The sequence below is a fragment of the Sceloporus occidentalis genome, unplaced genomic scaffold (assembly GCF_023333645.1).
Source record: "Sceloporus occidentalis isolate IW3139 unplaced genomic scaffold, rSceOcc1.0.p SCAF_55, whole genome shotgun sequence".
Taxonomy (NCBI): Eukaryota; Metazoa; Chordata; class Lepidosauria; order Squamata; family Phrynosomatidae; genus Sceloporus; species Sceloporus occidentalis.
In genome coordinates, this window is record NW_028317035.1 from 2926323 (window position 1) to 2998411 (window position 72089).

General features: G+C 41.1%; 1 protein-coding gene across 1 annotated transcript; it reads right to left on the reverse strand.

The window, feature by feature from the left end:
* Positions 1-8064: 8064 nt before the first annotated feature.
* On the reverse strand, positions 8065-39601 carry LOC149287927 (cyclin-dependent kinase 18-like). The gene is made up of 15 exons (XM_089492235.1): positions 39478-39601; positions 35372-35505; positions 24841-24969; positions 22903-22959; positions 22623-22737; positions 22389-22483; positions 20050-20112; positions 15649-15772; positions 15248-15368; positions 13755-13852; positions 12572-12677; positions 10319-10361; positions 9803-9893; positions 8717-8794; positions 8065-8099 (listed from the first exon to the last, which is right to left on the reverse strand). Exons 1-15 carry the CDS (start codon positions 39599-39601, stop codon positions 8065-8067), a joined length of 1413 nt encoding a protein of 470 aa, XP_089348361.1.
* Positions 39602-72089: the final 32488 nt, after the last annotated feature.

The following is a 72089-nucleotide window of genomic DNA, read 5'->3' on the forward strand; positions in this document are numbered from 1 at the left end:
CCCCCTGATATGCTTTTTGCCCCCGTTATGCCACTATGCCCCTCCGATATGCTTTATAACCCCTGATATGCCATTCTGCCACCCAGATATGCTTTATAACCTTTGATATGCCGCTCTGCCACCCAGATATGCCGCTCTACCCCCTCCCCCAGACTTACCAATGCATCCCCGGACTCCATGTTGTCTAGCGAGGGCAGCCGGTGGACTTCTGTGCGATGTGCGTAGACAACCCCTGCTGTTGCCAGCACTTCCGCCGGGGTTTCTATGCCGATACTCAGTCAAATAACCTCCGCTGCCAGTGCCAGCCGGTGAACGTCTGCGCAGTGCACTCTGACAGCCTCCACTGCTGCTGGCCGGTAGTTCTGCCGGGGCTTCTTTGAGGGAGCACCGGAAGCAGCGGGGGTTATCTGCATCGTGCAGACGCCCATCGGCTGCCAGGGAGGAAGATATTGGGTGTGATGCGGGGCTCTGGATCCTAATCCTGCCATTATTAATGTCTAAACCTTGGCAACAAAAGTGTGGAAATATCCAAATTGGGCCCAACTACCCATTTTCCCTCCCCGGTGTCATGTGACTCATTAGTGTTACAAGGTCTCAGGTGTGAATGGGGAGCAGGTGTGTTAAATTTGGTGTTATGGCTCTCACACTCTCTCATACCAGTCACTGGAAGTTCAACATGGCACAAGTGACATATATGACCTACATTGAATATGGCTTGGCAGAGAAGCCAAATGATAGGATTTATTAGTGGTCGCTTGTATTTTGCTTATTTGACACTTTCCCCTTACAGATTGATTGTTCAGTTTTTAAATGCCCTGCTAAAATTCTCTTTTTCTGGAAATACCCATGTTAATAGTGGTCACCGGCATACAATTTGCATAGACAGTCTCAACAACCATACATAGGCCCCAATTATCAAATTTCCTGGCCATTGCCCTCATAAATTTTCTGCAGCTCCACATATGCAATACACAAATCAGGAAACTTGTCTAATCAGGAAACTAGTATTATCTACTGTATAATAGAAGTAGGATGTCCACATTTATCAGTATCATACATACAAGAGGTAGGCTTACATACAATGGAGGCTCTCACATTCAGTCTTTTTTCAGACAAGGTTAGTTTTCCAGTAAAATCAATGTAGAAGAGGCTATGTTTTATAGTCAATATAAACACATAAATAGCATATCATTTTGGGGAGACTGGATGGGCCTACTGGTTCTTATCTGCCGTCACTTACTATGTTTCTCACTTCCTATCCTGGCCAGGTTGTCTTTTTCGAAGGGTGAACTAGCATCTGCCTCTGGCCCCAGCATTAACTCAGTAACCTCATTAACTACCAAGATAAAAATGTTTTAATGCAGTCCTTGTTTAAGCTATAAATTGGAGGGACCAGTCCAGACCTAGGGATCTTTCTACAGGTGGCCCTCTAGCAGAAGATTACTCAGGGTCCTTTTATTAAAAGACAGCATAACAAGAGGCATTAAACATGTTTTTTGACTCGCAACAACCCACAGCCATCCAGTTTTTTTTCTTTTGTAAACAGCATTGTTTCTCCAGAGTTTTTATTTATTTTTATTCTGTAACATCAACAGTTCAACAATAATTTGTATGCAATGTCAAACATCATTATAGAATGCCACATACAAAAATCTAGACCTCTGTAGAAAACATTCTGAGTAGAGATTTACAGAATACAATCTCTTTTGAATCTTTTCAATTGACAAAAGTGGACCTGTCAGCTGTGGATTTTACCATTTTTAAATACAAATATTAACTATTTGATTTATCATGTAGATACATTAATTAAACTTTTCTCCATCAATCAGTGTAATTTATTTTATAGGCATTTCAAATAAACTATTCTGCCACACTAGATCTGGCTTCAGAAGCTGTTGGTGGCAAAACCTAAACTACTTCCCTTCTTTAATCACCCATAAGAACACCCCGACTCCTTATCATAATGTCTGTGGTAAGCAATGGAATAGCTGATTCTTAATCGTCCATAGAGACTTATGAAAGTGTATGGTGGACAGATTTTGTTAGCACTGCCATAAAGTGATTACAGTTCAAGACTCTATACCAGTGCCTTCCAGAACACTGTATGCTGTCAATAAAAAATTATGCGCTCTCACTCCCATTGGTGTCAGCATATGTCACTGGACTCACTGCCATAAAATATCAGCTCAGTGTGGTGTTTGAGCATTGAAAGTCACCCAAAGTAGAGGACTGCATAGGGATGTGGGTCCCACAGCCTTGCGGGACTGCGTGGGAAGTCTGCGGTTCAGGTAAGGAGGTGGGCGTGATTGGCCACATTTGTGGCGGGAGCGGGCGGGATTGGGCACACATGTTGTAGGAGTGGAACACACACATTGCGGGAGTGGGCGGGATTGGACAAAAAATCAGTGGGAACGGGATTAAAAAAGCAGTCCTGCGCAGGGCTCTAACCCAAAGTATCATATGACTGACAACAGTAGCTGCCTCCAGGTGCATATATAAAGGAAGTTAGAACATTGAACTGTAAAATGCAGAATTTGCCACAAGTGACAGATCCACTTTGGATTGATCAATAAAAAAGAACAAAATAAGACTGTCAATTCCATATTATTATAAAGAGCATATTTATCAAGCACACGTTTGTAGACATTTAAATAAAGCAGTTATTACACATAGATTTGAAGATGCAGTACAGTATTTTGTACACTTCTCCATAAATCTAGTCCAACAGTTTTACTTTGGAATTCTAAAGCATTCTTTAATTAATAAATATTTTAGAATAAAATTTTAAATATATATATATAGTATTATTTTGAATTGCTTTCACTACACAAACTGTATTTATATACACATATATTTGCATGTGTGTGTATCTATATATATATATATATACACAAACACGCATATAGAGTTCACATTTATAGATTGCTGCAGCAGCACTGTTATTTCTCAGGCACAAAACCATTATTTCAATATTTCCCATGCATACATTAATAATCCTAGGTATCACTGCACATGTTGTTTTTCATTTAAAATGTTAGGTTTAATGGGGAAAAAAATCAAGAAAACATGTTGCTCCTTTTTTTTTTAAAATAAATATTTTCTTCTTTTACCCTAGGTTCAGCAGCAAAATAAAGAGAAGTCTCTGACAGGTTAACCGTGCTACTATAAAGCGCAGGACCCAGAAGACTATAGTAGGAAGGAGGTATACTGGCTGTATAACAGGACAACAAAAGCAATGTTACTTTTAATGGTGGCACACAATTCTGATGAATGGCAAATTTCAATATATATCCTACTACAAGAAGGTTTCATATCTGTATTCTATACCTAATGTCACTGAGTCATTATTGTAAGATTTGAACTTGGCCATATTGAGATTCAATGCCTTATCTTTTGAGGTGTACCCAACTTATTTTGCTTATGTCTGTAACTTCCATCTATAAACAGCTCATCACAGTGCGATTCTCAGCATGTGTATATATGAACATACCCTATATATATATATATATATATACAGGGGCGTAACTAGACGCCTCAGGGCCCGGGTGCGAGAATCTGTTAAGGGCCCCCTCACCCCCCCAAAAAAACATGATTTTTACCCAACAATTATTTTTCAACTAATTCAACAAATTCAATTTACATATTGAATCATATCTGTAAAAAAATCAAAGAAAAAGGGGCGCATGTACAAAGGGCATAATCCAGGGGTGTCCAAGTTTTTTCTGCAGTGGGCCACTTCATCAGAATTGTATACGTGCGCGGGCCGCACTCATTTTTCACTGTGACAAAAAATATGGCCTTTAATAAAATATGCAGATTAAAATAAAGTAAAATGACACAAAACCTTTACTTTTCCTCTCACTGATTTCTGGGCCTTGAAAGTTTTGCGACTACAAATTCAGGATTCCCTAGATTTATTCTAGGGATGAACTAAAATGAAAATTCTGGACCAAAACATTCAGGGTTCACTTAGCCAAAACCGAAAATGACCCCCACCTTTAAAAATAATAATAAAAACTCACGTTTAATAAAAGTAGGTAACACACAATTGGACAAAATTAGCAATATGACTTGGCATGATAGGAGTGTGATTGCTAACAGCAATCACACTCCTATCATACCCAGGCAACCAGTAAATGCTGGTACCTAGGCATGATGGGACTGTGCTCGCTGTGATTGCTGTTAGCAATCACACTCCTATCATGCCAAGTCAGCCAGTACATGCTGGTACAGGGTGGCTGTAAGTGATGTGCAGACCCCATACTGCTGGCAGCATCACTACACAAGGGGGGCAGCTAGCTAGGTTTCAGCATGTACTGGCTGACTTGGCATGATAGGAGTGTGATTGCTAACAGCAATCACAGTCCCATCATGCCTAGGTTCCAGCACTTACACATCCATCCAGTAAATGCTGGAACCTAGGCATTATGGGACTGTGATTGCTGTTAGCAATCACACTCCTATCATGCCAAGTCAGCCAGTACATGCTGGTACAGGGTGGCTGTAAATGCAGACCCCATACTGCTGGCAGCATCACTACACAAGGGGGGCAGCTGGCCAGGTTTCAGCATGTACTGGCTGACTTGGCATGATAGGAGTGTGATTGCTAACAGCAATCACAGTCCCATCATGCCTAGGTTCCAGCACTTACACATCCATGCTATCACACACACACACACACACTCATTTATTCATATAATCATTAATTCACAGATTCATTCCCTCAATCACACACACTCATTCAAACACCCTCCCCACCCCCTTACCTGCACTGCATCTCCCTTCGATGCCGCTCACAGACTTCAGCAGCGGGCGCGGCCTCCCTCTGCCTTCTCTGCTAAAGCACAGAGGAAGTAGGATGTCACGTGAACTCCGCTTCCTCCGTGCTGTCCAGAAGACCCTCCCACAAGTAAGTAGCAGGGCTTGAGGTGCGGCTCGTGTAAGATCGGTTGCCCTGGCTGCCGATCTTACGCGGGCCGCACCTCGAGGTCTCGCGGGCCGCATTTGGCCCGCGGGCCGCATGTTGGACGCCCCTGCCTTATTTAAAAAAAAAAAAAAAACTTAAAAAAGATTTCGGGCGGCCCCTTGGCTTGGGCCCCCCTGCCGCCGGGGCCCGGTCGCAGTCGCGACCCCTGCGACCCCGGTAGATCCGCCACTGTGTATATATATATATATATATATAGATATATATATTTCCAGACACATGCATGTACGCACTTATAGTATGACTGGCACTTACAGAAGCTTAATCAGCTTATACAGGAGATGTATATATGCTTTTTCAAAACAAAACATAGCACCTAATACATTCTACACATATTGGCATGACTGGCCCTGTGAATTTGGTGATATCTTCCTTATCTTATAGAAATACAGTATTGGTGATTAGCGTTCAAGTCTTTATACCATTGTTTCAGAACGCTGTATGCTGCCAATACAAATTATGTACTCTCACTCCAATTGGTTGCTCATCAGATAAAATAATTACTGTAAAGCTTTTTTTATGTATAGATTTAACATTACATTTAACGTTTCACGCAATGTACTTGTGAACTCGTATGTATAGGATGAATATATACATTCCCAACCATTAATAATTTGACACAGCTGATTTACTTTCATAGTACTTTGGCACTTTGTAATGGAACTGTATTAGTTCACACAATAAGACCTGTAAATTTCCATTCTTACCATTGGCTTTATGCATTGGGTAGCCTATAACATATATAAACGCATTAGCCAACAATTACAAAATTGTGTAGGCTCAAGTTTTGAAAACATGTCAAATAAAATGAAAAATATAGTAATGCACCAGTTATATTTGCAGTAGTTAATATGTCACCTAACATCCAAGTGAGGAGATGGCACACGTCAGAATGATAACAATGGAGTTTACTAACTAAACTGTGATTTGCAGTGATAAATGCAGGTGAACCCCTGCAAGTTTCTCTAGTACCAAGAATCTAGATGACCCTACGCAATGCATACTTAAATAACTGAGCTGCAATTCAAACAGAAACTCACAGGAGCAAAAGCTTGACGCGATTCACAGTACAAAGTAAAGTTAGACATTTCGTCTACCTCAGATTTGTTGATCTGTACATGCTCTATTTAGATTTTATGTATACTCATTATTTACATGCACAGAAACGGCATTAAAATCTGGGATATTTATTGGGATCCGTCACCTACAGTGAGCATCTTAAACCAGGACCACAAGTGGGTTTTAAAATCAATAATATATCGGCAGCGGAGGTTGTCTATTCGTATCGTTCAAACGTTCACCGGCTGCGGCAATGCACGTAGACAACCTCCGCTGCCAGCACTTCCGCCAGTGCTTCTCCATCATAGAGGCCCCGGCAGAAGTGCCGGCAGCGGAGGTTGTCTGCGTGCATTGCACAGATGTCCACTGGCCGGTCTGCTAGACACCAGGGAGTCTGGGGTGCATTGGTAAGTTGGAGGTGGGGTGTCACTTCTAGGGGGCAAAAAGCGTATCGGGGGTTATAAAACATATCTGGGGCAGAGGGGCATATCTAAGTAAAGTGGATTATAAATTAGGGGGGGGCTTAAAATAGCTATTGGTTTTCTGTTTGTATATAACATATGCTGACAAACTGTATAATAGATACCAAAAATGTTAAAATACATGTATTCCTGTTCTTTAGGTAAAATACTGCTTTACCATTCCTCTAATGTGTATTTTTCCTTTAAAAATATTTTTTTCTTTAAAATAGCATCAAACTTTTGGGGTGCGGCCTATAATCGAGTGTGGCCTATATTCGAGCCAATATGGTATATTCTCTCTAAAACAGCATTGATTTTGACCCATTCCTTTGATAAACCAGAACTCTGAACTTTTTATTTGCTATTATGGATAATAGGTACTCTGTGCTGTGTGTACGTTAAGGGGGTACGTTTCATTAAGTAATAAGCTGCATTCTAATACGGCACTCCTTTATTGCCTTGTTTTGATGTAGTTGGAAAACTTAATAGATAGTTGTATGGAGACAACCTTGTTTCTGCTAGGAGTTTTTTGCTCCTAGAAGGCCTAGATGATCCTGCATAATTTGTGGGATTTCTTTGAATTATAGCTCAGGTATTTAACTATACATTGTGTAGGGCCATCTAGATCCTCTTAATTGTTTTAATCACAGCAGTTGCATGCTCTTTACAATAAGAAAAAGTATTTTTTCCAAACTGATAACATGCCACAGTGTAGGATGATAGAGCAGCAGTAATTTCATTAGTTATTGAACACTGCAGCTAATTGCAGCAGGGTGTTTCATTTAGCCCCTGCTAGGTGTGAGGAGTTCTATTAACTACAAGGCTCAAAAAACCTACTATTTCCCCAAATTCCCCAAAAATGTAATGATAAAATGCCTTTTATCATTCACCTCTCATTTCTGAGCATATATTGCTACGCTCTTAGTATAACATATATACCCGTATTAACTTGTATGCCTGTTATTTACTCAATATACTTTCTCCAAAACTCCACTGCATACATTGCATGATGTGTGTGTATGTATGTATGTATGTATGTATGTATGTATGTATATATGTATGTGTGTATGTATGTATATATAGCCCAGAGTTTGATAGACCCATGATTTGCAGTAAAATTGAGCCATGTGCCCAAACTGTTTCATTCATAACCTATTGGGGCTATCTCTCTCAGCTCAACCACAGAATGTAAAAAAAAGTGACATATCAAAATCATACTTCATATGGGTCTTGTAATTTGACACAGAAGGAGATAACTAACTAGTAGATAACCACAATTAGGATTTTAAACTGGGTGAAATATATTAGCATGTTTCAGCTAGTCTTTTACACTTCAATAAAGCTGATAAGGCGTTTGCAGGGTCTTAAAAGTGATCCTTAAAAGTGCCATTTATTCTTCTCTGGTTCCTGAACCTCACAATGCACCAACAGTAGACTTGGTACTGACTTCTCTGCAACTTGCTAAATTAAGGATAATACTCAAAAAGTTAAATAAGTGCATGAGTTTCTCAGACAGATGAGATAAAATTGAGTGTAGTCTTAATTCATCCAGTTTCAATTCTAGAATATACTCTGTCTTCTGGTCTTCCCACGAGCTGTAGAAGGAGAACAGCACTTAGTTACTGGGAGAATCCACCAACAAATTATAAGCACATTCCTTTTAGTCATAATACAATAAACAAGTAGAAATATGATCAGATCTACTTGTTCTGTCCAGATTTAGTTGATCATGGTAAAACTGTGTTACATACATCAAATGTACATGTCATTATTAAAACACTACAAACTTTGTTATCAAGATTGTGTTTAATTAGATGTAAGGTCCAGCTATTGTTCGGTCGATTCAGTTCCTCATAAATTAATTGACTCTTCAATGTTTCTGTACAGTAGACAATTGATATTCATATGAAGTAAACCTAGCCTAGTTAGGTTCCCTGCCATGCTGAGGCCACACAGTGTATGAAATTAGTCTTTATAAGCAGATTTGTATTTACCTTTTGTGCTGCCCTAAGCCCAACCTAGTGCCTCCACCTACACACCTCCACAGATGGCATCTTCCCTGCATTAACAGAGGCATATGACGCCATATCCAGGGGGGGACTGCTGCACCCCTAGACCTGTCAGCCTTGGTCAGAACACCACACTGTTTGTAAGTCCTGGTTCACTTCACTCACATTCCCTGCATACTTTAAGCATTTTGTGACAGACACACCTGTGTGATGGAATATGGAGCCACGGTGTCCAGGATCCTTCTGAAGCTGGATCTCTTTGATTGTGAAAATAGAGGTACCTGGTAGAGAGAGTGATCATGCATGATCTGAATTTAGACTGTATAAAAACTGGTCATGCTATAAGGAGAAAATAAAGAAACACAGGATCTGCTTGCACTATTATATTGCAAATATACACAATGCTTGAATACAAATAATCCTTGTTGAGTCAACCACAAAATATGAGGACAAAAAATAATAATTTACAGTACATGATACAAAACCAAAGACAAAATAACAAAAATGCAACATATAAGTAAAAGTATAAATAACACAGCAAGGGTCCAGCTATTTGAACACTAAGATATTAGAAAATTAATACTTAAAGAGTTAAGGCTAAGTGTTAAACAGTACTCAATTACATCATTCATAATAAAATAAAAAAGGGAATGACCTCATCAGTTACATGAGATGCAACTATGAAGACTTTTAAACAAACTAATCGCTCAGAGGAGACAGAAGAGGCCGGAGGACTTTACTAGTGACCAAGAGCGGACTGACCCATCGGGGCGCTCAGCGGAGCCTGCAAGGGTCGTGGTCTGCAGGAGCAGGGCCGGGAGCAGAGATCATGGATCTCCCGTTAACCGGCCCAAACAGTGGCTTAACTACAGGGGTCCTGTCTTCCCATGCCCATTCAAAACCATCCAGAAAGGGCCCTTCTGACATGGGAATTGACAATTTTGAACCGGCACGGGGAGACATTGAGAGCTGTGACTGTGATCTGTACACAAACCCTGATCGTTTTCTACAGCTCAGTGGGCTAGTCAGGACAGATCATCAGGACACAATCACCACTGCCCAAAAAGGTGAGAGACACTGGGGTCACTTGGGCAGGATAGTACCCAAAAAAGTGGGACTGTCCTGTGTTAAACAGGACATTTGTGTAATATGCTATAATAACCAGTTTGAGCGTGAAAGACTGACATCAGAAGCGCAGACATCTGCCATTAATAAAATTACAACTGAAAGAGAGAGACTAAACTATATAACAGTGTTGCCTCAATAAATTCAGAGGTTAAGAAACTTACTGTCTGGAAGTGTGAGTACTTTCTCCCCCAATGTCTTGAAATATGGATGTCTGATACCTTCATCTGCAGAGATTCGTTTTTTGTCCTCATACTGTAGAGTGAAACATTTGCACAATTATGTTTTAAGAAAATATTCGGCATTTAAATGCTGAATAGCAGCTCTCTTATGGTAATTTCTCTGCAATTATCCTCTTACTACTGGATCCTCCTTTTTATGGAGGCAGCTTTTTCACATTCATGTCAAGACCTGCATAGGTTTTTTTGTTGTTTTTGTAAAAAGCAGATTTGCTTTATATTTGTAAATGTTTTCTAAAGTATGACAGGTTGACATGGGTACTCTATTTCTACTGCAAATTACTATTGAGTGCTTTAATTTAATTCTATTTAGTAACTTGATGACTTTCTATTCTTGTGCGTCTCACATTGCACATGAGCCTTTTTTATACTTCCTTATTTTGTGTGTATGCAGATATCCCATTTTCCCATCAACACACCAGCAGTACCTGAGACACTTACCAGTAGTAAGCTGCTTAATAGATCAATCCCCTCTGAGTCCAGCCTGAAACAGAGCAAAAAGACCTTTCTGATTAACTCTATTCAACAAAACAAATGTCCTGATCCCTGGGACACCTGCTCATTACACCGAACGGGACTTTGATGGCATCACATTCTAAACATATAGATATTAATATATAGTTTGCAGCAATCACAGCTTCAACTCTTCTAGCGCACCTTTGGTATAAAGGAGATTGTAAGCCAGGCCTTCTCGTCCAACATCAGTGCTATTTTGCTTCCCACTCTTTGGATCATGTATGAGCTTTGAATACACTGTTCAATTAACTGCAAAATTATTATACTATATTTTCACAAGGACTGAAAGAGTGCCCATTTCGTTTATTAGTACAGAACACCAATGGAGTAAGCGCCTTACATGGCCACCACTGGAAAAAGCAGAGAAGCCACTTTGTTCCACAAGAAACCCACAGAGGTTGTCCTATTGAAGTCCTAGACCACACCTTAGGGAGAAGCAACATTGATAAGGACTAGGCAATCAGGAGTCATGAAGGAGTCTCTGTGATGTGGAGCTTTGTGGCAAGAAGCTTCCTTCTCATCCAGCGGATGCATATTCCCACAGGAGTAAGAGATGCTTGAGTACCAGCAGAAGAGGGTTATTCAGCATATATGCAGATGAGGAAAGGATCAGAGAACTACCACTTAAGCAGCAGACGCTCTATAAAAGATGCTGGATCCATCTTGTATGAATAGTTAAATCAGAATGACCACCAGATGGGGCTAATGCTCCATCTAAGTGAGCCAAAAAGAACTGTCACGTAGAAGAGAAGCCTGACAGTAGTAGCAATAAGAATGATTTCCAGCTTGAACAGACAGACTGCCAAGGAGAGCAAAGTGTTACAAGCACAGCTTGCTGAATGGGGGTAAATCAATCTCTCCAAAAAACAGAAGCCTATTTATATCTAAATTAAGAATGTTGTTCTATAGACAGTGTCCATAGGATCCATCCTGTCTTTAAAAGCGGGACAAAAACTCAGCTTCCTGTGAACAGATGGGGCTTATATCTCCAGAGCCGGCCTTAGGCGTTGTGGCGCCCTGTGCGGACTACTCCTCTGGCGCCCCCCCTCTGCCCCTTCAAACTACACCCCCCCCCTCTGCCCCTTCAAACTACACCCCCCCTCTGCCCCTTCAAACTACACCCCCCCCCACTTACCTTGTTGCCGGAGTCCTGCGGTGAGAGCGGGAGGCACCCGTCTTCTCGCTCTGCCGCGGTGCCGGCATTTCATGTTGAGCGCCGGAATAGACCGGCGCTCAACATGAGATGCCGGCACCACGACGGAGTCACGGAGAGTAAGGGGCGCCGAACTTCACGAGCAAGTCCCTGCCCGGAACTTAGATTAAAGCATCGGGGTTTTTTTTAAACTTTATTTAACATGAATGATGTTAAATAAAGTTAAAAAAAACAAAAAAATACGATGTTTCAAGTTAAGTCCCGGGCAGGCGCCCCTGCTACCATGGCGCCCTGTGCGGTCGCACAGGTTGCACACCCCTAAGGCTGGCCCTGTATATCCCCATGGCAGTTAGGATGAAGAGAAAAATTATTCTTCTATCTGGCCTCCAGAGATGACTGAGGATATACCCCACTGGTCCTGCACGAACTGCAATGTAAGAAAACCACCCTTAGAGGCAGCCTCCGCAGCCCATGAAGTGATCATCTATCTGGATTATCAATCAGTGATTCATTACATTCATTCATTCACTCACTGTGTCTACAAAGATGTGCACATAGTTGTGTGCACAAATGCATAATCTACACATATGAAATGATTCCCCCAAAAAATCAATAAATTTGCCCAGGGCAGGATTGGGGTGTCTACGCGGCCCTGAGGCTATAAGGCCAGGGTCATCAATTGACGTAAGTGCAGCTGGATACACACAGCTGCTCGTTACACTGGGGCAGCAGGTCGAGTAATGGTTTCTTTGTCAGCGTGCTGTCCAATCGGACATTTGCCCATTGTGCCAGATGGTCAGTATGGGCCTGGTTTCATTATTTGCACAATTGACAGATTGTAATACTGACTTTACCTCACAGGTACTCCGGGAAAAAGCCACACAAATTAATCATAGCACAGCATGACTCTATCCCCACCTTTTAAAAGAAATGTAATACATAAAATGGAGTGCCATGTACTCAAATTGGAAAGGAAAGCGCCAAACTCAAAATTAGCCGGTCCGCTAATACAAAGTAGGCTTTACCTTGGTGTGTGGTTTTTCAGAGGCTGTGCTCTGTACTGTGGGAAGCCGTAAGCTTTAAATTCTTTATTAGATGATATTCCACCCCATGTCTCTTCAGTGGGAGTACCTTATGAAAGACATACAAAAGAAAGTCAAAAAGTTTTAACATTTTAGTTACTTTGTTGGAGTATTCAGTGTTTGTCTTTGAAATAAAAATAAATTAAAATTAAAAGAGGGACCGATGCCTTCATATCTTGTAGTCTAAGCAATTCTACTTGCTAAAATGCTTGTGCTTTTAAGGGTTAGTATAATTATTTTGGAGACATCTGGTTTAATAGCACGATATGAGTGAGTAAGGCAAAAACCTGTTTCTGTCATGAGACCTCTGATGAACCCCCTTACAGGTACTGTGATCAGTAATGCATGCCAATAGAGTCCTGCTTACTGATCACTCTGATCAGCAGCAGTGTTTCTTCCTCTTCAAAAATTATTATTTTTAAAATATTTTTTTTATAGTACGTCTCCCCATAGAATGCATATTGGCTTTCTATTGATTACAGATTCATGGCAAGAGAATTTCCCACACTAATGAGTATCTTTGCTATTTAAACTGTATATCTGTCTTAACTATAACTTCCTTGTTTATGCCCTCATGATCATGGTGGCATCTCTAGGGTGTTATGTTTACTGTAATTGTTTAATTTTTTTAAACTATACTTTTTTGCTTTTTTTGAAGAGGGAGAAAGGGAGGCTCATCAGAGAGCCCAACAGCATCTGGATAGACCCTCTGGGATGTCTTTTCATTCTGGATAAACAATAAAAAGTAAAATTAGCTAAAAGTAGTACTCAGGACCTATTTCCTCAAGGTGTCTTAAGGTGAATGGGCTGATTCTCAGCCACACACTGGAACGGCCTCCTTCCGACCTGATGTCCCAATCAGTGCTTTACTGATTGCTATATAACAGCTGAAATCATGACTTTATACACAAGTGGCTCAATTAAGAACATAATAATCTCCTGACAACTAATGGTTTTCAAAACGGTTGTTTTTATTTAATAATGGTAGGGAGGGGGGATAAAGATCACAGGCAGGTAAACTTGTTTTTTAAAAACAAAATACAAAAATAGTACCTTTAACTAAAAGCAGTACAGTATTTACATACTCTGGACCATCATGCAGCAACAAAAAATGAGGCATCCTCACCTAGTAGCCTGAAGATCAAGTGTAATTCCTCCTTTACCGTAGAACCAGGAAACATAGGTCGTCCTGTAGCCATTTCATATAATATACAGCCAACTCCCCTAAATGAGTGCAAATTTATCATCCAGTTATAAAACCATAAAAATAGGAATAGTTTGGTTCACATGAAGAACTGATTAGGTAATGTGAGTTTTAGTACAAGCAGTGATCTGGCAGTATATTATTATATTATATTATTAGACCATCCTCTTCCAATGACTGATATTAACATACGCTTGTAAGGGTCAGTCCCTTTTCTCCTTCTGTAACAGTCGTTGTTTATGTTACTAGCACGGCTGAATCTGCTGGCACTATATAAGAAATTAAGAATTTTTAGTTTTAGAGTTTTAAGAACCATACTGACACTTTTTTCTCCTGAAGTGAAAACATCAAATCTTGGTCTTATTTTTTTTTAGATAACCGTATGCCTATTGCATGCATGTTTAAATTCCTTACTGTATTAAGTATTACCACTTCCGCTGGAAGGTTGTTTAATTTATCTCCCACTCTCCTAGTGAAGTCAGTGTAAATAAAACAGCAATTACTGCGAACATTCTGTCCAGTCAAAAGTCTCCCTGTCAAATCGGAGCAGGTGCATACATTATATTTCTTTGAGATGGAGCACTGGGTAATTGTTTTCTCTTTTGTTTTAGTGAATTAATTACCATATTGTTTTTTTTTCTGTATTTACTTTTTCTGATAGGTCATCTTAGTCTCTACTGCAACTTCAAGGAGGTAGAAATCTTGTGTCCTGCGTGAGTTCATCTTATTCATCATGGAATAGATCAGCATAACCGCTTATTAAGGCTGCCAGAGCACCTCTGTGCAAGTTGCACAAAGGACAGCCGGTCAGCCAAAATTACAGCTTCCTTTTAATGCAAGAATGGGCATTTATGTTTAAGAAGAAGAAACAAACTGTCATCACTTGTTTTTTATTATGTGTGGGGATTATTTTCTGTAGATTAATATTTCCAAGTGACCAGTGTAATCAATTAATACTTTTTCTTAATAAACTGTCATAACTTGGCTTCCCATTTTACAAGGTCACCTAAAAGAGCTTTCAACAAACACTTAACTTAATTGTAAACTATAAAAATAATATATATCATTCTGACAAATATCACTGCTGTATATGCATATACAGTAGTGCATATTTTCCAAAAGGACTCCATTGGGGTTGGGGTGGAACTGCTGTACCGTGTCCCACCTACAGAGGGGGCCTGGGCCATTTGTCATGGCAATTCTGTCTCTTCGCCCAAAATGATTATTGGATATGGTAGATATACTCATTTAGAGTAAATTTGTACTCTGAAACAATCATACCCATAGCTACGTCAGCTACAGGCAAAATTAAAGTCAAAAGTGGGAGGAGAATTAGGTGGAGTGGGTGTGGCCGAGGGACTCGCAGCACTACACCCAAAGACTCCAAGTCAAACCAGTTATCAGCTTTTACTCACCACATATCAATGGGTGTACTGTATTCTGTAGAACCCAGCAAAACATCTGGAGGCCGGTACCAAAGTGTCACCACTTCATTGGAGTATGTTTTGGTTGGCACTGACTTGGCTCTAGCAAGGCCTGTTCATGACAAGAGAAAGTTATTGCAGCATCCAGAATTGCAAGAAAATAATATGAGACCTTGGGGGCCCAACAATTTACTGAACACCTAGAATTTTCAAGAAAATGCAGATCACGTGCTAAACTCATATTGACTAGCAATCAATGACAGTATAGAAATATACAAATAAATTTACAGTTTATTAGGTATGCAAATGCATTATCTAGGTGGTCCAACTAATGTTCTTTTAACATCAAACACCTTGTTTTAAAATCACATTTTCCTCTAGAACATACACACCAAAATCTGCCAGCTTTAGCTCCCCTTTTTCGTTAATCAGGAGGTTTTGTGGTTTCAGATCCCTGTGAAGTATCTTCCTGCAGTGGCAATAAGACAGACCACGAAGTAACTGGAACATAAAAATCTGTGGGTACAAACACCATTAAATTAATCCATGGCAACCAGATACACTGTAACAAGGCTAAGAGGTGCTATACACATAAAAGCAGCATAAAATAATATCTACAAATAAAGTTTTTTTTATAAAGATCAAAATGTAAAACTTTCCATAAAGATCATTGAAGATGGTATAGTCCTGAAACTAGCAAGAAACAATAATATTCTAAAGGTGATATAAACAATAAATCCATTTATTCATGTGCAACTCGTGTATACCTAGTTGCACTTTGGGTGTCAACCACCTTGCATTTTGCTTTAAATAGATTGGTAAAGAGTGTGGTAGCTACAGTTTAGCTGTAGTCCAGGCTGTCATAAAACATTATAGGGCCATCTGAAATTAAACCATAGCTTCATATAAAACTTCATAAAACATACATATAGCATTTTTGCTCAGTTATAAGACGACCCTGATTATAAGTCGGCCCCCAAGATTTGAATTAATGAAAATAAAAAGAAAAAGCCTAAATGTAAGATTTTTTTTTATTAGTAAATATTAGTTCACAACTATTTTTTCATATTTAATAAAAACTATGATTGAGAAAAATACATTTTTTGGTTTTTTTTCCCTTTTATTTGCCAACCTACCCCCCAGTTATGCACATCTGCCCCACGGCTTGCTACTCTGCCCCTCAGATATGCCTTATATCCCCCTATATGCCACTCTGTCTCCCGATATGCCTTATACCCCCTATATGCCACTCTGCCCCCCAGATGTGCCTTTACCACCTATACGCCACTCTGCCTCCCTGATATGCCACTTTGTCCCCCTATATTCCTTATACCTGCTATATGCCCCTCTGCCCCCGTCAGGGTCGACGGAGAACCCCCCAGCGCAGTCACTCACCTGAGTACCCGCTGACTGCGGGTACCAGCTCCCACGCCGCCGCTCTCACCGCCATCACCGCTCCTGCCATGATGCCGGTCTCAAAGAGCGCCCCCATTTCTCCTTATTCACTCCTGAATGGAGAAGGCGGGGAACGCGCACCACCGTCACCACATACAGGGGGAAGGGCGACCTCTGGTGGTAGATTTAAAAATGAGCACTGAGAATCATTCAGTGCTCAGTTATTGTGCCGTTAAGAGCTATATTGTTCCTCCTGATTCCTGTTATTGACCCTCTGGCTATTGTTACTGACTACGCTGCTATCTCCAATCCTGACCCTCTGGCTATTGTTACCGACTACGTCGCTATCTCCAATCCTGACCATCTGGCTATTGTTACCGACTACGTTGCTGTCTCCAATCCTGACCCTTTGGCTATTGTTACCGGCTACGCTGCTGACCCTTTGGCTTGATTTGGACTTTGCTGTGTTTTCCAGCATATCGGGTTCCTCACCTTGATCCTGACACCCCTAGATATGCGTTATACCCCCTATTTACCACTCTGCCCCCCAGATATGCCTTATTCCCCCTATTTGCCAATCTGCTTCCCTGATATGCCTATATGCCCCACCCGACTTACCGATGCATCCCTAGACTTGTCCCCCCATACTCCAGACTCCCTGGTGTCAACACCATCTCCGCTGCTACCCGGGACTTCCGCCGGGGCTTCTGTGACTGAGCACCGGAAGGTCACGTCACGCCGGTGCTCCATCTTAGAAGCCCCAGCGAAAGTGTCCAGGTCTCCTGCAGCACTGCGGGGGATCCTCCTCTCTGGCAGCCGGTGAATGTCAGCGTGATGTGCGTAGACAACTTCCGCTGCTGCTGGCCAGTAGTTCCGCCAGGGCTTCTATGGTGGAGCGCCGGTGTGACCTGACCTTCTGGAGTTCCACCATAAAAGCCCCCGAGGAAGTACCGGCCAGCAGCAGCGGAGGTTGTCTATGTGCATTGCACAGACGTACACCGGCTGCCACAGAGGAGGTCCCAACCAGGTCCCAATGAGTACCGCTATTCCACAAAATGTACTCTAGCAAATAATTCACTTTTTAGAGATGTTTTCTATTTGACTTTCTCAGCACCAGAGAGATGAACAACTAGTTTTGTAACATTCTACTCTAAAGATCAAAGGCTTACTAGAGGACTTTATCACCAATCTATCTTGCATAGGTTGTATGCTATTTATACTGTTAATTAATGTATATGGTACTATCATCTTTTATTAGGGGTATAATATATTACCTATTTTAATTGGTGAGCTGCTTCTGGGTAAGTAATAAAATAAAATACTTCCTCACGCCACAAGATATGATTCCTGAGATAACTCTCTTTTGCACTTCTGAGAACATATACTTTACACTTAATATAATAACTAAACAGTCTGTCTATAATAATCCAAGGTTTAGATTAGCCCCTTCGTGACTATGACTGATTTTATTATTTGTACCTTTCATATGACAATGGCTGTTTTAACATTTCTGCTGTGCTCATGTTTAGCTGTAATTTTATTCTTTTCCATTTACTCAATCCACACAAGTTATATGTTGTTTTTTTCAGGACAAGAAGGGCTTTCTTTAGATGCCATTATTATGATTGTATTATAAAATATGTTGGAAATTGTAAAAAGGACTTTTTCGGACTTTTACTTGAAAAATCTTTTACTCACCTATCAAAACTAAAAACCTGCTAAATAGATTCTACTATTTGTCCTGAGTTTAGAAATACCCAATGTTTTTATGGTTTTTTTTGCTTTTTTTCTGCACATTATGGGGCAATAAAAAACAAGTAGCATTTTGCTATTTCAAAACCATTTTTTCCAAATCTGGTAATTCTGCAGCACTTCTGCTTTAAACCCAAATAGAGCATTCAATGTAGTTTACCATGTCCAAGATCCTAAAAAGCTTAGAATTCAATATAAACATACTATATAGAGACTATACAGTATATAGTATCTGTGCGTATTTTTTATTGTTTTTAAGTAAAGTCTTTCAGTTATTAGGTGTCTATGTTAAAGGAGACTACATAGTAACATAGTCATTTAGATTGAAAAAAGACCTACATCAATCACGTTCAACCCTTCTACCTATTCTTTCTACTTCTGATCCAAAAGAAGGCAAAAAAACCCTATTAAACTATTTTTCAGATATTGCCACTATTGCCAAATAGATCACATCTAGTGATCTGTATTTTTACTGACTTCTTCCTACAATGCTATTAGGTTGATTTGACAAAACCTGTCTTCCACAAAACCATGCTGACTACTAATTATATTGCAAATCAATATTTATTCTTGAATATAAGCCTTTAGCAACCTTTCCATTAATTTCTCCACTACAGATGTCAAACTCACTAGCTTGTAGTTGCCCGGCTAAGATTTTGATTTTAAAAACCACATGTACCTTACACAAGTCTATTGGCACTATACCTGAACTGAAAGACTCCCTAAAGATGAAAAATAGTTGTCTGATCTAAAATTAGGCTTAGCTAACCTACCCTTGGGTGTCTACTGTCTGGCCTTGGAGCCTTATAACACACTTGCAAATTCCTTCTGTCACATTTCTGAAATCTTACATTTTACGTTTCTATAAACTAAATAAACCTATGTAACGCACAATTTGTCACAACCACAGCCATTTTTACTTTCTATTCTATTCTATTTACAAGATTATTCCTCTTTTTTGAAGATAGATAAGGTTTCCATAAAGTGGTTCTTTACAGACTTTGCAAGGGTGAGTAGGAGGGAGGGAAACTCAGAACAGAATTTTTTCAATTTCTTCCATGATTAGTTTACTTGGAAGATTTTTAAGTCAAATATTTTCAACCATAGCAGATATTTGGAGATATTTGATTTCATTGAAAAACATGGCAGAAAAAAATGGAATAGCAACCCATTATAGATACTAGCTCCCAGATAAAAAACAGGACCTGACAATTACATTGAAATTGTGGCAGAAGCTGCTGGCGCTGTCCCATATTGCTCACGTACTTGATAAAGGAAGTATAAAAATATGCTATTATGACTAGCAATGTATTTTTAAGACCAAACTGTGTTAATAACTGTAATACATTCTATGAATGACTTCCTCTTTGGTGTCCTAGTTGGTATTGTAGGTCCAAAGTATACCTTGAATTGAGGAAGTAGATTCCTTAACCTATAAATACATTTTGACAAGTTTTGCCAGTAGAAATGACCTCTAGTACATGACCTCTGAAATCACTGGCATTCTGAAAGCAAGTGTACTTTAGAAAAAGCAAATTGGATTAGTGAATAAGATCCTGGACTGAATGTGATAACAGCTTAGAAATCCAAAGTTCAAAGAGTTAAATTACTTTTAAAGATTCCTTGTTTCTCAACAATAACCTCACCTTGACGTTGTGCATACACATGAGATTTCCACAGTTATCCAAGTACTGTTTAAGGTCGCTGTCCTGTAAAAGGAAAAACAAACATTTATAAACTGTGAAAAATAACTATTTAACCCTTTGAGTCCTTGGGGTTAGGCACACATTTTCCCCACTTGGAAGGCCTGCGATTTTTGGCAGTTTTGCTATAGTTTAATTTAGGTGACCATGTAAGAATTTTACACTTCACTTTACACTTACATCTAGGATAACCTAAACACAGGTTAAGCTATTCATATATATACATATACTATATAGACAAAAGTATTGGGACACTTGACCATTACGCCAATAGGGACTTTGGTCCATAAAGATTTTTGGATGAGGTTAGTAATATATGGCAAACAAAATAGAAAAAGTTACTAAAGAATGTTATTACCTACCACCCTTTTATTAAATGTATCATATATATATTATTATTATTATTATTATCTTTTATTTATATAGCGCCAACAGTTTACGCAGCGCTTAATACAATACATAAATTCAAGGGGCATGACAAGATGAGAATTGACAGACTAAGACAAACCGATACATTAGGTGGAGAGAGCCCTGCTCGCAAGCTTACAATCTAGAGGGAAATGGGGTGACAAACATAAGGCATAGAGAAAGGGTGAGAGGTAGTGTGGTGGTTGTATCGATGACAAGTAAGTTCTAGCAGCTAAGATGGTATGCTTCTCTGAAGAAGTGGGTTTTTAGATGTTTCTTGAATGTCGGGAGGGAGGGTGAATGCTGAAGGTTCCTTGGGAGTAGATTCCAGAGATATGGGGCAGCTCGTAAGGCTCAAGTAGGAGAGTATTTGCTAATGAGGTCAGAAATGTACGGAGGAGCAGTATTATGGATGGCCTTATATGTCAGTACCAGGATCTTAAATGTAATTCTAAAGGTAATAGGGAGCCAGTGGAGGGTTTCACAGAGGGGGGAAGCAGAAGAGGAGCGACGTGCAAGGAAGATGAGCCTAGCAGCGGCATTTAGGATAGACTGTAGAGGAGAGTCGAGACAGTGGAGTGCCAACCAGAAGAGTGTTGCAGTAGTCAAGACGGGAAATGATAAGTGGATGAACCAGAGTTTTTGTGGATTCTTGGGTGAGGAATGGGCGGATATGAGAGATGTTTTTTAGGTGCAAGCGGCAGGATCTGGCGAGGGACTGAATGTGAGGGATGAAGGGGAGGTTTGAGTCAAGGATGACCCCAAGGCATAGGGCCTGGGTAGTAGGAGAGATAGTCGTGTTGTTAATGGTGATAGAGAATTCAGGTAGTGGAGTGGAGATGGAGGGAGGGAAGATAATGAGTTCAGTTTTAGGAAGATTAAGTTTCAGGTAGAAATAGCAGACAAGTAATACAAGAGATGGAGAGAGATCAGGAGAAGACAGGTAGATTTGGGTATCATCTGCATATAGATGATACTGGAGGCCAAACAAGTTGATTAGTTTGCCAAGAGAGGAAGTATAAAGAGAGAACAGCAGAGGGCCAAGGACTGAACCTTGGGGGACACCAACCGAAAGTGGAAGGGGCGATGATGTCTCGCCAGAGAAGGACCGGTTAGACAGATATGAGGAGATCCAGGAGAGAGCTACATGGGAGAGATGCCTACAGAAGCAATTGAGTCTAGAAGTAGGTGGTGATCAACAGTATCGAAAGCAGCAGAGAGATCTATATATATATATATATATATATATATATATATATATATATATATACACAGTACATTATGCATTCATGTATTTTGGAAACGTAAATAAATGTAGACTAGAAACTAAGTCCATGTAGGTACATAATACATTAGAAAGTGGGCACACATAAGTGTAGGCATACATAAGGAGTTAAATTCAATAATTATGCTAAAGAAACAAAAATAATGGTAAAAAATACACACTTCCACAAGTATGATAAACGTTTTGCATCTCTGGTGCACCTGCTTTTGGAGTCTAGGACTCCCATCACGCTTATCACTTGTTGTGGTCCATAAATGCTAAACAGTCCCTTTTTGAAAAAAATAGTAAATCATGTATTTAAATAACCTAAATAAATGACCTGTGCCAGATCATCTCACAATACATCAGCTTATAGCTTGCTGTCCATTTCATCCATCACTGCCACCGAAAGAGTTGAAATACCACTCCAGCCTTATATTCATATTATATGAATTTTGTAGTCCCGTTTGCATGGCTCCAGTGCATCACGCTGCATGCAAATCAGTGCAGGCATTCTTTACTTACAACAGTTAGAGACTGATACTTCTTAATCATTTATCTCCTGAAAGCTGGGAGCACACAACAGCCACATACATTGCCTTCATCTTACCAGGTACTCAAAGACCAGAGTGAGTGAGTATTCTGTGTGGATGATGTCATGGAGTGTTACAATGTTAGCATGCTTCAGATTCTTCAGTAGAGACACTAGGAAAAATTAGAGGCCTATGGTCAAATTATGAAATCACTTCATGTTGTTCCCGCATACCTTTAAGTTATTTTAACCCCTGTCATTTCTTGCTTTTAGAAACATACTGCTTCCTATGAAGCCAATTTTTTTCCTTACCCTCTCTGATGGCCGTGCAGGGTGCTCCTTCCTCATGCTCCAGTCTGATCTCCTTTAGAGCTACCAGATTCTCTGTAAGTTTACTGCGTCCCTTGAATACCGTTGCATAAGTCCCCTGAAATAACATTATCTTCAGAGAGTGATACACCTTAATGGCCCTTTACTTAGTGTCTAGAATAACCAGTTCAAGTGACATATGTTCAAGTGAAGCATCGATATCCTCTCCCTCACAATCACATGTTTAAGTTTTGTTAAATTCTGTCCAACAATTAGTTCTCACCTCTCCCAGTTTATCCAGTTTGACATATGTTTCCAATTTGCCGAACCCAATATCCGACTGCAAGAGACAGACAGGTAAGAGGATATCATGGAATTTACTCTATGTAGTTATTTGATATACAGTTCAATGCAAAAGTACTTAGATCCTTTACCAATATTTTAATATTAGTACATTTACTAAAATTGTTCTACCAATGCACCCAACATATATTTTAGTTTTTATGTCACTTTACAATCACTGGTTTTGAGTTCTAAAAACATCTTACAAAATGAAAGTATACTGATGATGTAACTGTGAAATATATTAATAACAGGGAAGGCTCCGGGTTTTGCCCTGCCTTCCCAGGTTCTCTGTGCAGCTGATCTTGACAAGCATACTCCCAGGGGCAGAATTAAGACCAAATGGGACCATGGGGCATGACAATCACAAGGGCCCCCCTTCACTTGCTAAAATTCACTTATTAAATCTGTATTAATTTTGTCCAACAAAGAGAAGGCTGATACACAATGTTACTATTATTTTTTGTTATGTTGTTTAACACCATCATATTCCCTAGCACAGTACAATGAGTAAGCATAACCACTAATGTTTCAAAACAAATTGGCCTTACAGAAGGACCCAACTCAAACAAGCTTGCAATAACTAAATAATCTAAATCGTTGCGAGCCACTGAGGGAATTGCAAACGAGCAATGCAAATGAGTTTAATTGTCAGTGCTATTGATATTTCCATTACATCTTCTGGCGCTTTACATCTCACATTACATCTCCCTCATGCCACATTCCTATCCTGTCAGATTCCTTGACCCTATCATATCATTTGCCCCCAGTATCCCTGTCATATATCCAGTCCCTTGTGTAATATCCCCAGAATACTCTCAGATCCCATCATAGGTTTTTCCCTCAGTCCCATATAATAAACCCTCATGTTTTCTTTTAGGGTTGTTGGCATTATTATATACACTATCATATATATATATATATAAATATATATATATATATATATATACACACACCCAGATTCACATTAACATACACATGTATTGAAACACATCTTTAATCCAGTTTGCATGGAAATTTGAATCTATGTATATACGTAGGTAAGTACCATACTTCAACAAACATACTTCCATACACACACAAACATACCTGCACACACACTAACATACTTACGCACAAACATGTACACAAACAAACTTGAAACCACACAAACATACTCGCAGACACATACACACTAACATACATACATACATACACACAAACATGCTTCCACACACAAACATACCTGCACATACACATGAACAAACATACTTACACCCTACTTTTGTTTACAGCTCTCTTTCTTGCTCATTGCATGCTGCCCCATTGAGTCTGAGTGCTGGGAAATTATGTCATCTTCTGACACTCAGACTCAGTGTTCGCTGGCCTAGCGGTATGCCCTGGGGGGTTGTGGCTCTGGTGTTGGGGGTCCCCACTTGACAGGGGCCCCTGCAATGTAGCAACTTCTGTTACGCAAGTGGGCGTCCTATTGTTCCGCCCCTGCACAAAGGGCATGATAAGGGTAAAGCTCAGCTGTACAGACGATTTGGCCCGCAACTCCATACTTTGTTCCCTGATGCTCCTGATCGCAGGTTGGGATTGTCATTTGGGCCAGGGGGCAACTGCCCCATGATTGATCCACCCCTGCCTACTCACTACCCATGTTCTGCCTACTCACTGCCAACTTTCCCCTGCCCCCACCAAGTTCCCTAATACTACATGTGAGTCCCAGCTCTTCACAAAGACTGAAGTGGGAGAGCTGATTCCTCTCTCCTGAAAAAGGAGAGCTGCTGGTTTCCTGGGAGGGTTAGTACTACCCAACAGTGGAGGCACTGACTTGCCACTGCTGATAAAACCTCTTGATTATTTCCAATAACCAGCCTATTGTGACAACACTTACCAGGGATGCTCTTCTTGACAATCGACTAAGAGGCTTCTGGTCATCCTCTGGACTGCTCATCTGTAACTTGTCGAGGAGTTCTGGAGGCAAACGAATATCCATAGGTAGGGAAAGACGTTTGCTGACATCCTTGATGACAAAAAAAGAAACTTTATTAATATTAATACAAGCAGGGATGATTTTGTGTAGGTTTTGTGTGTTATGGAATATGGAAAGGATTTAGTAAGAAGGGTGGTGATCAGAATTCATCTCATCTTATTATGTATAGGTTATCAGTTATTAAGTGGGGAACCAAAAACTACAAAACACTGAGTTACAGCCTAGGACTTGATAAGCATGTTATCATGGCACCTATCAGTGGGTGGGATATATTAGGCAGCAAGTGAACATTTCAACCTCAAAATTTATGTCATAGAAGCAGGAAAAATGGGCAAGCGTAAGGATCTGAGGGACTTTGATAAGGGACAAATTGTGATGGCTAGACAACTCGGTCAGAGCATCTCCAAAACTGCAGCTCTTGTGGGGTGTTTTCTTGGTCTGCAGTGATCAGTACCTATAAAAAGTGGTTCAAGGAAGAAAAAGCGCTGAACCGACGATGCATTTATGCACGTGGGGGGGGGCAAAGGCTGGCCCGTGACGTCAAATCCAACAGATGAGCTACTGTAGCTCAAATTGCTGAAAAAGTTAATGCCGGTTCTGATAGAAGGGTGTTAGAACACACAGTGCATCACAGTTTGTTGTGTAGGGGCCTGCGTAGCCCATAATGACCCCTGTCCACTGCCGAAAGCGCCTACAACGAGTAATGGAAAATGGTGGCCTGGTCTGAAGAATCACATTTTCTTTTACATCAGGTGGACTGCTGCTTGCATGTGCAAAACTAAAAATGTGTATGTTATGTTATGCAGAGTGCACTCATAGCTATTATTTCATCTACTGAGTCTATATACACTATTTATCTCATCTCATTAGCTAATAAACAAGGAGCAGGATTATTTTATGGTGCTCATGAAAAAAATGTCATACTTTGTTGCACAGTAAAGTTTAAAATCGAAAATTGGCCTGTTAAATGTGTACCCTGTTGAATTCCTAAATTTTTTATTTAACACTATACACATTCAGAGCCTATGGCCTCTGGGAGACATGGAGCTTGAGTTGTTTACAGCTTTTGTTAAATTACACCAGTCATGAACTACATTAAACTATTAAACTGTACAATGAGCTGGTCAAACTGCTAACACGTATAGCTATACTATTTGCCACAAAACCTGGTTTTACAGTATTGATTGGACACATCTAGCCTATCATTAACCCCTTAAGGACCGGGCTCATTTTTCGTTTTGTACCCTGTGGGACCGAGGCTGTTTTGACACTTTTGTGGTGCTTGTGTTCAGCTGTAATTTTCTCCTCACCCATTTAGTGTACCCACATAAGTTATATATTGTTTTTTTCAGGACACACAAATTGTACTTTAGTTATAGATATACAGGTCCTGGTATATGTCACTGTCAAACAACCCCCCAATATGTGTTCAGGAACATCTCCTGAGTACAGCGATACCCCACATGCATGGGTTTGTCAGATTGTTTGGCTGGTAAAAGGCTACTTTTGGGGCATGCGTAATCCAGGTGGTCATTTGGTCATTCTGCCTCCATCTCCTCTTTGGAATACCTTTGAAGCGGGTTAACTCAATTTAACCCATTCAAACCATATATTTTTGAAAACTAGACACCCCAGGGTATTCCAAATGCTGTTATTTTAACCCTTTCCATGCACCAATTATAGAATTACACTTTGTCAAACTTTGTAATAGTAATTTTTTTGATTTTTTTTCCCACACAAATTGTACTTTAGTTATAGATATACAGGTTCTGGTATATCTCACTGTCAAACAACACCCCAATGTGTGTTCAGGAACATCTCCTGAGTGCAGTGATACCCGACATGCATGGGTTTGTCGGGTTGTTTGAGATTTAAAATGCCACATTTGGGAAGTGCGCTTTTTTTCTCCATTTTGGTCAGTCTGTACCTATGCCCTATCTTTGAGCTCGGCCACTCCAATTTACCCCATCAGCCATTTTTTTTATATATTAGACACCCCTTGGGTATTTGAAGTGCTTTTATTTTAACTCTTTGTTGAGATTTTTGAGAAATTTTAGCACTTGCTCAAAATAATAAACTTTATTTTTTTATTTTATTTTTTTAATACTTTTTTTATATTTTTTTTACACATTTTGCTGGTACTGGATGGTTCATCAAGTGACATCACTGCATAATTATTTTTAAATGTTAGCACATTTTTATTTTTTTTTCCATTTTTTATTTTTTTAATTAATTTTTTTAATATTTTACTAATCACATAGTGATTAGAAAGCTGGGTTCCATTGACTTGCTTGGTTGAATGCAGTACCTGTATTCAACCTGCAAGTGGAGCCAGAGTTCTCTAGAGGGTCTGGAGACCGTCTAGCGAACTCTTTCTTCTTTATTGTTTTTTTTCCCGGGCCGCCGCCATCTTGCTGAGGGCGAAGATCACCGGCAGCTGCGGCTGTGACCGCTCTCCGGAGCGGTCACAGCCCATCCAAAGGTAAGTGTTTGGTGTCGCTGGATGCCTCCTGATCGAGGCATTCCAGCGACACCATTTAAGTTTAGGAGGCGATCGTTGATTTTTAAAACGGGCGTCCGCCGATGCCGATCTCCGTGTTACTGAATGCCTCGACATCGTTGATCACTTTCTAAGCTTATTTAATTGTTTGACGGTTCAGGACCGTCAAAGGTCATTTAGTGACCTTCTTGTCATGACGGTCCTGAACCGGCAAAGGTCGCGAAGGGGTTAAGACAGAGAATGAATGTCAACAAAGGGATCAAGTCACATAAGCAAGTCAAATATATATATATATATACATATATATATATATATATATACACACATTATATGCTCAAAAGTATTGGGACACCCCTCTTAATTATTGAATTTAGGTGTTTCAGTCACGCCAATTGCTAACAGATGTATAAAATGAAGCACACAGGCAACCATCTCTATAGACAAATAATGGCAGTAGAATGAGTCACACTGAAGTGACTTTTAACATTGCACTACCATAGGATGCCACCTTTGCCACAAGTCAGCTCATTAAATTTCTGCCATGCTAGATCTACCCCTACAACATCAGCACAAGCACTGTGTGTCAGGACTCCATGGCCGAGCAGCGGCACACAAGACAAAGATCGCTGTCTGGAAATCCAATGGACGAATCTGGGTTTGGCGGATACCACGAGAATGCTAGCTACCAGTATGCATAGTGCTTAAAATTTAGTGCTTAAAATTTAGTGGAAGAGGGATAATGGTCTGGAGTTGTTTTCAGGGTTTTGGCTAGGCCCCCCAGTGAAGGGTAATGTTAATGCTGCAGCATACAAAGAAATATTAGACAATTGTATGTTTCTAGTTTTGTAGCACCAGTTTGGAGAAGGACCTTTCCTGTTCCAGCATAACTGACCCCTGTGCACAAAGCAAGGTTCAAAAAGACATGGTAAATCAACAAGACCACCGCCTGTTTTCTTTGCTACTTCTACCTATTAGTCATTGAAAAGTAGCCTCCCACACAAAGTTCCTTCCATTCATCAAGAAGCACCAAAATGACCTCTACATGTGGCAACGAATGGACGAAACCTAACGAATTTTCAGAACTTTCGTTTTCGTTAGTTTCATCAGGGATCCCTTTTCTTTTTTTGATTCGTACGAATGCACGAAACAGGCAATTTTCATTAAAATGAACTTTGTAAGAAAACAAATGCACAAGTCTAATATTAAACATTTTAAATGGTCAATTTACTGTAGCAATGAGGCATGTATAATTCTAATCACATATCTGAGCTCATATAGAACAGAAATACCAGCATCCAATCACTGCAGCATAAGGTTAATAATTTCCCAGGTTATGTGTACCCTACATCTACCTTTAGCTGATCTATAAAATATATAACTAAATTTAATACTATTGTATTATTGCCACTTCCTCCTATTACTAGTGTTACATCTCTTTCTATTAGTGGTATAGAATTACCTCCACTATTGTTCACCAGGAACATAGAGTGTTATAGCAGAAAGTAATATGTTCCATTGGGCCAACATAAAACACGTAGCGTCATATAAGCTTTCATAACCTCGGGGATCTATCCTTCAGAAAGAATCTGAAGTTGTCTCCACACGCAAAATTCGCAGAGTAAGGTTTGGGGGCTATACCACACTCTAGACATGTACAATATTTTGGAGGTTGGACTGACCTGCCCAACTGGGAACGACTTAATAATGTATAAGAGAGGTCCATCTAGACCTTTCTCTGCCAGTGCCATCAAACTGGATATGATCCACAATGATCAAGGACTTTGATGCTGTCAACAGTTATTTCCTTGTTATGCTACATCAATTAATTATTTGCTTCACAACAATGTAAGGGTAATCCCACATATAAAATTAGGTTGGCTTCAATATTGAGTCGACCTTTTCTTGTTAAATCAAGGCCACCCCCCAGCTTGAAAGTTTCCAGACCTCCCTGGCTCAATGAACCTTTACATTTTAATGGGAGTAGGAAAGCAGTTCAGAAACCTATGAATGTCCCAGTCAAAAGCCATACATTTTATGGTAACCATGTCATGCCACAATATGCAAAGGTCAAAACGGAGGCCAGCAGCCATATAAATTGTATAAATTCTGAGATTACTGGCAGCTATGACTTATTTTTTAGACTAAACAATGAACATTTATCATATAAAATAATATGTATAAATGGACATTTAATGACCAGTAAGAGTTTATTCTGTTTATTGACTTTTTTATTTAGAGCTTGTTTTTCCAGCCCTCTAATTCCTTTGGTCTAAGATAATTACTTTAGTTTCAATTAGCTATTTTCTTATGCCTGAAATGAACCCATAAACTGTGCTGATGGTACTGAGGTATTACTAGATTTTTATTACTGAATATCAGTCAAATTCAGCCAAGAAAGAACGCATTACATTTAAAGTAATCCATTTTTATACAAACAACACCCTGAGAAAGAACACCGTGTAATGAGCATTACAAAGAGACTCAGAAAATTAAATTTCACAGCTGTATTTTTATTGAAGTCTGTTTTCAGCCAATCAATAGGCAGGTATGATTTCAAATATAAGTCCTGAACAAGACACGGTATAAATGAAGAATGGCAAATGGTTTCCAACTACCAGAATGAAGATGCTGAATTGCTGGAGCAGTAAAGAAAAAAAACCTCACAATGCTCACATATTTGAATATCTGTAATTGTGTAAATTGGGTATTCATCAAAGCATAGCAAACAATTTTCTTCATTTATCCCCGTCTTTCATTTAGAAATGCTGTAATATGCATACACGCACAAGTACATGCATTGGTAGTGCTTGTTCACATACTCTCGAAACATTGTGTTAGAAAAAATGCATCTTAGGGGGATATGATACTATCATACGAATACATACGGTGACAATAACAACTGTTCTCTGATGTCTTGTTAAAATATAGGTCTACGCAAAGATCAGCAACAAAAAAACACCTATTTAACCCCTTAACGGCCAATGGCACGCCAGCACATCATGGCATTAAACAAGCTTAATAGTGTTGGTGTAATGCCTCAACGTTGAGGCATTTTGACACACCAAGATCGGCATCAGGGGCAATATCTGGCACCTCCCAGGGGCGTCAACATCCATTGTATGGTGGCAGATGCCTGTTTTAAAAGAGTTTATTTTAAAAAGCTTCCTAAGCTTTAATTCCGAGATCAGCATCTGGCCCCTCCCGGGGGAGTCAACATCCGCCATACACTGTATGGCAGCGGACGCCCGTTTTAAAAGAGTTTAATGGTGTTGCTGAAATGCCTCGATAGCGAGACATTCAGCGACACCAAACATCGTTCCAGAGAGCCATCACAAGCGCCACTGCAAGAGATTTTGTCACTCACAAGATGCCGGCGTCCTTTAAAAAAAATAAATAAACAAGTTTCCAAAAGGGTCACTCCAGACCCTTCTGAGAACTCCGCTTGCAGGTTGAATAGAACATGCCTTTAACCATGTAAGTCAATGGAGCCCAGCTTTCTTATCACAATGTGATATGTATGTAAGTAAAATATAAAAAACATGGGAAAAAAGGGTGGTAACATTTAAAAATAATTATGCACTGATGTCGCCATCGGCAAAAGGTTAAAAAAGTCCAAAAGTCTTACAATTGAGGTCGTCTTATAATCCTCAAATAGAGGTCTGACTACAAGACTAAGATCCATATGCCCTACAGCGCTGCAGGGTACCTGGATTCTCCTCTCTCCTCTGCTGCTACCCGACACTTCCGCCGGGGATTCTATGACGGAGCACCCACATGACGTGATCTTTCCGGTGCTCAGTTATAGAAGCCGCAGCGGAAGTCCCAGATAGCAGGGGAGCTTGTCTGCGTGCATTGTGCAGAAGTCCACCGGCTGCCCCCACTTGACACCAGGGAGTCTGGGGCACAGAGACAAGTCTGGGGATGCATCGGTAAGTCGGGGGGGCATATAGGGGGGTATAAGGCATATCTGGGAGGCAGAGTGGCAAACAGGGGGTATAAAGCATATATGGGGCAGAGTGGCATATAAGGGGGTATTAGGCATATCTGGGGGGACAGTGTGTCATATAAGGGGGAGCAAGGTGGCCTATTTGGGGGTACAGAGTAGTAAGCCGTGGGGCAGATGTGCATAACTGGGGGCAAGTTGGCAGATAAAAGGAAATAAAAACAAAAAATGAATTTTTCTCAATCATCGTTTTTATTAAATATGAAAAAATAGTTTACATGTGAATTAATATTTTCTACTAAAACTTCTTTCCTATAGGGTAGTCTTATATTCAGGCTTTTTCTTTTTTTCTAAATTAATATTAAAATCATTTTTTGGGGGGTCGTCTTATAATATTATTGGGTAAACATACAGTAAATAAAGTTTATTATTTATTAGGACTGTATCTTCCCAAAAATCCTGACATGGAAAAATGTTAAAATACCAGCATTTAAAATACCGTGGGGTGTCTAGTTTTCAAAAATATATGATTTGATGGGGTAAACTGAACTGACCGTCTTCCAAGATGTCCCAAATAGGACATGGTGGCAGAAGGACCATATGTCAAAGCTCCAAGTTAAAAATGCGCACTTCCCAAATGTGGCATTTTACCTCCCAAACAACCTGATAAACCCATGCTTGGTTGGTATCATTGTACTTGGAAGATGTTGCACATATTGGGGTGTTGTTTGACAGTGACATATACTAGTAGCTGTACATCCATACCTGAAGTACAATTTGTGTGATAAAAACACAAAATAAATTACCACCACAAAGTTTGACAAAGGGGGGTAGTAGAATTAGTGCATGGAAAGGGTTAAAATACCAGAATTTGAAATACCTTGGAGTGTCTAGTTTTGAAATAGCAAATGGGGCAGAATGACCAGGTTTGGAAAAAAAACTGGTTTTGAAATAGCAAAACGCTACTTGTACTTAATGCCCAATAACTTGCAGAAAAAAGCAAAAAAACATAAAAACACTGGGTATTTCTAAACTCAGGACAAATAGTAGAATCTATTTAGAAAGCTTTTTATGAGCTTTTTTAGACGAGTAAAAGATTTTTCAAATAAAAGTGAGAAAAAGTTTTTTTTTTTCTTATAGGAAATTAGATGATATGATAAAAAAACAGTATCTGAAGAAAGGCGTTCTTGTCCTGAAAAAACTATACATAACTTGTGGGTACACTAAATGGGAGAGGACAAAATTACAGCTAAACACATACACCGCAAAAGTGTTAAAACATCCTTGGTCACGAAGGGTACAAAATATAAAAAACAGCCTGGTCAATAAGGGGTTAAGGCATAACTATTGAGCAATATGTCACACTAAATATCCTTACTGTATATTGCTTGGCCCGCCACTACGTCAAAGTGCCCTAAGTTTGGAGAGTCCTATCTAATTTTTCATTTTGGGTGTGTATGTTAGTTTGAGTGTCTCTGTACGTGTTAGTGTGTGATTTAAATGATGTATTAATATTTATTGTTTTATATAGCACCATCATATTACGCTGCGCTTTGCAATGTGTAAACAGGTCATAACAAGTAGTATATTACATAACAAGCTTACTTATTTCACAACAAAAAACCCCATAATGACAATGGCTGATTTTATTTTTGATAAAAAATGGCTGATTTTTTGTTAAACATTTTTGAGGCGCTCGTGTTTACCATAGTTTAGTGTACCCACACAATTATATATTGGTTTTTAGGACAAGAAGGGTTTGTTTAGATACCATTATTTTGATCATATCATTTAATATAAAAAGCACTTTTAACTAACTAACTAACTAACTTTTATTAATAGAATTATTCTTGAAAGTTATATGGCAATAAGTACAATTAGCATGTTGCTATTGCAAAACCATTTTTTTAAAAACTGGTCATTCTGCCCCCATGTCCTATTTGGGACATCTTTGAAGCTGATCAATTCAATTTACGCCCATCAAACCTTGTACTCCAGGCATGAATTCACAGCTCCCGGTATATGTCACTGTCAAACAACACCCCAATATGTATTTAACAATGTCTCCTGAGTACAGCGATACCACCCATGCATGGGTTTGTCAGGTTGTTTGGGAGGTAAAAGGCCACATTTGGAACATATGCAATTTAGTGTTCAACGTGGAATTTTGTCATCTGGTCATCTTGCCGTTGTGTGTTATTCGGGGCATCTTTGAAGCCAGCAAATTGATTTTAACCCATCAAATTATATATTTTAGAAAACTAGACAATCCAGGGTATTTAAAATGCTGGTATTTTAACCCCTTCGAGACCGGGACGTACCTGGTACTTCCTGGTCACATGTCACAATCAGACCGGGACGTACCAGGTACGTCATTTCAAAAAAATGTCCCCACGTTGCCACAGTCATGGTGATCGTGGGGGCGCTGCTGCTGCTGTCTACCCGGGTGTCTGAGCAGACAGCACAGCCACCCAGAGCCCGCCCCCGAGCCTTAGATCACTCCCACGGAGTGATTTTGTCAGCTCAATATCCGTTTTTCATAAATTCCGCAATCGTGGCATTGAAGGGGTTAACTCTGCACTGACACTCTCATGGAGCAAACAGGCAGTTTCAGGCAAGTGTGGGGACCTGCCACAACATTCCCCTGCTGCCTGATCGCTCCATGAGAGCGTCAGTGCAGCGTTAACCCCTTCAATGCCGCGGCATTTTAGGGGATAATTCCCATTTTGTATGGGGCTCTTCTGCTGTGGTCTGCCAGGCAGACCAGCAACAGCAAAAAAGAGCCCCCACAAGCCCTTTGATCACTCCTACAGGAGTGAGCAAAGAGACTCCTCCCTGCCATCTCCGATCTACGGGACATTATGCCCCAGCTGCCAGAGGCAGCTTCAGGGACAGGGAGAAAGGATTCTTCGGTCTCCACATGAGTGATATCATTTCAAAATAATATTGTGCTGAAAAAAACAATATATGATTTGTGTGGGTGCACAGAGAAGAGAGAATTTACAGTTGAAGACAGACATAGCAAAAACACAAAAACGGCTCCAGTCTTTTAGAGCAACCTTAGTAACAAAAACCCGGTCCTGAAGGGGTTAACTCTTTCCATGCACATATTTTACCATCAGCCTTTGTCAAATTTTGTGGTTGTCATTTTTTGGTGAATTTACTGCTCCTGGTATATATGTCACTGTCAAACACCCCAATATGTGTTCAGCAACTTCTCCTGAATACAATAAAACCACCCATGCATAGGTTGTTTAGGGACTAAAAGGTCACATTGGGGAGGGGTACATTTTTTTTTGACAATTCTGACATAGTCAGTTTGCGCCTATGCACTATTTGGGACATCTTTGAAACTGGACAATTTAATTTACTCCATCAAACCATATATTTTATAAAACTAGACACCCCAGGGTATTTCAAATGCTGGTATTTTAACTCTTTCCATGCCAGGATTTTTAAGAAGAAACAACATGAATTTTAAGACTTGCTCATTTTTGTATTTTGTTTTTTTTTGTACATATTTTCTTTGAACTCATGGTGACAGCAATGGGGTCATTTTTACATTTCATTTTTTTTTAACTATTTTTTTATTAAAAAATAGTGATTAGTGAGCTGGGCTCCATTGACCTGCATGGTTAGCTCCAGCCCCCGTAGTCAACCTGCTTGAAGAGCTCAGAGAACTCAGGAGGGACTCTCCATCTTGTTAGAGGCAGCATGTCTCAAGTTATCTTTTGAAACACTCCTCAAACGAGACCCTGGCTTTTTTCTGCATTGCAGCAACACCAGCTGAGCGAAGAAAGCAATCATTGATTGGTTTCCACCGTTGTTTTACCCCATGAAGTGCCAGGCATGCCAATTGTCGTTAAGGGGATGCATTTTCATGACATGCCTGACATGTCAATTGTCGTCAAGAGGTTAAATAAGTAAGACTTTGGTGTTTAATTTCTCATTAAAAACATTCTCAGCACCTCTACTGCAGGGTGACTCACCTCCATGGAGAGACGTCGGTGGGCTGCATTTCTGTAGCTCAGTGCAGTGGGAGACAGACCTTCTCCATCTGATGGGGACAGTACAGGGTTTCCTGGACTCAGGTGAGGCAGCTGCAAGTGTGAGTGACCAAGACCTTTAAAGAAACAAAACAGCATGATCATGACTTACACAATAAGTATTGTACATACTTAACATTAGATATTATACAGGAAGAAACCTCCTGTTTCAGAAATATTTAAAACCTATAAAACTACACATGTAGCTCCTAAATCCTAGCTGAACTCCTTTTCCTTCTGCACATGCACCGGAATACCTACCATCAGGCCCGGACTGGGACAAAAAATAGGCCCGGGCATTTAAGCCCGAGCAGCCCATATTTATTTATTTATTTATTGTTAAAGCCCACCCTTCATGTACCATCTTTGCATTTACTCATTCACACAAATCATTAACACATTCATTAATGCAGTCTCACAAATCATTCAAGCAATTCATCCACACATGAATTCATTAATTGTCATATGCATTCACACAATTCTCATACGCATTCACACTACCCCCTCTCCCCATCTTATCTGCCCCTTCTCACTATGTTCCCCCTTTTCACTATGTACCCCCTCTCACTATCTATCCCCTCTCCCCATTTCTCACTATCTAACCCCCCTCTGCCCCTTCTCACTGCACCCCCCTCCCTCACCCTACTTACCTTGTTGCCGGAGCAAGCAGCAACTGCGGCCGGGCCCGCGGCAGGACTGGGCCCTATGCGGCTTCTACGGCCGCATTAACGCAGGGCATAAGGGGCACCTGCCCCTTAAGCCCGCCGCAACTGCGACCGGGTCCGCCACTCTAAGGGGCCGGGAAGCCCCCACCAGGGCCGGCCTTAGTGGTCTGCGGCCGCACAAGGCTTACATTAAAACATCGGGGTTTTTTTTTTTTAACTTTATTTAACATCCTCCATGTTAAATAAAGTTAACAAAAACTTTATTTAACATGGGGGGTGTTAAATAAAGTAAAAAAAAAAAAAAACCCAGATTTTTTAATTTAAACCCTGTGCGGCCGCACACCCGTAAGGCCGTCCCTGGTGGGGGCTTCCCGACCCCTTAGAGTGGCTGACCCGGTCGCAGTTGCGGCGGGCTTAAGGGGCAGGTGCCCCTTATGCCCTGCGTTAATGCGGCCGTAGAGGCCGCATAGGCCCAGTCAGTTCGGTCCTGACTGGGCCTATTTTAAGGTAGGGGCCTGGAGCTGCAGCTCCATCAGCCCCTAAGTCAATCCAGCCCGGCCCGATGGCCAGTCCGGGCCTGCCTACCATTACTAAAAAAAGACAGTATCTGAAATAAGAATACAAAAAAATAGGACTCTCCCTGCAACAGTTAACAACTATTGCTACATCCCCTGCAGCACTGCAACTCTCCTTCTACATCACTTTCCCTCAATATGGTAGAGTGACACTGAACCAAACTCAACTGTAGAAGTTAATATAGTGAATTCATTTTGCAGTGTATGCCCATGAAAGTCACCGCCTACAGCAGATCAATGTAGAGTTTCTCAAACTTTCAAAGACATCAATCTTTAATTAATGGATATTTCAGTGTAAGGTGGGTAGCTTTTTTAACTCAAAATGATTTGTGGTCATAAAAGAATGGTCAGAGAAGCAGTCATTTAGTATAATTGTCTATTCACTTCAAACAGAAAACCAGGATCCATCTGTGGTGTAGCTTAATTCCAAGACCCTATGTGTGAACATTTCCTTTCAATATCGATTACTTCTCTAGCGGTTCTGCCACCTCCAAAGGCACATAGGTCACATCCTCTTCCCACTAACAAGCATTAGTTAACAGGGCTTAAGGAATCCCAGGAGCCAGGTAGCCCTGGGTTCTATATTTTCAGTTTTGGTTTCTAATTTTGTTTTACATTTTATATTGATCTGTGTTAATTTCTTTTACACAAATTGGTTGAGCCTTTTTGTAAATGCCTTGGACACAAGGAAAGCAAGTTATACTTTGAACCAGGCAAAAGCTCAGATGACTTTGTGAGGCTCCCCTTGATTAGTTCAGCTCAAAACCTTCAAAAGCTACATAGTTTTAACTAACCTAAGGGATTCTCTAACTACCTTTTCTGTGCTCTTACAATAGGTACTTGCCAGCACATATTGAAATCATTGTAGCCTTAATACACAGCATTTGGCTAAGTGTGAACAATTTAGTGAACAGTAAGTTTTGTGAGTATTACTCTCTATGTTTAGCCAAACTGTTCCCAGGCGGAGATGTTTTAGCAACTACTCTTTTCCATAGAGACAGGCAACATTTGAGCTATAGAAGAGACAAGGGATTTGCGGAGAGACAAAGAATAAACATGAAGATAAGTAAGGAGCCTGTAAAATAAGATAAAAAAGGAAACTAGCATAAAAGGAAGGAACTAAGAGGCAGACAGAAGCAAAGAAGTAAAAAAGCTAAAGATAATGATAGGTAAATTTAGAAACGGAAAGGATAATGGTAGTGAATGCTAATTAAACAAAATATGGTTTGGGGGTTTTCGATCCTACATGCCCAGGAGATAATGAGCATCTTCTAAGTCAGTGCTGATGGTTTGCAGCTTCCCCCCTGTGTGCTTGATGCTTCTTTGTGCTTGTTATCCTTTCACCCACGCGAACAGCACTGCCCCCTGCAAGATCCCTCTCTAATTAAGGATCTGCCTTTCAGCCCTTTTCTGTACTGTACATTGTGAAAGCCAATTTATCTATAGCGGGCACTGCCAGCTTCTAACCATGCTGTCCTCTTCACCTCTTTTCATGAAAGAAAGTAAAGAAGAAAAGGAAAATGCTAGGAGATTTAGGGAGGAGGAAGGGGTCTACTTTTTAAGGCTCAGTCTCAAACTAAAGCTCCTTGACGTCCAGAGACGGGCGTTTTATATTAAAGGGTCAGTCACACAATTGAGCATTCTAAGCCAATGGCGGGGACATTTTAATTGTGTAAACGAGTTAGTAACATGCAGCTACAATGTGGCTTAATGACAGACCTGTGTAGTGGACTCGGGGTCAGCTCTGCTAAGAGACTTTATGGTGGCTTTCTGAATTAGTTAGTTACACAAGGAAAATGAGAGACATGATAATTAAAGGGCAGTCTTTAAAGATGTGTCTTGTCTTTGAGAATAAAAGGAGGCTCCAGATGGTGACCCAGAGATCAGCTATTTCTAAAATGTCTCTAATGTGCTTGCAAGCATTATATAAATTGAAATATATAATGATATCTAAAGGCATGGTGGTAAGTTTGAGTGTAGAATATATTAAGGTTTAAAAAAAAAAGAAAAAAATTGATGTTTAAAAATATAAGTCTTAAAAATATGATGGGTATATCCTGTATTTGATTACCATATAATGTATTTAACATTTAACATTTGCTAAGCAAATAAACCTTATAGGATCTGTCACATCACTATTTCTGCTGAAGGTTTATTCATATAAAAACAACACAAAGTTCTAAGTTTTTTTTTTCCAGTTAATCTAACTATAACCTATCAGTGCCTGTTTTTCAGGTCATGTGATTGACTTGGGTGTGCTCTCCTCGATATGTCGGGGCATGGGGTTCATGGAGGCTGCGACTCAAATGGATTAAAGTTCCAGTGTTTCAAAATTAAAACAAAGAATACCGTTTTTATGCTGGAATCATATGTTGCCACCTTTTCCAAGAGATAAGTGACTATATTAATATATTTTATGTTTATGATTGATGGATTTGGGGTTTTTGCTAAGCCTTTGTCAAGTTTTTCAAATATATGAAAAATGCGAAAATGATGTATAAACATAAAGAAAATAGTTATTAGGCAGTAGAATGTTTTGCGTACATGCATGCTTATAAAACTGTACGTAAGCTTTGGAAGTAAAATGCTTAATTTAAATAGGTAATTTGAGTTGCAAAAAGTCTAAAACACTGTCCTTTTTTAATTATAAAAGTATTTATTTCATGTACTAGAAGAACAAATAATTTGCAACAAAAACTGTTAACTACTCTTTGTATTAGCACAAACGCACACACGCAACTGCGGTATCAAGTTATGTTTTGTTTACCCTTACATTCAGCCTTATATTGCTATTGAAATGGTCACTCACCTTCGGTGTGCCGGCTGTTCAATTGGTTGTACTGCTCTGTAAATTCTGCTAGGGACTCCTCGATGGTCTCGGTACGAGGTACAGAAAGCGAAAATCGACGCTTAAAACTTTTCACCTTGTTCATGATGACTGGTCAGATCCTGGAATACGAAGAGCACAGAAAGTGTGAGGACAAAGCAAAGAGGAAGAAACAATCTGAATGAGCAAGAGTATGGGGGGTGAATGTGTGAGAGAGATGAAGGGAGCAGTACAAAGGAGCAAAGGAGAAAGGAGAATGTACTTTAAAAGACTGAAGGTAAAATGAACGATGAGAATAGTCAGTAGAAAGACAAACACTTCAAGAAGCTGTGGTGTAGTACATGCAGTGTAGCAAGCTTCGTGAAATTAGTAATGTGTTTCGGCAAGGGATGGCTGTAGAGCTGCCTACAAGAAGCAGAGAGAAGTGCAGGCTAGCTCGGTATCAGTGTGATGAGGGAGTGTGCATCTGCTGCATCTCTTATCACTTCTAGTTGCGACTGGATGTTTAACTGCCCCTTTTCAGCAAATGAAGAAATAATTTACCTGAACATTTCATTTCAGAATATTGTAAGCTTCTTAGAACAACATTCACTGGTACATATGCTTATATATATATGACATGTTCAGCCGGTACCAGAAATCAGCGCAATATTTATTAGGGGGATTACATTTAACTACCTGTGGGGGATGTAAGATTGCATATCTGAATAAGAAGGCTGTTTCCTAGATCTGTAAGTGTTAATTTTCCTTGGACTTCCCTGCTAGGTGCAGCCACTTCTGCTTTTTTATGCGGTATATTGCTTCTCTGGTATTTGTCGTCCTCGCTCAGTAAACACTTGGGTACCATAATACTTAACAAAACAAAGACACAGGCAATCCAAAATAGGCACTCTCTAGCAAATGTGTTTTTAGAATGCTGTGCAAAAAGTATTTAGACTTGATTTAAAGGTACTTCTCAGCTTGGACAACATATTAATTGCATTCTCCAGTATGTCAAGGAAATAACTAAGCATATCTGTCATTTTAGTAGGTCAATTCCATAGATTTAACCACATCAAACAATGCAGAAACTTTTAAAAAGCTGTGACTGCTTTTTTGCAACACGACACAAAGGGATCCTATTCAAAACTCTGAATGAGGCAAAATTTTACATGATTGTAATTTCTGGAAAGGGTTTGAGAATTCAATGGTGTTTCTAATGTTGTGCTTAGTTATAAAAGTCTTAATTTACATTAACTAGATTATACACTGTTTTAATTCACTTGCTAATAAAAAAAAATCAACATGTCTGCTCTCATGTCTTTCCCTCGTAGTAATTTGGTAATATAAATACTTTTACATTCGAGGCCACTCAAATAAATGGGAATCTTCATCCATAAAAAGTGTTTGGTAGGTAAGTATAGGAGCATTTCTGCTATTTTCTGTTTTGTTAAAATTAGAATCACAGATCTCAACCCAAAAATAATTCCCATGATCTCTGCTTTAAATTATGAGCTGTACAAATACAGTGATTCTGATACAAAGCTGGAAAAGTGGTTTTACCACAAAAGTAACTTACGGAATGGTCCTGAAGATTGGCATGAATGGGAATCAGTCTGTCGTAAACCATTAAAAGAAGTTAATCGTATACATGGGCCACCGTAAGGAAGTTTTACTTTACTGAGAGGGTGGTAGATAAATGAAAGCCTCTCATCAGAAGACTTAGAGGTTAATATACTGTCCAGAATATGCATAAAGCTGTCCTGAATCCTGAAGACAAGATCATGGGCCAACTAGATGGGCCCGACAAATCTGCCATTAAATTCTATGTTTCTATACTGGTTGGGAGATACAAACCTATTAGTAACAAGACCTGTAGGGGAGTCCTCAAGTTATGCATTACTCAAAAAGGTTAGGCAACTTGTTTCACCTCTATGTATATAACCTAAGGCATGAGATTGTTAGTTTAGGTCAGCAGTGTGAGTTTGAATGACCAGAAGGGTGTGTGACATTTGTCAAGCTCAACAGAATGGAGACTTTGTTGAATAAAGGAAATTTCATAATACAGATAAGAATGACCTATATTACTATATATATATATATATATATATATATATATATATACACACACACATACATATACACACTTTGTGCAAAATAGTTTTTGAGATGAGTTGCTCTTCCATGATATTTTAGCAAATGACTTTAGCTGGCTGTTGGGAGGTCAGTTAATGACTCCTCTTAAACTTGGCAGTGAGATTATAAATGTGTGTTATCAGTACAGAAAAGGTTTATAACTTCTGAATGGAAAACATCCCAGTTATCCAGAAGAGGTCCTTTGCAGCACATAGGGGTTAATAATGCAGATGTCAGTACCTATCATTTAATCACACCACTGATAAATCTCACCTCAGCCCTGGATGTGAAACTTCCTCTGTCATATTCTGCCTCTCTGCAGTTGATTGCTATAAATAAACTGATTCTCCCTTGTTCTACCCTCCTACACTCCTGTGGGTGAATGGGGGTGGGGGTGGGGGTGTTGATTAAAGTATACTAGTGTCTATCGGTGTGCATATGCTGTTCATCTATTTTATATAAGTATAAATAATGCCATTCATTCATATAGCTCTTCTCTGGTTGCTGATAGCAGTGCTGAACTGTACTGTGAGATTCAACTCTTATAACTACAGCTGGTCCTGCAGACCTACTGTCAATATGGAAAGTAAGGCCTCGCTACAGTTGATGAACAGTCAATGCACCTTCGAATGCATGTCCTTCACCTGCAGAAAATATCTCAGTGTTAACTCAAATCTGCCCAAGACAACTCTCTGAACCACTGGGTTGGGACATACCTCCCAACAGTTGTCATAGGACATTCCTGATTTTTGCACTTACAAGGATCATGGGATATCCTCTGATCTCCCCTGACTACCACAGGGAACTGTAATATCAATCGATGTTTGTGCTGTGCACCTCTTTAGGTGGGCAGGTGGCCATGCCTCTAGTCCAGGCCAATTTTAGTGCTGCCCCTCCCTACCTCTAACCCCCAACACAGGTGTTCTGATTTGGTCACCTAAAATTTTGGGTTATAGTGTTACCTGGCTTACAATGGCCAGGGTAGAGGTGAAAACCAGATAGCATATGGATCAGATATTCCTTCTTATTAGAGCTACTTATGATTAATGGAAAATTTAAATAACTACTAAAAAAAGGCCTTTAGAGTTTAGGGAACCTTATTCTTAAATCACTTTTAAATGTTAGTATGACTAAGGATTTTTGAGGGACACATACGCTATATGGACAAAAGCAGTGAGACACCTGCCCACACCAACAGGGACTTTTATATTTGCATTCTAAATACATAGACATGAGTGTTTCTGTGGGTATTTTTGCCCATTTACCCAGTAGAGCATTTGCCTGGCTCATAATCTCTGTTCCAGTTCATCCCATAGGTGTGCAATGGGGTTGAGCTCAGAGCTCTGTGCACGCCAGTGAAGTTCTTCCACACCAAACTCATTCAACCATGTCATTTTGAACCTTGGTTTGTGCACTGGGACACAGTCATGCTGGAATAGAAAAAGGCCTTCCCCAAACTGTTCCCACAAATTTGGAAGCATAGCATTGTCCAAATCGTCTTGATATGCTAAAGCATTAACCCCTTAATGACAAAGCCCGTACATATACGGGCTCAAAATACATTATAAGTGCAACCCATCTCCCCCTCCAAAAGGTGTTCTGTACGCTCTAGGCTGGTGAAGGTTATCATAAGATTGTGCCAGCGAGAGAATGCCATGCTTTTCACTTTTTCTCAATGTAGGTTTTACAATTTCCTTTTTAAGTGACTTGAAAAGAAAAGAAAAATACACTTAACCCGCCTGGGCTAACACAACTGAGAAAATAACTTAATTTGTTTCTATCGGGTTATATATAACGATGGACCCTGGTGAGATCCCTCTACAAAAGAAGACAGAAATGGGCATTCAAACACAATTTCCATTTAGAGTTGTTATTGGACATCATAAATAGACCTTATGACCAACTAGGCCCTTAATGATGAGAACCTATGAATCCTGGTAGACATTTGCTAATTTCTATCTATCAGTACTAGTTTTGTATTTTTTCTTTCTTTTTTCTCTGTCTGAACACCCGCTCCACTCACAACGCAGAAGGAAACACAAGGAGGCGCAGGGACATTGCCACTGTTCAGCTTAACAGCACCCTTTTTCAGTGCCTGGGATAGCTGCCCCTTTTGTTTCACAGAGGTTACAGGCCTGTAGATTTTAATTGATTTTTTTATGAGATCAACTACATCTGCCACAATACAATGAACAACTAACAATTTATATGGTAGATTTATGAGGGCCCTAAATATATGAAGAATTTCTAGGCATGACTGAAGTGGACCACAAACAGTAGCACCTATTGCAATAAAGCCCTGCAACATACATTTTTAAAGGAGTATGTTGTTACGTGCAATCTCTGGTCACCCTATGCCATGTTTGTTCTGCAGCTGGGAAACTTTGCAGTGAAAGCCTAATGCTTAATCCCGTTGTAACCATGACTACCAGATGAGGCCTGAGCTATGAGTATGGATGACGATTACAGAGAGCTTCAGTGGATTTTATATAAGAAATATAGCCTCATAGGCATTTACTGATAGCTCTTTCCTTGATTCATGGAAAACGCAGCTCAATGTTTTATTGAGGTCAAGTAATATAATTCCTTTAATTGATGTTACGCAGTAGGGTCTCAGAGTTGCTCTTTAGCATCACCGGCATCTGTGCAACGATTGATCTATCTCATTGCATGTCATTTTGTCCTCAAAAGGAAGCACTGCCATGTGATTATGAAACAGACTTGGGAATACATTCAGCTATTCTCATAACATAATTGAAAACTTCAGAAAGCTTTCTGTTGGGGCACCTTTCAGTGACTTGAGCCATATATAGTCAGCGCCCCAACACAATGCCCATATCTCTCCAAAGCTGCCTCTTTCATGTACAATGTCCACTGTAGCAAAATGAGCACTGCTTGTGTAAATGTGGCATGAACCATGGGGAACTAGGACTGTCCACACCAAATCTGGACTGTTGGCAGCCATACATCCCAACCTGAAAAAAGCCATTTCAGCCATTTTCACAGTCCACCGCCAACCACCCCCCTCCCCACCACCAAACATGTATAATGGTCCTCCAGCTCCCAGTACCTGTGCCCTGGTCCTCTGTGGTAGATGGGCTCTGGAGAAACCAGGAGAGCGAGTGACACAGCGCGCTTCCTGGTTGATCTCTCTTGTGCTAACTAACCTATGAGTTTTCTCGGTAGGCGGACTTTAAAGTGTTTCTTATACCAAGAAAACTGATAGTTAGTACAAAGAGAGACTAATCAGGACGTGCCACAGAGGAGGACCAAGGCACAGGCACCCCTAGACACAGATTTTATTTGAGAGCGAGCGCAAGAGAGAGTTCAATGGTCAATCTTGAACTCTCTTGCGCTGGCTCTATCTCTGGGATGTCTGTTACAATTTGCAGTCATCAGGGAGCCACTATTAAAATGTGGGAGACTCCCAGAACTTCCAGGAGAGTTGGGATGTCTAGGCAAACTACCAGGGGTCATTTAACAGAGGTTCAGTTAACAAGGAATCCACAGGTTCACTAAACACCCAAGATGATTATCAGATGTCACTTTCTAAATACTCAGTAGGAGTACATATAATAAAATACAAAAAATAATACCAATAAGTGTGTATAAAGTTCAGGGTATACATTATCGTAAAGCATATTGCCAAATGGTTCTGCCAATCCTGCATAATACTTGAATTTCTGGTTAGATTGCATGCTTGTTAGCTTGCGCGATACGGATTTTACAGTGATACGGACTGATGACCTTTAGATATACAAAATATCCAGAAAAGCATATGAAAAATGTTTTTGCCTTTTATTTAATCAGTGGGTTAAATCAGTTTCCATCTGCTCCCTCTGTCATATGCAAATAACACATCACACATAAGAACAGCATGTTGGGGGGGGGGGTCCGTCTGGTGTCCCATCTATATATGCCTGCATCCCAGTAGTCGTTTACACCTGGGCTTCAGGATATCTTTCCCAGTGTCAGTGAACAGACTCTTATTGTGACAAGTCCTTGGCAGGGCGCATGCATAAAAAACATGAGGAGGCTTAACTTAAACAGACTGTAATACTATGGAAGCAGAAATCCATTTTCTTTATGCCAATGTATAGGGCTAGTCAAAAGGTGAGGATGCTTTTGCTGAGCTACGACTCACATAATGCTCAGTCATGCGGATTTACAGTTACAATTAAGGGGGGTGCTAGACTATGGTGCCCACCACAGCGATCCAAAAGAAATATATTGGCAACCTTCGGTATGATTTGTAAAATGCCCAGCAGCTCCAGAACTAGGAAAGCGAGCACTTTGCATTATAAGATTACGCAGAGGAAAAAAAACATTAACAGAACCAGACTAATCTAGTGACATCACTGCGAGGTGGCATTCCAGGCAGATGAGCAAATAGAGAATTGGAAACATCTCTTCCAGATCATAATCTCTTCATAAATAAGAAAATGAAACAGCACTTGGTATATTTTACTATGTGTGACATTATGTGTAACAGGCAGTATAGGGGGTGCATGTGCATTGAGGTAATTAGGTTTGCCCCAGCATAGTGAGCAGAAGCCTGGCTCATGGTCTGAATAATAGCATACCTCCCAACATGTAAAAATGTGAAAAAGGGACACTTTTTTTTTTTTTTAAATCGCTCTCGCAGTTGCACTTTACAATGTCACGCTCGCATCGCCACTTAAAACACGCTTTGTTTTTGTCAGCACAGTTTGCATATTAAAAATAACCAGCACATTGAATTGAATTCCCATGAGGCTCAGCCAGACATACTACTTCCATGATGGTGGCTGAGCAGTTAACAGTAGATAAAGCTGCAGATGTTAGCTGTGAATTACAATTCCTATGATGCTCAGCCAGCCTGGTGTCCACCATGACTAGGCATCATGGGAGTTGTAATTCACAACTAACACCTGTCACCTCATCTGCTGTTAACTACAGTTAACATGAGGCTCAGCCAGAGTCCACAGCAGCAGAGATTCTTTTTTTAATTAAAAAAATAAAAGGCTAATCTTTTCCTCCCTCCAAGGACCCTTACACACTGCCTTTAGACACACACCTGCCCATAAACACACATATACACATACCCTGCCCTTACACACGACTGCCCATACACACACCTGCTTGTAAACACACATAAACTGCCCTTACACACACATTTACACTTCCCTTACACACACACATATACACGTACACTGCCCTTACACACACACATATGCATGTGCACTGCCCTTACACACACATATATACACATACACTGCCCTTACACACACCTGCCTTTAACACATATACACACACCTGCCTTTACACACATACACTGCCCTTACACACACACACACATATACACTGCCCTTACACACACACCTGCCTTTACACACACATATACACATACAGTGTCCTTACACACACATACACTGCCCTTACACACCAGCTTACAAATACCTATACTGCTCTTACATACACCTGCCCACACACACAAGCTTACAAACACACACACACACACACTGCCCTTACACCCTTTTCTCCCCATCTCTTACCTCTTCCTCCATCCTTCCTTCTTCGTCCTGTGGTGGGAGCGCCAGGTCTGTCACTTCAGACCTCGCTTTACTGCTCCCTCATCACTACGCGCCGGCTATTGAGTCATTTGCCGGCGCGTAGTCATGAAGACCTCGTGCTCCCTAATGTTGAGCTGATTAGAGGGAGATTGTGATCTCCCAACTAGTCCTGCAGGCTGCATCTGCTGATCGGGCGGCTATGCACCCCCTCGCAGCTGCACCAGAGATGAGTACCGCTCTCGCCTCACCCTTCCTCCACCCCTGCAAAGCAGGACAGAGGTAGGGAAAGGCGGGACAGAGTCCCAAAATCGGGACAGTTGGGGGGCATGAAATAGCAACAGCTTTTTCTGACACAGAATAAATGCAGGTGCATGAGGGTCTTATTTTCTGAGTCTACCAGGCTTCCTATAAAAAGGGAGCTTTCCTGGCATGCTTAATTTAACATCTGTAACTAAGCTTACCAATAGAAATATTGCTGTTAAATGGCCAGAAGGTACACACGAGCCATCATATTCTAATGAGTGTCACCTAATGAGAGGGTTGATAGAGGGTTCCATCATTTCCTTTACATTTACAGTTTCACCATCCCCACCTATTCTATAATATGTATCTCCTGCTTAGCAGTGCCCATGCACATGTCACGGTCGCTCATGTGAGATTTCCAGTGGGTCAAGAGCCCCTCTAAGATCTTTGTGATTCACACCAGTTTTGGCTGCTAAAAGCAGCCAGTTGTTAAAAGAGTTATCATTGATATCTATGGGATCACCAAATCAAGGTATGAGGGGGTCTGATCAGATCCGATCTCAACAGATAAGAAAACGGAGTGATCGCTTCAAATGTTCATACCTCTGTTTCTGCAGAATCCCCCAAATGCATTTGCCCCTTTACCCCCAAAGTTCCAAATCCTATCCATAATTTAAAAAAATCTGGTAAATAACATACAGTAACCATCATGTGCTCCTTCATTTCTCAAGGTTTCATTTCTATACCCACCCAACAAACATCCTGTACATACTATACTATGACCAAAAGTATTCTGCCCCAGTCCATTGTAAGTGATATTGTTGTGAAGTGGAAGTGTCAATGAGAAAAAAAAGAAGATGCAAACCACGCACATGCCTTGTGCTAAAGCTATATTATTAAGCTAAAATTCCCTGTCCTCTGTAACATTACTCACTAAAGAGTTCCAAATGCCGACGCAAACGTCAGCTGGGGTTCTGTAAAACACTGTTCGCCGTCAGGAGCTAAGGTCCACAAGAGCAACTCTATTGGTCGTCGGCAGGGGCCTCCTCTAGCATTAACCATTGGTTGATGCCAGAGGAGGCCCCTGAAGGCCACCAATAGTCGCTCGCACGGACCTTTACATCTGACGGCGACCATGGTCTCCCCGCTCCAAGAGTTACAATTAGAGTCGCTCGTACGGACCTTTAACTTCTGGAGTGGGGAGACCACCCAGGCCGAGTTTCAGCACCAGGATTTTAAAAGTCTGTACGAGTGACTCTATTGGTCACCAGCAGGGGGCTCGTCTGCCATTAACCAATGAAGTGCAGGTGCACGAATATAAGAATGTACACAAATATTCGACCAAACATAAGAACAGGCGAATATTCGTGGAATACAAAGATTTTTTTTCCCCCACGAAGACGAACACAAAGAGTTGGCTGGCACCAATGTCTAGTTAATACCCATAGTTTTGGAGTGGAATTTCATAAAGCTTATATAGGTGTGATAGTCGGGTATCCACATCCTTTTGGTCATAACGTGTTAATGACTGACACAATTTTAAGGATTATTTTTATTCTTTATTTTTAAGGAAAATTACGGTATATGGATATAAAGGCATACAAAATCTTGGATGGCATGTTCTACATTTGTATTGTTCCTTTTGCATTATAGGCTAACTTTACACATGAGATTATACATATAAATATATATATATATATATATATATATATATACACCGTATTTGCTCGATTATAAGACGACCCCCCAAAATCTGAATATTAATTTAGGAAAAAAAGAAAAAGCCTGAATAAAAGACGACCTTATAGGAAAAAAGTTTTACCAGTAAATGTTAATTCATGTAAACCATTACATTTTTTAATAAAAGCTATGATTGAGAAAAATATTTTTTTGTTTTTATTTCCAACCTGCCCCCCAGTTACGCACATCTGCCCCCAGGCTTGCCACTCCAATATGGCACTGTGGCCCATGATATGCCTTTTAACCCTCTATATGCCACGGTGCCCCATGATATGCCTTTTAACCCCCTATATGCCACTCTGCCTCCAGAAATGCCTTATACCCCTATGTCCCATTCTGGCATTTAGGGGGTTAAAGGCATATTATGGGGCAGAGTGGCATATAGGGAGGTATAAGGCATTTCAGGAGGCAGAGTGGCGTATAGAGGGTTAAAAGGCATTTCTGGTGGCAGAGTGGCATTTAGGGGGTTAAAAGGCATTGTATAGAGCACTCTGCCTCCAGAAATGCCTTATACCCCTATATGCCACTCTGGCATTTAGGGGGTTAAAAGGCATATTATGGGACAGAGTGGCATATAGGGAGGTATAAGGCATTTCAGGAGGCAGAGTGGCGTTAAGGGGGTTAAAAGGCATTTCACAGAGCACTCTGCCTCCAGAAATGCCCTATGCCCCCATTTAACACCCCCCCCCACCACCACACACACACACACACACTTACCGGTGCTTCCAATTTCCTGTTGTATTGCCGGGGCAGCGGGTTGACGTCTACGCGATTCGCTGCAGCCGGAAGGAGGTGGAGTTGGCAGCAGGGGTTTGTCTGCGTCCATCGCGCAGACCTTCACCGGCTGTCAGAGATCAGAGTTCCCCGCACCAGTGCGGCACCGGCACCAGGAACTCTGATCTCTGACAGTCGGGGAAGGTCTGCGCGACGGACGCAGACAACCCCCGCTGCTAGCCACACCTCCTTCCGGCTGCAGCGTAAGTTGTCTACACGGATCACGTAGACGTCAACCCGCTGCCCCGGCAATACAGCAGGAAATTGGAAGCACCGGTAAGTGTGTGTGGGGTAGGGAGTGTTAAATGGGGGGGAGACAGAAGGATCCAGGTCCCCTGCAGTGAGGGGGTCTGGATCTTAGTCTCATAGTCAGACCTCTATTTGAGGTCTGATTATAAGACGACCCTGATTAGAAAACCTCGTCTTATAATCGAGCAAATACGGTATATATATATAGATAGATAGATAGATAGATAGATAGATAAATCAGCTTCTTTGTGCACCATGGTGCAGTATGTATCTTGATGACTTTTGTAGGAGGCAAAAGGCTCAATAAGATTTCTCCCCAAGATGTAGTGATACAAATGTTTTGCATGTTATAAGTATAGTACTGTAATCAGTGTGTGACATACCCAAAAGGGGAGCTGTCCCAATTGCTATGAGTGTCAAAAGTAAGCTGGTGTCTGAGATATTTTAAACACATCATTTGACATATGGACTCTTTCAATTAGGTACTTTTCAATCACACTTTTTGCAGAAGTGGTGTGCTTTAAACTCTTCTGCATCACCCGTCAAAAGATAAATAAAGTGTACGTTATGTATTGGTTCCCTGACGACTTTGGTGCTATCATCTACCCAGGAGAACAGGGCATGTAGGGCTGCCCTTACTGTAGTCCTATAGTAATGAGAATCTCATCAATCACTGTCACCAAAGATTATTAACTGCAAGAAACTGATAGCATAAAAAAATATTTTAAGAATATTAATCAAAATAAAGCAAAACAAATATAATCGGTTAAATGGTAAACAAATTCAATGGAAAACAGAGTAATATAAGAACTTGACTACTGACCTGGTTTTCAGCATCTGTGCTCATGCCTGTCAAACAGGCTAAAGTGCCACTGGCAAATAGAGAATTTAACCATGCTCATACACGTGCACTCAGTATATATGATTGACTGGGTTCATTCACTGCAAAACTTCAGGGATCCTTTGAAACTTTTGCAATGAACTTTAAGGTGCTATTCCACTGTAATTTCTAATTTATGTTAAATTCTGCCTTAATATCATTTGCTGGAACACTTGTTATTTGACCAAAAAGCAAACTGAAAAAGCTTCTAAGTTTTTGTGCCATTTTTAAGCAAATAAACCCTCAAAGGACTAGCCTAAATTATAAATTGCTTCTCTCATCCGTGAAATTGCTATAATATCTGTATATCAAACTATAATTTTAACTTTGTTTGTATTCTTAAGCATGATATATTGGACAATTAGATGTCCAATTTCTGAATTGATGTCCCTCACAGACACGTATTTCCTATGCATTCAATGAGAAACATTTTGAAAGATTTTGAAAGTCCTCTGGAACTCTACCCTAGAGACGAACCAGCTGAAAACCCAATGATAGTAGGAAAGTAAGCACTTTATCAGTTTCTTCCATCCGGCTTTCACTTCTCACCTTCTGAAAAGCTATCCCAAGCCACAAAACGTGTCTCATCCCTCTCCATGCTCACCCAGCTGTACTAGGGTCCACTGTCTAACCAGGTAGTAGCCAGTGCATAGTAGCAAGCATGTCTGCTCAAAATAAACAGGTCAAACACTAAGCTTGAAATGGCTTGACTGCATCTTAAAAATGCATATTAGATTTAACCCCTTGACTGGTAACGACGGCATGGTGCCGTCGCTAGTAGTCCCAGTCAGCACCATGCCGTCGCTAGAACTACCTTACCATGATGGAGGTCTGTGGACCCCCATCACCACCTACCCCGGCGATCTGCCCCTCATATTGAAGGGCATCACTGGGACCACCCGATCCGGCCGGTGACGTCGCGCGTAATGACGCGATGACGTCACCGCGCAACTTTATTGAAAACTGACAATTATCAGTTAAAGAGGTATGGGGGCATGCTGCTTAGATGCCTGTATCTCAGGCATCTAAGCAGCTACAGACCCCGAACATATACCGTTGGAAAGGTAATCGCTTCACCTTTCCAACGGTATAATGCTTGTGAAAAAAGAATAAAAAATATTAAGTAAAAAAATTAAAAATGTACAAAAAAAGTAAAAAAAATGATTTGGGGGTCTCTAAAGACAGATAAATAAAGCTCAAAATTGCCCCCAAAATTAAATTATCTAAACATAAACCAGTTTAACTTAAAAAAAAAAAAGTTTAAGTATTCTAGCTAAATGATCACTGTGGTAGCCAATGTTACCACAGTGATCATATAGCTATGAAAAAGTCACATTCCCTTTGATCATGGGGTTAAATTTAGCCAATGGTAGAGGGAGGCAATTTTTGAAATCCTGATGAACTGCAAATATTATTAAAATCAGCCATTTAGCCTGTGCGGTACGTGAGTAACCATCTCATCGCTGGAGCGCCTTGCATTTTTACTGCAAAACTTATTTTTGCTGTAAAAGTTTTTTTTTTTTTCTTTGGGATTGTAAGGGGAAAGAATGGTGTGTGCTTCTGTGAGTGAATGTACGGATAGTATGGTGTGTGCTTCTGCGAGTGAATGGAGATATGAAAGGCGTGTGAATGGTCAGTAATTAGGGTTGAAGCCTTGACGTGGCATTACTGCTCACGTAAGAAGTTAAATTATGGCATAAAAAGTACATATTTGCAAAAACTACATCCCTTGGCACATCAAATGAGGGGCTGCATGTGTTTCTAGTACAAACCTGGAGTGCGCAAGAGACAAATGAACATGTCGCTATGGTTAGAAAAAACATATTTTCTAGCCAAAGCGACATATTCCATCATTATTTGTGCACTCAACTTTTATCCTATAAATACATGTAACCCTTCATTTGAAGCTCCAAGGGGTGTAGTTTCTTGAAACGTGTACTTTATGTACCCTAATTTAACTTCCCAGATGTCTAGACCACTTTAACTTCAGATATGGCAGATTGGAGAATCTTGTTAGAAAATTGTCTTAAAACATTTAGGGGTGATGCCTGTATTTAGACAGCTCTAGACAGCTGGGAAGTTACATTATGGTACATAAAGTATATATTTTCAGAAACTACACCCCTTGGCGCATCAAATGAGGGGCTGCATGTATTCGTAGCACAAGACTGGAGTGCGCAAGACATAAATGAACTTGCCGCTTTTAATTTAATTTTATTTATTTTTTTTTAAGTGTGATATTCACTTATTTGTTGTGCACGTCAGATTTGTGATACAAATACAACTAAGACCTCATTTGCTGCAGCTGGGGGTGTAGTTTCTAAAAATATATAGTTGGCATATTTTAACATCCCGGGCAGCTAGAGCTGTTTAATTGATGGCAGCCGTGCATTCAATTTAAAGATGTCTTTTGTGATAGTCTAATAAATTTAACTTTTAGCTATAAAATATTAGAAAAGCACAGTCTACTGTTCTCAATTTCTGTTTATTTTAGACCGGTTACCTACTACAAAAATTTAGCAACACAGCTTTTGATATTAGACTTTAGAAAAATAACATTACGAATTAGTTTTTATTGAGTCGGAAGTGAAAAATTACACTTTTTTCCCATTTTTGGCTTTATTTTGCAAACCCTAATGAGACATACACATATAAAAATGGTATATTTGGAATCTGCTGGGTGTGCTGAAAAAAACAATATATGGTTTGTATAGTTTATTCCCAAGAAATTTACTTCTAAACGCGTTTAAACGTGAGATGCACCAAAATGCCGAAAACCAGCTTAGCACCAGGGTGGGAAATGGCTTAGCAGCCAAGGGGTTACATATTGCTTGGGGTAGTGTAGTAGTATAACGCTATTTACCCTAACTAGTTTGCATACTGTTCTATATTTATGAGCATTCTATTCTTGAAAGTTCTTCATTTAACCAAGTTTACAATTCTTATCTCACCATCCTTCCCCATTATGTCTTCATATAAAGTCACTTAATGTTGTACAAAACAAGAGTCATTACAGTAAATCACTCCAGACAGATCTCAAACAAAACTATTACTTGGTTCACATTTCAGATGGGAAAAAGGGGACACTTCTGTTTTCCAGAACATGATTGTGGGGAAGGCAAAGTTTTACCAACATCTTGTGACCTACCAAAATTTCTGTCCAGCGCTGTGAAAAAATATTTTCACTTCCCAGATTTCTTCTATTCATGCATATTTGTCACTCTTAAATGTTTCAGATCAAACTAGTTTTATTATTAGACAAAGCTAACCAGAGGAAACACAAAATGCAGTTTTTCATAGAAAATAGCTATCTAACCTTACCTGACCCAACTGTATGTGAAAAAGTAATTACCCACTTAGTTACTAAATTAACCAATTAACTAAATGTAATTGATAATTTGGTTTGATTTCACTAGACAGACACACCCAGGCATGATTACGGACAGCCTTGTTAAATATATTCAACATCAATGAAGCAGATGAGCATACCTGGGAACTCTCCTGGTAAAGCACTGGTTCTCTGCGGCAAGACCCGAATCCTCCGGGTCGCGGGAGCAGGGTCTTGACACGCCCCGCTCCCCGCCCATTTTCCTTTTAACCCCTTCGTGACAAAGGCTGATTTTACTTTTTATATCCTTTGGGACAATGGCTGTTTTAACATTTCTGCGCTGCTCGTGTTTAGCTGTAATTTTCTTCTTTCCCGTTTACTGAACCCACACAAGTTATATATTGTTTTTTTCAGGACAAGAAGGGCTTTGTTTTGATTGTATCATATTATTTACTATTAAAAAAGTATAAAATATGGTGAAAAACTTAGAAAAAAATTACTTTTTCTAACTTTTAGTTAAAAAATCTTTTACTCATCTATAAAAGGTAATGCAAAAACCTGCTAAATAGATTCTACTATTTGTCCTGAGTTTAGAAATACCCAATATTTTTATGTTTTTTTGCTTTTTTTTACACGTTATGGGGCAATAAGTACAGGTAGCGTTTTGCTATTTCAAAGCCATTTTTTCCAAATCTGGTAATTCTTCCCCCCATGTGCCATTTCAAGTATCTTTGAAGCTGGCCAATGCAATTTACCCCATCAAATCATATATTTTTGAAAACTGGACACCCCAGGGTATTTCAAATGCTAGTATTTTAACTCTTTCCATGCACCATATCTACCTACAGTCTTTGTCAAACTTTTGGCTGGCTGTTTGGGGGCAAAAGGGCCACATTTGGGCCATGCACATTTTCAATGTTTAACTTTGGCGTTTGGCGATCAACTGCCCATGCCCTATTTGGTACATCTTTGAGCCGGGCCATTTCAGTGTGCCCAATAAAGCCATATATTTTTGAAAACTAGACACCCCAAGGTATTTCAATTGCTAGTATTTTAACTCTTTCCATGCAACATATCTACCAACAGTCTTTGTCAAATTTTGTGGTAGTCATTTTTTTGCATTTGTTTTTTCACACACATTTTACTTCAGGTATGAATAAACAGGTTCTGGTATATGTCACTATCATAAAACACCCCAATATGTGTTCAGCAACATCTCCTGAGTACAGCGATACCTCACATGAATGATTTTGCCTGGCTGTTTGGGGGAAAAAGTTGAACTCGGCCAATTCAATTTACCCCATCAGATCATACATTTTTTAAAAGTAGACACCCCATGGGCATTTAATATGCCAGTATTTTAACTCTTTCCATGCGAGAATTGTAGGACTTGCTCACAAAAATATATTTTTTATATATATATTTTATTTTATTTTGCCTTTTTTACATTTTTTTCAACTTGAAGGTTCCCCTGATAGTGACATCAGTGGGAAATTATTTTTACATTTTACTGTTTTTTTAACTATTTTTTTCTAATTATTATTAATTTTATTTTATTTTTTAATTTATTTTTACTAATCACACTGTGATTAGAAAGCTGGGCTCCATTGACTTGCATGGTTGAATGCAGTACCTGTATTCAACCTGCAAGTGGAGCCAGAGTTCTCTAGAGGGTCTGAAGACCATCTAGCGAACTTTTTCATCTTTATTATTTTTTTTCCCGGGCCGTCGCCATCTTGCGGATGGTGAAGATTGCGTGCAGCTGTGGCTGTCACCGCTCTCCGGAGCGGTCACAGCCCGTCCTGGGGTAAGTGTTTGGTGTCGCTGAATGCCTCCTGATCGAGGCATTCCAGCGACACCATTTAAGTTTAGGAGGTGATCGTTGATCGCCTCCTAAACGCTTTTAAAACGGGCATCCGCCGCCATACAATGTATGGCGGATGTTGACGCCCCGGGGAGGGGCCAGACATGGCCCCTAGTGCCGATCGTGGTGTTGCTGAATGCCTCGAGGTCGAGGCATTACAGCAACACCGTTTCGTTTGGGTGCAGAAAGCGAACGTAGTGGGCCGTCCTGGCCGCGTCCGGCAAAAGAAAGTTCCCAGGTATGCAGATAAGACACAAAGTCATCACCATGCATCAGTCTGGAAAGGGTTACAAAGCCATCTATAAGGCTTTGTGACTACAGCAAAACACGGCGAGAGCCATTGTGAATAAATGGAGCAAACGTGGAACAGTGGTGATCCTTCCAAGAGTGGGCCACCTACCAAAAGCACATCAACAATTCATCCAGGAGGCCTCAAAAAACCTAGACTAACATTTAAAGAACTGCAAGAAAGCTCAAGAGCAGTTGGGTTGTGCAGCAGGGCAATGATCTAAAGCACACAAGCAAGTTTATTTCTGAATAGCTTAAATTCAGGTTTTTTGGAGTGGCCTAGTCAAAGTCCTGACTTGAATTCGAATGAGATGCTGTGACCTTAAAACAATTCTGCCGAGAAGAGTGGGCCAAAATTCCTCCACAAAGATGTTAAAGCTGCATTGGCAGTTATTGCAAACGTTTGATTGCAGTTGCACAACCAGTTATTAGGTTTATGGGGGAATTTTATGTTAACATAAGTTGTCTCTGTTTTATATTAAAATTAGTTGGATGATCTGAAACATTTAAATGTGACAAATAAGCAAAAATAGAGGAAATCGGGTGCAAATACTTTTTCACAGCACTGTAGCTAATTAAGGCATTTAGAACCATTTAATGTAAACAATTTCATTTTATACACATTGTTGTCATCTTACAGCTATCTAGGGCACTACAATAGTCATAATCAATAAAGATTCTAAGCTTCTAGAAAACCCTGACAGAAGGTCCTATAGATGTTGTATCTCTCCTAAAGAGGGACTTAAAATGGACATTTATGTTTATTAGATTTTTCATCACCTAAGTTGATGGAAGCTTAATGATTCTGACAACCTTTGTGAGGGGTGCAGTGACGACAGTGGAAGTGAGCTTTAGACAGAAAAAAATCATTAGTTTATCTACTGAACGCAATATTGCTTATATTACTTGTTCCCTATACAATGAGCCCTTCTATGAGAAGCAGGGTGCTGGAAACTTGAGTGTTTCCCCTTCCAGAAGCAGGGTGCTGGAAACTTTTTTTTTTTTCAAATCTCCGTTTTATTGAAAAGAAGTCAAAATTGCAAGATACAAGATACAGGCATCGTAACACAACAGTATACATCAGGCGAGGCACAATCAAGAAGAGGACAGTGCGAGCGTAAACTTCAGACATCAAAGTGCGCTGCACGAGCGTAAACCGACATTAAACAAAACAAAAAGTTACAACACGATCAGTGTCACGGATGCAATGTTACAGAACCTGTCAGCAGATAACACTGTCCTGGAGAATTGCCGAGATTAAGAAAAGAACGTAGTGTGTAAACCAACTAAATAAAGAAAACAAAACAAAGCACGTAATTGTGAATGTACGATTGGATGGATGTATGGATAAATGGATGAGGCGCCGTCTATTAAAGTCCACAGAGTGAGAGTGGTGTAGCGGACTGCAAGGCAGGTGGGAATGGTGAGAAAATATGTGCAGGCGAGCCGATGTGAAGTGTGGAGGTAAATGATCTGCTCAGGCTACGTCCGGGTCGGGGGGGCATCGATATAGCCGCCTAGGACGGTTCGAAAAGATGGAGAAGCCAGAAACTCCTTCCATGGCAGCCATTTTAGCCAAGGCCCCTGGAAGTCATGACCAAGTCCTCCATCTGACATATAAAGCCAACTTTTGTAAGCCACACAGAGACAGGGGGGGTCTAGCCTGCCTCCAGAAGCAAGGGATGGTAGCCTTGGCCGCGGTAATAAAGTGGATGGTAAGTGACCTCTTGTATGAACCCATGCTAGAGGGAGTGTGATGCAACAGCATTCTCTCGGGGGTGGCCTGGAAATCGGGGTCGTCAACTGCCCGTATCACCGCGGCCACAGCCGCCCACAGAGGTTGCACTAGGGGGCAGTGCCACCATAAATGCATTTGGAACCCACGTCGGCCCCACATCTCCAGCAGGGTGGGGAAACGTGTGGGAGGAATCGATGCAGGTCAGCGGGCACCCTGTACCACCTAGTAAGGAGCTTGTAAGCTGACTCCTGCAACCTACTCGATGTGACCCCTCTAAGGATAAGCGATATCATTTTGTCCCACTCGTCCGGCTCGAACATGTGGTTCAAGTCCCTTTCCCACAAACTGAGGAAGTACGGTTTTCTAGGGGTACGGTATGTGAAGAGAAGCCTATATAATGTGGAAAGAAGGTGGGAATGTCTGGAGGAGTTCATGTAGAGTAATTCGAACAACGTCAACGGTCTGGTCAAGTCAGAGGCGGGGGACAGGGAGGACAGGAAGTGTATAGGAAAGTGACCCTAAAGGGCATGGGCGTACCAGACAAAGTCCGATATGGGGCGAATAGAGTCCCCGGTGTAAAGGTGCGTAACACGAAGCACCGTCTTCCTTGCTGGCATAAGAACCTGTACATCAGCGTGGTTCAGACCCGGAGGGGAGTCGGGGTTGGAAGAGACGGGAGTCAAAGGGCCAGGGCAGGTCTTGATGGGGTGTTTGGGGAGGGTCTTATGAAAGACGCGCAGCGTCGGAGTGATGGTCGGGTGTCGCGGTATGTCGGGGAGGCAATGTGTCCGTGAAAGCCATGGTATTGCGGCAATGTCATGAGGGAAGAGGGAGTTTTCAATTTGAACCCAGTGCTTGTGGGAGTGAGACGACCATTCTATTACCCTCCGGAGGTGGGAGGCGACCCAGTATCCCTTAATGTCCGGGAGGCCCAACCCGGCACAGTCCTTAGTACCGATCAGGTAAAAGAGAGCCAATCTAGGGGGACGGTTGAACCAGACGTACCTTGTAAAGGTCCTGGTCCACCGTTTAAGGAAGGATTGGGTCAAGTAGACAGGGAGGGTTTGCAGGAGATATAGGATGCAGGGGGAGGATATTCATTTTGAGTACGCTCACCCTCCCGAACCAGGAGATGTAACTGAAGGACCATTTCCTCAGGTACACTGAGACTGACGCCAACAGGGGAGCGAAATTTAACTCCACCAGGGTGGACAGGTCGGCTGGGATGCGCACCCCGAGGTAGGTCAGATACGTATCCGTCCACCGAAAGGGGTAGGCGGCCTGTATCTGCGTTTTGACGGAGGGGGGATATGTATTCCCAGGATTTCCGATTTTTGCAGATTGATCTTGTATTGGGCCAGGTCATGGAACTGCTGCAGCTCAGAGGTAATGTGTGAGAGGGAAAGCATAGGGTTTGTGACTAAGCACAGCATGTCGTCGGCGTATATAGATAATTTATATTCCTGAACTGCCGCCGAGAGGCTCGAGATATGGGGGTTGGCCCGGATGGCGTTGGCCAGGGGTTCCAATGCGAGGAGGAATAATAGGGGGGGAAAGGGGGCAACCCTGTCTAGTGCCGTTGGCCAAAGCGATCCTTTTGGAGAGGGTGCCGTTAATGCGGACATAGGCCGAGGGTGAGGAGTATAAAGATCGTATATGTCGGAGGAACCTAGGACCCACGGCCAGCTTGTCCAGGACTCGGAAGAGGAAGGCCCACGAGACCCTGTCAAAGGCCTTCTCAGCGTCCATGGATACCAGGAGGAAGGGAGTATTGCGAGAGTGGGCCAACGCCATAAGGTCCAGGACCTTGAGGGTATTGTTCCTGGCCTCCCGACAAGGTACAAAACCCGACTGGTCGCCATGGATGCATCTGGGGAGGAGTGGATTGAGTCTGAAAGATAAAATTTTCGCCAAGATTTTAAGGTCGGTGTTGATGAGCGAAATCGGGCGATAATTGCCGCAGATTTCAGGGTCTTTGCCTGGTTTTGGGACGACTGTGATGTGGGCGGTGTTCGTTTGGGGATGAAGGGGTGACCCATCGGCTAGGGCGTTAAAAAAGGTCACCAGTTGGGGACCCAGGATTCGTAGAAATTTGCTGTAATATAGCAGAGTGAAGCCATCCGGGCCAGGACATTTGCCCTTTGGCAGGGATTTGATCGCCCGTTCTACTTCCTCCAAACTAATGGGTGAGTTGAGGCCAGCCCTGTCCTCAGCGGTGAGTCTAAGCGTGAGATGTTTATCTAAATATGCTGCCATACGAGTGAGTGTTGATTCATGAGGGTCCCTCCCCCCGTTTAAGTTATAGAGTTCGGTGTAGTAGGTAGAAAAACAGCGGGCGATGTCTCTCGTGTGGTGGTGTAGTGTGCCTGACGCGTCCCTAATCTTGGGGATGTAGGTGGCTGATCTCTTGGCCCTAAGGGCCCTGGCGAGTAATTTCCCAGGCTTGTCCCCCAATTCAGAAAAGTGTTTCCTGGTAAGGAGGAAATTTCGCTTTACCCTGGAGTCCAGGAGGGAGAATAGATTGGTGCGCAGGGCCTGGAGCTGTTCATGGGTGTCGTGAGAAAGAGTAAGCTTATGCCTGAGTTCCAGAACCGCTATTTGACGTGTAAGGGAGATAAGGGACAGGTAATCCAAACGTTTCAGTTTGGCTCCAAGCTGAATAAGATGGCCTCTCATTACCGCCTTGTGGGCCTCCCAGACCGTCGGGACCGGGGTGCCTCGGGCAGAATTATCATCAAAATAGTGTTTGAGGTGTTCCTCGAGCTCCAGGAGGAATGTGGGGTAGTTTATCAAGTTGACATTGAGGCGCCAGCACCATACCTTGGGAGGATGAGAGGGGAGCCGGAGAGTCATATGGACAGGGGCATGGTCGCTGAGCGCCTGTGTCCCAATGGAAGCGGAGTGAAGGTAGGGAAGGTGGTGGTGGGATAAGAATAAGGCATCGATACGCATGTATCTATTGTGAGGGGAGAAGAAGGTGTAGTCTATGTCAGTAGGGTGGCTGGCCCTCCATACGTCTATCAATTGGTTAAGGAGGAGCATCCGTTTTACTTTCTTAATTTTCACGTAAGGGAGATGGGACGTACCTGTCGAGCAGTCGAGTCTAGGGTCCATAACCATATTAAGGTCTCCCCCGAAAACCGTCATTCCCTCCTGGAGATCTGCTAGTTTGGAAAGGAAGCGCACTAAAAAAGGTATTTGGTCCTTATTGGGGGCATAGACAGTGGCTAGTGTAATCTTATGCGTACCCAGATACCCCTTTACAATCAGACTCCTGCCCTCCGTGTCCCTCCAGACATCAAGGAGTTGAAAGGAAAGGCTTTTGTGTAGTAAAATGGCAACACCCTTGGTTTTGGTAGTTGAGGAGCTGGAAAAGTATGCCGATTGGAAGTGTCTATTTGTTAGCCTAAATTCCTGCGCAGCTGTGAAGTGGGTTTCTTGGAGGAAGGCTATGTGGGTTTTGTTTGAGTGGAGGAGCAAGAATAATTTTGACCTTTGCTGGGGTTTATTCAGGCCTCTGACGTTCAGAGACGTACATTTAAGATGAGTGGTAGCCATAGGACATTAAGGTCCAAAAGGCAGCAACATGTGGCGACGGCGCACCATAGCATCCAATAGAGTACAATAGGACAAAAAAACAAAACATTGTACGTGCATGAAAACAAAAACAGAAAGTAGGGTAGGGGTGGTGGAGTAGTGCAATCAGTGGTGTATCGTAGCGACAGGGAGAAACGGCAGCAAGTTAGGGCGCAAGAGCACCCTCTCCGCATCAGATAGGTAGAAAAATTGTATGTGGTAGCGTGAAGGGTGAAGGTCGTGTGAATAGGGAGGGCGACTGAAGTGGAAAGTACATATGAAAAAGAAAAACATGTCCTGTGATATAGCGTATCGATGGAGTGGAGGTGGGTGACCCCATGGTATGAGGCACGTCAGTGTATAAACATTGGTGTGTGGGGCCACTCAAGTGGGACAGTAAGCCGTACCGGGACATAGAGGAGTACGGGGGTAGAGTAGAGTGTGTGCGTGGTCGTGTGCGTAAAGAGGGCTGGGTACCCGTGAATGCAAAGGACCGATAGGAGCTTTCAGTGTGGCGGCAAGTGGGGGAACGTGTGGATGTGGATGAGGGAGAGTATGATGTGCGTGTCAGTGCATATGTAGGGGAGTAAAGGCCCCTGTAGGACCAAGGGGAGTAGAAAGAAAAAGGCCTGGCGTGAGAGGTCTGGCCGGGTTACCCTCCAGGGGGAGCAGTCCCGAAGGGCGCTGGGGTGTCACGGGCCGAACCATGCAATCTATGGCGACAACTTAAGAGAGTATACAGGGGGGAAAGAAAAAATAGATAACCATAATTGTATCAAACCGTAGATCAAGCGACAGCGGTGGCGGGTCTGGGACGTGGCCAGTGCAGCAGTGCGTCCATTAAAGTGTCCGCGGCCGAAGAGGCGCCCCAAGTAAAAACAGCAACTAGGTCCAGGAGGGGGCCACCCGGACGGCGTCGTATCGCAGGAGCCTGTGGAATGATGGAACCAGCAGGGCGGCGAGTCGGCAGGAGAAGCAGGGGCAGCAGTAAAGACGGACATCAAGGTAGCGTCGGCGTGTTGATCAGGGAGCAATCCTGAAGAGAGGGAAGATGCTCCAGTGGATGCAGACAGAAGATCCTGGGGGGACAGTCCGTCTGAGGCTGAGGGTGATGTGAGTGTGCCAATAAAGTCCAAATAAACGGTTGAGTGCTGTCCGAAAATAGGGTGCAGGTATCCGTTGGTGAGCCAGAGACGTAGGGTCACGGAAAGTGAAGCGTGGGAACAAGGTACGAGCTACTGTGGGGTAGCGTAAGTTCAGGTCGCCGGGAACTTCGGGCGTTTGTTTCACTGAGGCCTGGGCGACCAGTCCCTAGATGGATCTCGCAGACGGAATCCAAACTTTTCAGGAAAGATGGTGCATCTGATGCTTGTCGAAGGACGAACGTGTCAGAGCCTTTCCAAGCGATTAACCCAAACGGGAAACCCCACTGGTAAGGGATCGATGCCTCTCGCAAGGCCACCGTGAGCAGTCTCAGAGTGCATCTGGCCTGTAGAGTAGTGGGGGAGAGGTCCGGAAAAATTGCTATGTATGGCCGTTCCAGGTGAGGTCGCCCCTTGTCCGACAGGCCCTGAGGATGCTCTCTTTCATGGGGTAGTAGTGAAGTGGGCAGACAACGTCCCTCGGGGGACTTTTGGCGTCCCCTCTCGGTTTAAGAGCTCTGTGGGCTCGATCAAATTCAATCTGCGTATCAAGAGGACGCTGCAGGAGGTTGTTGAAAATGGCCTGAAGTGTCAAGGCAAGCGCGGTGTGTTCGATGTCCTCAGGAATACCGCGTATCCTAAGATTGTTGCGCCTGCCACGGTTATCGAGATCCTCTAGTTTCCGGGCCAGGAGGCGTAATGTGTGAGAGTGCTCCGACACTTGCGTAGAAAGAGTGTCCACTCAGTAAGTGATCTTTGCGGTGTCCGTCTTGAGTGGCTCTTTCTATTAGAGGTATCATCTCATCCTTTGTCGGCAGGAGACGGAGAGTGTCCTGGAGTGTGGGGTATTCCCGGAGGTCGGAGCAAGAGTCGTCAGGGCATTCAGCACTCGAGCTGGCGGGAGAAGGCGCCATTTTGTGGAAAGAGTCCCTGGAGTCTTGGTCTTGAGTCCCCTGGAAATAGGAGCGGACCGAGGTAAGTGAGGATTTGTCTTTGCACCTCGAAGGCTTAGGGGTGCCAGGGGCTTTGTTTGTTTTGCCCATTGTGGTGGAAAAACACGCTATTTTGTAGAAGACACGGAGAGGGTTAGCAGAGCAAAAAACATAAGCGGCCATCTTAGTCCGTGGCTAGCCACGCCCCCTGGGTGCTGGAAACTTGAGTGTTTCCCCTTCCAGTGATATGACATCATTGTCTAGCACTCCTTATGTCTTTACCAGGACTGTAACTAACATGGGGCAAGAGGGACAGCTGCCCCAGGTGCTGCAAGGTGAGAGGCGTACTTAAGTCACCTAACAGCAATGCCCCTGTAGATCCTTCTGCTTCCTTCTGGTACGTTATGATGTTAGTACAGGGCACGGAGTTCTCTGGTCTGTATAACACACGGATATCACATATATACAGTATGCAGCAAGGAAGAACACAAGTGGGAAGGAAACATAGTTTTGTTTCTAAAGAGAGTTGTTTGTACTAGCCAGAAATAAATGCATATACTCCCTTCCAGTCATAGCTTTCCAAAAGTAAACAAACCCACCTCTGAACATCCTACCCTCATAATTAAATTGTACACTATTAGAATTAGTGTAACTGTAGTTTCACAACTTCCCTGATTTGAGCATTTTGCTTTATGTTGCCTACCAGGTTACTCGGGAACAATACAAAAATACAATTTGTATTATAATCAGCTGATCATATTCTTGCCACGTTTGGTCAGCATTATAGTTAATTATGGGGGTCAGAGCTCTAGGTCTAGGTCATAGATGCCTGAGATCTGCACAGTCCCTTGTAGTACAAATGGTTTTCGAGGGACATCTCTTATATCTCCAATCCTCAAAAGATAGCTGCAAAGTACAATAGAGTGTTCAGACTGGTAAAGAGGCCGTGTGGCTGAAAATTGGTTTGCAATACATTACAATGATAGAACTATATGAGTGCCATCTGTGCCACCTGCATATGTTTTCCCTTCCTTCTTTTTAAAGGCTTTTTAGACCAAAGGGGCCTCTGACCAGCTGCTTAATCTGAGTATATGGTAACACTAAAGTCAGCATGAGAAGTCTACAGGTGCCTCTAACCAAGACAGCCTGCCTCTTGGTGGTCTGAATAGATAAAGCACTGCTCCCTCTGTGATTAAATCATCCTTCTGTCAACAGTGCCGACTGCTTTGATTCTGACTTAGTTATACAGTTACATTTGTTAATTAGTAATGAGACAGAAAAGAGACACAAGGCAGACCACACAGAGGCAGCTATGTTTTTTTTTCATCCAAATGCATAGGGGATTCATTAGAACACATTTGGTCTGTTCCCCTATGCCACAGAAACTTGCCTTTTACCTGACGTATCCCCTGCTAAGCAGCCCTCAAGTGCAAGGTACTCACCTTGAGCGTACTAAGTACTTGCATATGCATATGTTTTTGGGGCAGTCATTTTTTTTTTTTTATCATGGGGACAAATACTTACTGGTAACCTTTAATGTTCTTATGTCCTTGCTTATTGTAGAGGTTTTCAATAGTTTGACAGATTTAACTTACTGTATGCCATCAGGCAACCATCCTTCACAGTAAAGGAACATGGCTCACATTCAGTAAATAATTTCACATTTTAGTGTTTATGTTGATTTGTTACTTAAGCATTGTTACCTTCATCTAGGTACAATGCAAACAAACTTAGTTTAAAATGGAGGCAAGAAAAGCAGAGAATATCTGGAAGGATTAAAACCCAAGCAGTGCATGTCTACAAACAAATACTAGGTCACAAATAATCACAATAATCCAAAACCTGCTTCGACTACTAACAATTGACATCCCGCAAACTAAAGAACTAATATACCCGTAAGATAAATAGTAGTGAAAAAAAACAGATGACAATACTAACTCTCCCAAGTGTTTTATTGAACACAGACTCACAATTAATCTGCACTGTAAGTGTTAATATAGCTAATTCTCCATTCTAACTACCTTGGGCTACAGAGACCATATTCAAGGAAGTAATTTCTGATATTTAATAGGCAGCGGTACCTGCCAGCTTGGTGTTAACGATTTAGTGTCTTGCATAAAACTGATTAAATATTACCTGTTATTGGTAAGTGTGGCTGACTCACTTGAGCAAGAAATATTTATTCGGACTCCATCGCAAACAATAAAATGGATTGGGTACGGAAAAAAAACCCAAAACATAGAAACCTAGTACTTGGGATCACAAATTTGTTCTAAAGAAAAATACATTAAAGTGAGAAAACTTCACAGATAAATACAGATCTCTCCCATTCATCTGCCAAGGGGCCGGTTATACTATTTGGGGCTCTATGCAGCTGCTTAATCTGTTTTTATGTTTTTTGAATACAAGACTAAGCAAAGCAAGACATTAGAAACGCTGGTTAAAAGGCGTAAGCTCTCCTGACCAAATTTTCCTCGAGGCATCTTTGCTTGATTGGGTCATATAGTCTGTTTCCAGCTGAGCTGCCATATGCCCTTCTTGTCTTAATGAGTGGCCATTATCAATGTACACATCACATCAGTATTAGGCATTACAATAACTGCGAAAGGTTGCAGGTCTTAAAGATAAAATCAGTGAGATATAAAAAGTATATTACAGAAATTCTTGATACTGTTAATATATGTAGCTATGTTGCAAATGAGTCGATTCCTTAATATGCTAATAAAAAATAGCAGCATACAGAGACACACAAGAGGTCATATAGCATCGCCCGGCTGGTAGGCTCATTCTGGAAGCAGCTCTCTGTACTTAATGCAAAGTATGTGGACACAAACATCTTTCTAAATAAACATGCATGCTAGGGTAAGAGTGAAAAAAGAACATAGAATATTAAAGTCAAATCCACTAACTAGTAACAAAATTATTGCTTTCTACTGGAGATACTGAGAAAGAATATTTGATATACATATTATTTATATATTATGTTTCTTGGTTTTAATTCATTTCAAGTACACACAGCAAATGTGAAATGCAGCTTTGTATAAAATAAAATAGTAAATAAAAATTATATATATATATAAACAAAATGACAAATATAGATAAATGATACACAACAGATATATACATAGATGATAGGTAAATAATAGATAGATACAAACACATGCAATGTAGGTCCCCATATAAAAACAAGCTGTGCTGTTGCTTTAAAAGGATTTCCAGTTTACCTTTGCTCTGTTTACACTGTACGGTTAGTGATAGATGCGAGCAGACACTCACCCTGCAGAGTTGCCCCTGTGCTTCACTTCTGGGAGATGCTACCTCCCCTCCTAATCCACCTTTAGCCAGGACCTCACAGCGGGTGAGAGCTGGCAGCAGCCCTGCATGCACAGCCAAAAGAATCCCAGCCTCCTGGCTCACTCCGCTTGCAAGCCCTTGATGTGTCACTCTGGCCCCTCCCCCTTTAAAGGTTTTGGTGACATGCCAGGCAACTGCCTGTCTTTGGAGGGAAGGGTTTGGGCAGCAGAGGGGATGTGCCAAGGTTTAGAGGAGGAGATGGCTGCCAAGGGAGCAGCAGGCATACAAGCAAAATATAAACTGTGTAGGGTTTTTTTTCTTCTTATAGCACCTTTCATTCAGTATGTGGGGAATGGACTAGTGTATCCCTCTGAGTAAATACCTTGGTGAACAGTTGTTTAGTGTCAACCTCTCAAGGGCCAGAGTTATTTTATGCTACAGAGCATTTTTTGTGTTTTATCCAACCGTTCTCTCTCTCATTTAGGGTACCTACACAAATATATATTCTGCTTTTTTTTTAATAAACCAAATATGTTTTTTTTAAAACTATATTCATAGATGTAAGATGAATACAATTAAAAAAATGGGTATTGTTTTTATAAAAATATGTATTCAAGGTTTTACATGCATATTAATCATCTACAGCTAGTATAGGTAGGAAAAAATACCAAAAATATATTTATTAACTTGCCCTGATTTTAAAACCACCATATATTCCTATTGTAAGCTTGCGAGCAGGGCTCCCTCCACCTAATGTATCGGTTTGTCTAGTCTTGTCAAACCGCTTAAGTACATGTATTGTAAGAAGTGCTGTGGAAATTGTTGGCGCTATATTAATAAAAGATAATCATAATGATAATAATACAATTTTTATTTATTTTAATCCCTACCTAACCCTATCCCTATCTAACTAATTCCCACCACACTAATGACCTATTAAAAATGTTATATAAAAAATGACCCCCTTAGGGTCAGGTATAAAAATATGTGTGTGTATATATATATATATATATATATATATATATTTACTCACAAAGTACATTGCACACCATTCCAAATTTCCCAAGCCTGGTGCTAGTAACCAGCAGTTTCCATATAAAGCATTCAAAAGATGGTCAGCACTCCAGGTCTTTAAATTAACAATTTCTCTTTATTCAAAGTCAAGTCGACGTTTCAGTCATTGCTGACTTTCCTCAGGAATATATATACAGACAGACAGAGGATAGAGAACTGCCTTTGGCATTTAACTGGATCTGTGTATGTGATCGCCTGTAGAAGCGATCACATGCATGGATTCTGCTACGTTTCTGGATTCCAACTCCCTGCTTCACCCTCTTCAATCTGTTTTTTCGCCCTCGACGCTCTACTGAGACCGCCCTTACTAAAGTTACTAATCACTTACTCACTGCTAAATCCAAGGGCCACTACTCCATGCTAATCCTACTGGACATTTCTGCTGATTTTGACACTGTGGACCTCCCTCTTCTCCTTCAAATGCTTCATGATCTCAGCCTCCGTGACACTGCTCTCTTCTGGTTTACTTCCTACCTCTCCGATCGTACCTTCAGCGTCTCTCTCTCCAGTAACACTTCCCCTCCTGTTCTCTCTTTACACTTCCTTGCTTGGCAAACTGATCTTATCCTTTGGCTTTCAATACCACCTGTATGCTGATGACACCCAGATTTATCTATCCTCCCCTGATCTCTCTCCCTCTGTCTTAGATCGTGTATCTAACTGCCTTGCATCTGTCTCTACCTGGATGTCTGCACGTTTCTTGAAACTTAACCTCTCCAAAACATAACTTCTCATCTTCCCTCCCTCCATTGCTAAGATTCCCCCATCAATTTCCCTCATTGTTAATTGTGCCATCATCTCCCCGTCTACTCATGCACGCTGACTCCGACCTCTAAAAACTGTCGCCTCCATCTTAAAAACATTGCCCGCATCCGTCCCTTCCTAACACAGGGTGCCACTAAGGCCCTGATTATCTCCCCTCTTGATTACTGTAACTCCGTCTTAGCTGGTCTCCCTCTCATGCAGGCTTACAAGATTTCTCCAGGGCTGCCTCTATCCTCTGGAATGACCTCCCCCAGTCTATCCGTCTCTCCCCCTGCCTTCAGTCCTTCAAAGAATCCCTCAAGACCCACTTCTTTAAGGACGCTTATAATATTGCACATTAACGCCCTCCCATATTCCTTTAACCCCTTGATGACAATTGCCGGTCCGGGCACGTCACGGAAATTCAAGTCGATAACGACAAATGACGTGTCAGGACCGGCACGTCATTAAACGGGTGCAGAAAGCGATCTATTCTCGCTTTCTGCACCGAAACGGCGTTGCTGTAATGCCTCGACCTCGAGGCATTCAGCAACACCATTATCGGCACAAAGGGGCCATCTCTGGCACCTCCCCGGGGCGTCAACATCCGCCATACTTTGTATGGCGGCAGACGCCCGTTTTAAAAGCGTTTAGGAGGCGATCAACGATCGCCTCCTAAACTTAAATGGTGTCGCTGGAATGCCTCGATCAGGAGGCATCCAGCGACACCAAACACTTACCTGGGGATGGACTGTGACCGCTCCGGAGAGCGGTCACAGCCGCAGCTGCCGGTGATCTTCGCCATCAGCAAGATGGCGGCGGTCCGGGAAAATTCAATAAAGAAAAACAATAAAGTCTAAAAAGTTCGCTAGACGGTCTCCAGACCCTCTAGAGAACTCTGGCTCCACTTGCAGGTTGAATCTAGGTACTGCATTCAACCATGCAAGTCAATGGAGCTCAAATAAATAAATTAATAAATAAATTAAAAATAAAAATTAATAATAATTAGAAAAAAAATAGTAAAAAACCAGTAAAATGTAAAAATAATTTCCCACTGATGTCACTATCAGGGGAACCTTCAAGTTTAAAAAAAATGTTAAAAAAATAAAAAAAAAAGGCAAAAAAAATAAATATATATATAAAAAATATATTTTTGTGAGCAAGTCCTAAAATTAGCATATTAGCTTAAAACAATTCTCGCATGGAAAGAGTTAAAATACTGGCATATTAAATGCCCATGGGGTGTCTACTTTTAAAAAATGTACGATTTGATGGGGTAAATTGAATTGGCCGGGTTCAACAAGGTCCCAATTAACACGGGGGGGAGGATGGCCACACATCTAATTTCCAATTAGAAAAATGCACACGTACCAAATGTGGCCTTTTAGTTCCCCCCAAAAATGACAAACCCATGCATGTGGGGTATCACTGTACTCAGGAGATGTTGCTGAACACATATTGGGGTGTCGTGTGACAGCGGCATATACCAGGAGCTGTAAATTCATACATAAAGTAGGTGTGTGTGGGAAAAATACACACACAAAAATACTACTGCAAACTTTGAAAAAATGCTGGTGGTAAAATGTGTGCATGCAAAGAGTTAAAATACCAGCATTTAAAATACCCTGTGGTGTCTAGTTTTCAAAAATATATGGTTTTGTTGGGCACACTGAAATGGCCCGGCTCAAAGATGTACCAAATAGGGCATGGGCAGTGGATCCCCAAAAGCCAAAGTTCAACATTGAAAAATGTGCATGCCCCAAATGTGGCCCTTTTGCCCCCGAACAGCCAGGCAAAATCATTCATGTGGGGTTTCACTGCGCTCAGGAGATGTTGCTGAACACATATTGGGGTGTTTTGTGATAGTGACATATACGAGAACTTTTTAATTCATACCTGAAGTAAAATGTGTGTGACAAAACAAATGCAAAAAAATGACTATCACAAAGTTTGACAAAGACTGGTGGTAGATATGGTGCATGGAAAGAGTTAAAATACTAGCATTTGAAATACCCTGGGGTGTCTAGTTTTAAAAAATATATAGCTTTATTGGGCACACTGAAATGGCCCGGCTCAAAGATGTACCAAATAGGGCATGGGCAGTTGATCCCCAAATGCCAAAGTTCAACATTGAAAAATGTGCATGCCCCAAATGTGGCCCTTTTGCCCCCAAACAGCCAGGCAAAATCATTCATGTGAGGTATCGCTGTACTCAGGAGATGTTGCTAAACACATATTGGGGTGTTTTTTGATAGTGACATATACCAGAACCTGTTTATTCATACCTAAAGTAAAATGTGTGTGAAAAAACAAATGCAAAAAAATTACTACCATAAAGTTTGACAAAGGCTGATGGTAGAATAAGTGCTTGGAAAGGGTTAAAATAAAAAAGCATTTGGAATACCCTGTGCTGTCTAGTTTTCAAAAATATATGATTTGATGGGGTAAATTGCATTGGCCGGCTTCAAAGATACCCGAAATGGCACATGGGGGGAAGAATTACCAGATTTGGAAAAAATGGCTTTGAAATAGCAAAACGCTACCTGTACTTATTGCTCCATAACGTGCAGAAAAAAGCAAAAAAACATAAAAACATTGGGTATTTCTAAACTCAGGACAAATAGTAGAATCTATTTAGCAGGTTTTTTTATTACCTTTTATAGATGAGTAAAAGATTTTTCAACTAAAAGTTAGAAACAGTCATTTTTTTCTAAATGTTTCACCATATTTTATACTTTTTTTAATAGTAAATAATATGATACAATCAAAACAATGTCATCTAAAGAAAGCCCTTCTTGTCCTGAAAAAAACAATATCTAATGTGTGTGGGTTCAGTAAACGGGAAAGAAGAAAATTACAGCTAAACACGAGCAGCGCAGAAATGTTAAAACGGCCATTGTCACGAAGGGTACAAAAAGTAAAATCAGCCTGTCACGAAGGGGTTAAATCACCTCTCCTAGTCCCTATAATGCAATACATACACTAGTGTGGCTGGTCTATCCCTTACAATTGCACTTTTACCTATTGTATAATGCACCCTAAATCCCTCTAGATTGTAAGA

Excerpts from the sequence above, each read along its gene's own strand:
- LOC149287927 (XM_089492235.1), bottom strand. The coding sequence starts at position 39,601 with ATGAACAAGGTGAAAAGTTTTAAGCGTCGATTTTCGCTTTCTGTACCT. Across the intron at positions 22,960-24,840 it reads TGTCAAGAAGAGCATCCCTG|TCGGATATTGGGTTCGGCAA; the intron begins GTAAGTGTTGTC and ends TGTCTCTTGCAG. Across the intron at positions 15,369-15,648 it reads GCTAAAGCTGGCAGATTTTG|GCCTTGCTAGAGCCAAGTCA; the intron begins GTGTGTATGTTC and ends TGTCATGAACAG.